Raw genomic sequence first — 72089 nt, 5'->3', positions numbered from 1 at the left:
ACAGCATTGAGAAGAATATACATGTTAAAGGATTGGCTGTGGCTTAAATTTTTATATTTTATTTTAATATAGAGCTATTGGTTCAAAGAGTAAGCAAGAATGAATTTGGACGCCCACCAGGGCACTCCTGCTTAAAATAGGATCCAAATCACAGGCTCTAGGACCAATGTGGTTATCCTCTCTCTGTGTCCTCTCATTTGCTTAAAAGAGTAAAGAAAACAGGTGCAGGAAACTGGAAAATTGAAATAAATTTTGTCATTTTGGTTTTCTTATAGAAATGTGGAGACCACAAAGGGGTTTTCTATCAGTAAGAGAAACGCAGACACAAGGTTCTTAAATCTACTGTGAGTTAGAACATTCCAGAAACTCATTTCAACTACAGATGTTCTTCCAGAGGAGAGTTTTCAAGCTATTCAGTCTCAGAACCCCTTACTTTTTTACACACTGTTGAGGACATCAACCAGCTTTTTACAGGACTTATAATCACATATATATATTACATTGTAAATTAAAACTCAGTTCAGTTCAGTTCACTCGCTCAGTCGTGTCCGACTCTTTGCAACCCCATGAATTGCAGCACGCCAGGCCTCCCTGTCCATCACCAACTCCCGGAGCTCACTCAGACTTACATTCATCGAGTCAGTGATGCCATCCAGCCATCTCATCCTCTGTTGTCCCCTTCTCCTCCTGCCCCCAATCCCTCCCAGCATCAGTCTTTTCCAATGAGTCAACTCTTCGCATGAGGTGGCCAAAGTACTGGAGTTTCAGCTTTAGCATCATTCCTTCTAAAGAACATCCAGGACTGATTTCCTTTAGAATGGACTGGTTGGATCTCCTTGCAGTCCAAGGGACTCTCAAGAGTCTTCAGTTCAAAAGCATCAATTTTTCGGCACTCAGCTTTCTTCACAGTCTAACTCTCACAGCCATACATGACCACTGGAAAAACCATAGCCTTGACTAGACGGACCTTTGTTGGCAAAGTAGTGTCTCTGCTTTTTAATATGCTATCTAGGTTGGTCATAACTTTCCTTCCAAGGAGTAAGCGTCTTTTAATTTCATGGCTGCACTCACCATCTGCAGTGATTTTGGAGCCCCCAAAAATAAAGTCTGACATTGTTTCCACTGTTTCCCCATCTATTTCCCATGAAGTGATGGGACCAGATGCCATGATCTTCGTTTTCTGAATGTTGAGCTTTAAGCCAACTTTTTCGCTCTCCTCTTTCACTTTCATCAAGAGGCTTTTGAGTTCCTCTTCACTTTCTGCCATAAGGGTGGTGTCATCTGCATATCTGAGGTTATTGATATTTCTTCCGACAATCTTGATTCCAGCTTGTGTTTCTTCCAGCCCAGTGTTTCTCATGATGTACTCTGCATAGAAGTTAAATAAGCTGGGTGACTATATACAGCCTTAACATACTCCTTTTCCTATTTGGAACCAGTCTTTTGTTCCATGTCCAGTTCTAACTGTTGCTTCCTGACCTGCATATAGGTTTCTAAAGAGGCAAGTCAGGTGGTCTGGTATTCCCATCTCTTTCAGAATTTTCCACGATTTATTGTGATCCACACAGTCAAAGGCTTTGGCATAGTCAATAAAGCAGAAATAGATGTTTTTCTGGAACTCTCTTGCTTTTTTGATGATCCAGCAGATGTTGGCAATTTGATCTCTGGTTCCTCTGCCTTTTCTAAAACTAGCTTGAACATCTGGAAGTTCACGGTTCACGTATTGCTGAAGCTTGGCTTGGAGAATTTTGAGTATTACTTTACTAGCGTGTGAGATGAGAGCAATTATGCGGTAGTTTGAGCATTCTTTGGCATTGCCTATCTTTGGGATTGGAATGAAACTGACCTTTTCCAGTCCTGTGGCCACTGCTGAGTTTTCCAAATTTGCTGGCATATTGAATGCACTTTCACAGCATCATCTTTCAGGATTTGAAATAGCTCAACTGGAATTCCCTCACCACCACTAGCTTTGTTCGTAGCGATGCTTTCTAAGGCCCACTTGTCTTCACAGTCCAGGATGTCTGGCTCTAGGTGAGTGATCACACCATTGTGATTATCTTGGTCATGAAGATCTTTTCTGTACAGTTCTTCTGTGTATTCTTGCCACCTCTTCTTAATATCTTCTGCTTCTGTTAGGTCCATACCATTTCTGTCCTTTATTGAGCCCATCTTTGCATGAAAGTTTCCCTTGGTATCTCTAATTTTCTTGAAGCAATCTCTAGTCTTTCCCATTCTGTTGTTTTCCTCTATTTCTTTGCATTGATCACTGAGGAAGGCTTTCTTATCTCTCCTTGCTATTCTTTGGAACTCTGCATTCAGATGCTTATATCTTTCCTTTTCTCCTTTGCTTTTTGCTTCTCTTCTTTTCACAGCTATTTGTAAGGCCTCCCCAGACAGCCATTTTGCTTTTTTGCATTTCTTTTCCATGGGGATGGTCTTGATCCCTGTCTCCTATACAATGTATAGTATTTAAAATATTTATTATTCATTTAAAATAGTTGTGATAAACCATAACATGTCAACATAAATAACTTTTAATTAAAATAGTTATGATTTCCAAACCGCAAACAAATTTATTGAAAAGGGTAAGCACTGTTTTACAATTTTACAAATGGCCTGACTGCCTGGCTTCAGAAAAACAGCTGGACTCTATCTGCTTCTCCATTCAATATGCTATAGTATCACAGTTCATGTAGCTTCTAGAAAACTCCTCTGGGCAGTCATGAGAGAATGAGAGAATAAAGGGCAGCTAATTTTTTGTTTTTATTATGAAATCAATTTCAACTATGCTGATCTCCTGAACCAGTCTCCAGGACCTCGGAAGATGTCCAGAACACATTTTGACTAAAACACAACCACTGTTGTCTGGATTCCATCTGTCTGAAATGCACATGTGATGCCGAGCTGGAGAACCACTTGTTGTCACCTATTTGAAGGCATGAAGTGTTGGTCGCTTAGTCATGTCTGACTCTTTGCAATCCTATGGATCGTAGCCCTCCACGCTCCTCTGTCCACAGGGATTCTCCAGGCAAGAATACTGGAGTGGGTTGCCAAGGCCTCTTCCAGGGGATCTTCCTGACCCATGGATCAAATGCTGGTCTCCTGTATTGCAGGCAGATTCTTTACTGTCTGAGCTGCCAGGGAAGCCTGAAGTCTTGAAACACCAAGTGTTATACAAATCCAGAACAACCAGGAACTATCTTTGTCCAGGCCTGGGAGACCAAAATTAAGCTACAATAGTGGGTAAAAATAATGAAAATATCAGAAAGGACCTCAAATTTGGTTTCTTTAAATTTTGATCTAGAAGATTTTATGCTGACTGTGCATTATAAAAAAAAAAAAAACTTTTTTAAACTCAAAAAAATTTGTTTCAAAATATAGCTCTCTGAGCCCTAGTTCAAATGATTCCGAATTAGAATTGGCTGTGTGGTTGGGCAAAAGTATTTTGTTGTTGTTGTTGTTTGTTTGTTTGTTTTGTTTTTGTTTTATTTTTAAACTTTACAATATTGTATTGGTTTTGCCATATATCAACATGAATCCGCCACAGGTATACATGTGGCGAAAGTATTTGTAAAAAGCTCCACTAGTGATTCTGTATTACTGCCAGGTTTTAGAAACCTCTAATATAGATATTTATGCTTTATATATAATAAAAAGGCTATCCCATTGTATTAAAGTGACATTCATTTTTCTTTTTATTCCTAAACAAAAACAACTTCCTTTCTGAATTCTATCTATATCTAAAAGATACCTAGCTTATAAACATCATGTATTCATAATTACAGAATTAACAGTATAATAACTATATTCCCTACTGGGAAATAGGTTTTTTTCATGTACAGTATTTTTCAAAACCGAACTCTATGTAAAAAGGATAAAAAATTCCACAGCTATTCATAAAACAAATAATAGATTCCTTGTTTCCATAATAAATGTTTAAGAGAGTTTGTTCCTAATGGAAACTCATTGTTACTGAATAAAAATCTACTTGGGGAGGGAAAAAGTACCTTCATATATAATCTACACAGGGGATGCAAATTGTAGAGAAACAGACACCAAAGGATTTGCATTTAATCAAATCTAAAGCAAGTCATTTCAGAAGCATCATTACCATGTACAGAAGCCTTTCCCATCAGAATCAGGCTGACCTTTCCAGAAGACTGGCTCCCTTGTCAAGGAAAATCCACCATTTACCTGAAATCCTACGTTGCCATTACGAAAGAAATTTACCAGAACCATCCAGAATGGAAAGTGGTGAGTCAATATCGATTATCTAAAACTTTTTTTAAAACTTGAGAATCCTAGTGTTTATTTTTGACATCACAAAGCTGTAACAGAAAGCAAAGGACAAGAAGAAATATCCCTAACTCTAGCTAGAGCATGAAAAGCTATCAAAACACAGACCAGAGATCAACAACTTAAACTCTTGATAATATTTTCACAATTCTGTTCACATTTAATTACTAATTGTCGGATTTATTTTGCTGTATCAAGTACATGAGAGTATGTTTTCTGAAAGATCAATTATGCTGAACATTACTTTTATAAAATAAGAACCTGGATATTAAAGCATTCTTTTCCAGTATAGCCATATAGTATATCAGATGTAACAACTTCTAGCAAGTTTTCAACTGTAAGGAAAATGAAGGAGAAGAATCCACATTTATGGACAGCTTGAAATATCTTTTATTCATGCATCTTGCTTTTAAAATTAAGGATGAAGGGCTTTCCACGTACACATGGTAAGGAAGAGCTGTTATTACACGAATTCAAGCTGTATATAGATCTTTCCCAGATTGTTCACTCTGAGGATACAGATATTAGTGTCAACATAACAATATTAGTCTAATATTAGTGTCAAGCTTGTGTTTCAGACACAAACTTGAGATTTAAAAGTTAGCATTGTAAATGTTAATAAATGATAATAGAAGAAATATTCTCTAAACACTTTGTAAAGTAGCTTGAAAGAAAAATTAATATTTTTTTAAATTCTACTGCTCCTCAAAGACTGATCCCAAAAGATTTTTTAAAAGCCTTAAGAGCATCTGTCTCCTGCAGTACAGAACTGGTTATAAATGGAAGTTTTAAGTTTTTGGATCCAGTTCTGAGGCTTAAAAAGTGCCAGGGGGTGACTACTGGGAGGGGCTCGTGGGTGCCTACGGTAAAGGGTAAACCAAACTTCTACAAAATCCTCACATGTTAACTAATTTAGCTCCACTTCCTTAAAAGTTTTCATCTTTATTTCAGAGTGAAATTTCATAAGCAGTATATATAAATTAACATACTGAACATTTCCCGATTAGTTGCTGAACTTGTTTTTCCTTGTGTTCTCCTGGAGGCTTCCCATAATAAACTAGTATAGTATCATTTCCCCAGACCAGGAGCAGAACCACAGACACTGAGCCTTGAGTGGGCATGGAGGTAGCACTGTATTCCTACATGGGGATCTGCCTCCTCTTGGGGAGAGGGCTCTTGTCCTGAGCAAGACAGGCTGAGGTTGGTGGGGACTGAGAGGGGTACCCACAGCCCCAGAACTGGCACCTGAGCCAGACTGTGGGCCCACTCACTGTATTGCCACTGGCCTGTCCAAGACCTCACTCTTGGCACTTCCCTGACAAGCAGAGAAATGGAACCACTGTGGATGCTGTTCACCAGTAATCCATCATTCAGGATGTTTATTCTGTTCTACTTGAGTGAGAGTGTACCTGCGTTTCATACCATCAGGAACTACAATTCAGAGAGACATCATCTCTTATCTTAACTTTACCATTGTCTAATGCTGTAACTCAAAATATGAATTGTCTTCTAAAGTTATGGAATGGTTTTTTGTTTCATCCTCATTTTGTTTCAAACTCTCTTTTTATTCCCTTACCTTATGTAACACACACCTGCTTAGAGACTCTAAAGAATTTAAAAGCAAGAAAATGTATTCCAGAGACTGTCATCAAAAGTAGTAAAATAAGGTGCTTCAAATGTCATAAATGTATTTTATATTTCATAACAAAAAACAATTGAGGAATATCCTACATTTTTAATAACAAGTTGCAGAATGTATGAGTTTGATTTGACAGAAAAAAAAACTTAAATTTTCAGAAACAATATTAAAGCAATAACATCATTAAATCTACTATGGACCAAGTTCTTCTTCAAAGTGAACAGGAATTAGGAAAAGGCGTGACTGAGACAATTTGCTAAGTATACATAGTCACAATAATAATGCAGAAATTTTTCCCCAAAATTCGAAAGGATGCATGGATTCTTATTAACAAATTTGCTTGTGCTTTCTCTCTGGAAACACGTCTTTGTTTTCTCAACAACTGATCTGAATGTATCTAGAATATTTGAATAAAAACTCTTCAGCATCTCCTGGTTTATACAGGTGTGCATTCTTTAAATAGACACAGTATACAAGGGGGAAATGATTTGGAAGTAGGAATATTGGCAATATTTTTAAACTCTAAATATCATTCCTCTTTTAAAAAGGATAGGGTAGGTTAAGGAACTTTCAGAATTCCCCAAAACAGGAAAAATAATCTAGGTAATAAGTTTAAAGAATTGTTAAAGTTTCCATGTTTTAATAAGATGTATTTTAATTAACCTTTTTTGTATCCCCTCAGAGCCTGGTTTATCCCCATTGTCCTTGTTTTCTTAACACCCATGCTCCAGATGAAACTGATCTGCCCCACATTCTAAAGATCTCCAGCCTTCTTTCTGTGCCCCCATTTTCCTCAGATTCTCTAAGGCATTTTATTTACTCCACAAATAGTTATTAAACACCTACCAAGTACTCTTGCCTGGAAAATCCCATGGATGGGGAAGCCTAGTAGGCTGCAGTCGATGGGGTTGCCAGGAGTTGGACACGACTGAGCAACTTCACTTTCACTTTTCACTTTCATGCATTGGAGAAGGAAATGGCAACCCACTCCAGTGTTCTTGCCTGGAGAATCCCAGGGACGGGTGAGCCTGGTGGGCTGTTGTCTATGGGGTCGCACAAAGTCAGACACGACTGAAGTGACTTAGCAGCAGCAGCAGCAGCAGGTGCCAGATACTTGACACCACTGATTATTCCTCTTTCTCTACACTTCCTCTTTCCATCATGCCCCTGTTGCTACCATGCCACAGCATCACATACCTACATATCTGCCCTGTCCCCCACCTGCATCTGCCTTGACCATCCCCATCCCCTCCCTTTCCCTGGGCATCAGAACTATCACCTTTTCCCAGGGCTTGGATTTCTACTCCTTTTGCTAAAAGTCTTCTTGAAGAACTTTATTTCCATAGTTCTAGTTAGCATAGTTTTAGAGAGGTTTCTTAGATATACAATTCTAACCCTGGTCAAAGTTCTCATCTATCCAAAGGATAATTTCACTTTATTAAGCCACCACAACCTCAGAGTCAGCATATTCAAAACGGAACTCTTTTTTCCATGTCAGAACCAATCTTCCCTGGCTTCTTGGGTTCTCTTCTTAATCATAGTAATATGTGTCTGTACATGTGTGTGTGTGTGTGTGTGTGTGTGTGTGTGTTCTTTTGAAAAAGACATTTAAGATTCCTTAACCCTGCCCTTTCCTGTTCATTTCCAAAGTTTCTGGCTAGCCTGTCACTGTGTTATCATTTCGCATCCTCTCTGCATCTGCATCATAACCCATCCTGAGGTGTGCCCTTAGATTAATCTTCCCCCCAGAATTCCAATTCTTTCTAAATATGGTAAAGTCATAATACTCCCCTATTCGAAAGGATTAGTGATGTTCACCATCTACAACCTAAAGAATAGAATTTTACAGCCTGATTTTCAAGATATTCAATATTTCCATTATTCTCAACCAAAAATATATATATATACTTTCAACAGGTATTTACTGGAGGGCTACTAATTGCCTTTCCATTACTCTGCCTGGAGAATTCCGTGAACTGTATAGTCCATGGGATTGCAAAGAGTTTGACACAAATGAGCAACTTTCACTTTACTAAGTGCCAAGTACTGTTCTAGGCAATGGCACTTAAAATGTTCCAATGAGTTAAAACAAGCAAAGATTCCCATCCTTGCGGAACTTACACTTTAGCAAGGAAAAGGAAGACAATTAACAATAAACTTAATAAATAAGGAAAGTACATAGGATATTTAAAAAGTGACAAGTGCCACACAGAAAAAGTAGAAGAGGGTAATTGCAACTTTAAATTAAATATGTTCTCCTTGAGAAAATGACATTTGAGCCAAATCTTGAGGGAGACAAGGGCATTTAGTCATGTGGGTGACGGAGGGAAGAATATTCCAGCTAGAGGGGACAGCCTCTAATGCAAAGGTCCTAAGGCAGAAGTGGTATGGTTGATGTGTTTCAGAAACTGTCTGGAGTACATATAGTATCACGAGCTGAGATCAGAGGTGTAGGGGCACAAGTTTATGTTGGGCTATCGTGAGGACCTTGGCTTTTACTCTGAGTAAAATGGAGAGCCATTGTGTGGTTTTAAGAAGAGAACTGAGGCAACTGGAATTTGTTTTAGAAAGAATTACTTTGGCTGCTGTGTTGAGATAGACTGGGGATGGAGGAAGAATACAAGCAAAGAGATGGGTTGGAAGGCTACTGCCGTATCTTTATGAGAGATGACAGTCACTTGTACCTGGATATTAGCAGCAGGTGGTGGCGGGGAGCCAGGGGAGGCACTTCCCTGTGGCTCAGATGGTAAAGAATCTGCCTGCAATGCAGGAGACCTGGGTTCAATCCCTGGATTAGAAGATCTCCTGGAGAAAGGAATGGCTAACCACACCAGTATTCTTGCCTGGAAAACTCCATGGACAGAGGAGCCTCATGGGCTCCATGGGGTTGCAAAGAGTCAGACACAACTGAGTGACTAACAAACAGATTACCAGTAGAGCTGGAGGAAAATCTGCAGATTCTGGTCTGTTTCATAGGTGGCACCATCAGAAACTCCTAAAGGATGGATTGTGGGCTATGAGAGAAAAGAGAGGAACCAAGAGTGATTCTATAGCTTCTGGGCAATCAGAAGAATGGAGTTGCCAATCAACTGAGATAGGAAGGGGTCTTCCCAGGTGGCACAGTGATGAAGAATCCACCTGCCAATGCAGAATATGCAAGAGATGCAGGTTTGATCCTGAGGTTGCAAAGAATCCCTGGAGTAGGAAATGGCAACCCACTCCAATATTCTTGCTTGGAAATTCCATGGACAGAGGAGCCTAACAGGCTACAGTCCATGGGGCTGCAAAGAGTCGGACACAACTGAGCCCAGCACCACCACCACCACCGAGACAGGAAGGTTTCAGATAAGCAAATATAGAGGGAAGAACAAAGTTCAGAGGTGGGTATCTGGAGTTTGAAATGTCTACTATACATCTGAGAAAAGATGGACATCAAGGTCTAAAGTCCAGGATAGGTCTGGGCTAAGGGTACCCATTTGAACTTCATCTACATATTGATGGCATTTAAATCCATTAATTCCAGTGACCTTAGTTTGTTCCCTTTATTTCCACATGCCTTTCTCTTTCCCGCCTGCCTCCGTCTTTGCTCATGCCAAGTCTAATATACAAGACCCTTCTCCCTCCTCCTAACCTATCCATGTCAGTCTGAATCGAGCTTAAGTCTCACCCCTTCCCACAAAGTTTTCATCAACAAACCAAAACACACTCTTCCCCCTCCCTTAATCCCTCACAAGTGAATGTCTATTTCTCTCACTAAAATAAGATGTCTTTGAGGACATCTGTTATAAGTTCTAAATTTATTTTGCATCCCCTGTGGCATATAGCCCCATATTTTGCACTAAAGTCAGTGCCAACCAGCACATAAGACTGATTTTTTTATGGCAAAACTTCAGACGTTTTGATCTGTTTGTTTGTCATCTCATGAATTTTATCCCTCTATTAGTCTCCATGTGGTTATTTGTTAAACTTATTTAGAGTAGGTATATTTCCTCTAGGCTTTTTGGCATACATATAAAACATAAATAAATAATTTAGATTGAACCCATCAATTAAAAAGCCCTTCCCAAAAAAAGTAAAAACAAGACAGTCTGCAAACACACAAAGGGTCAGCTTCGACCTCTTCAACATTCACCCCAAACTTCTCAGACCCAAGTCCACACCTCCATCAACCAGCCAGACATTCCCCCTTTTTGCTCAGCTAGGAATGCCTAGGTTAGAGCTGGCCCCCGCCTCCACAGAAAACTTATAAAACCCCTGCTGCTGCTGCTAAGTCGCTTCAGTCATGTCCGACTCTGTGAGATCCCACAGACAGCAGCCCACCAGGCTCCTCCATCCCTGGGATTCTCCAGGCAAGAACAATGGAGTGGATTGCCATTTCCTTCCCCAATGCAGGAAAGTGAAAAGTGAAAGTGAAGTCGTTCAGTCGTGCCCGACTCGTAGCGACCCCATGGACTGCAGCCCACCAGGCTCCTCCATCCATGGGATTTTCCAGGCAAGAGTACTGGAGTGGGGTGCCATTGCCTTCTCCATAAAATCCCTACTCATTTGTATATCTTTGGTTCTCAGACTTCAGAGAACATCAGAATCACCCGAAGGGCCTGTTAAAACACAATTGCTGGGCCCGCCCCTACAGTTTCTGATTCAGTATATCTGAAGCAGGACCTGAGAACCTGCATTTTTAACACATTCTTAGCTAATGCTACTGTTCCTGACCCAAGGTTCACACTCTGAGGATCACTGGGGTGTACTCTCACTTGGACTTCTCTGTCTTGCTTTGACTCCTGTTTTGTTCTCAATTTTAGTGCTTGAATCACTCTCATATACCAGGCTGCTAGATGGGCACCAGAGGCGTCTTAGTTACTGACCACATGCTCCAACCACCACCCCTCCCCTGCCCTTCTTTATTCCAGGCTCAAAGATTGAAAGCCAGTTTGTGCCCTTGACCCCAATTTCTTGCTTCCTCTTGAAGATCTCCTTCCATCATTTTTCCCCTTTCCTAAATTTTCAGTCCCTCTCTCTTCCTGTTCAAATTCTCAAATATCTCCTATCCAGGAACTCACTAAATGGATAAAAAAACATACGCAAACCTCTCCTTGACCCTGTAGTTCTCTCCACTGATCATCCAACTTCTTGTTTCCCTTTCTACTTCAAACTTCAAGAAGTAGTCTCCCTGTCTCCCCCTCTGCCTTTGACATTAGTACCTGGCTTCTGGCGGCCTCACCCTCCCAAAATTGATCTTACTAAGTCAACACCAACCACTGGAGTGAAAGCAATGATGTTTTGCAGTTCTTATCTTCCTGGACAATTCTTCTATATCTCATTCTTTTTCCTTCTTTCTCAAAATTCCTTCCCTCCAATTCTGTGATGTCTTATTCTCTTCTTGTTGTTGTTTTTCTGGTTCTTCTCTGACCATTTCTTTTTCACTAGGATCCCCTTCATCTCCTCTGACAACTCTTCAAATGCGGATATTCCCCAGGCTTCTATCTTTGATCATTTGGTCTACAGCTTCCCAAACAGTGTGTCAGGAATCATCATTGTAGGAGTTCCCAAAATAGTGATCCTCCTGAACACCTCTTCCACCTCCCTCCCCATCCCATCCCTCTGGTTGGCTGATTCATGTCATGAATGGTGCACATGTGCTAAACTGCTTCAGTCGTGTCTGACTGTGACCTGTAGCCCTCCAGGCTCCTCTGTCCATGGGATTCTCCAGGCAAGAATATTGGCATGGATTGCCATGCCCTCCTCCAGGGGATCTTCCCTACCTAGGGATTGTCTCCTGCATTGGCAGCTGAGTTCTTTACCACTAGGGCCACCTGGGAAGCCCATGCACAATGGTATGGTTCTAATTTGCAAACACTCCAAGAAAGTTTATTCTCTTTCTTGGTTTCATTACTACTGGCATTATGATGGCTCTGAAGCTTGTATACCCAGACCAATCCCATGGTGGAAGCCTGAGAATCACCCTTGAATGTTCCCTCCCCTTTCCCTCCTACATCTAAATAATAATTTCCAAAGCTGTCCTCTCCTTGCCCTCCTATCAACCCTTACTCAGACCCCACAATCTCTTGGCTGAATTATCCTGGAGTCCTGCTGACTGTTCTCCCTGTGGCTCTGTGATTCTTAAATCTGAATCCGCCCTTCATACAGCTGTTAGAAAAGTCTATCTCAAATGCAAATCTAACCACACTACCCCCATACTCAGAAGCCTCCAATGGCTCACTGCCGACAGGATGAAGCCCGAACTCCTTTACCCACGAGAAACTTTATGACTGAGGCCCATTCATTTCCTTTCCCCAACCTCATTTTCTCCCTCCTTCTGGTCTTGCCTCCAGGCCTTTGTCCTGCTGCCCTCCATACCTGGATTGTTCTTGCCCATTATCATCATACCCACCTCTACTATCGCCTTGCCTTCCCTAAATCCGTCCCCATACTCATGAAGAACTGACACGCTCTGTTTTTCTGAGTATTCTGTTTGTGCGTATTTCTGTACTTGTACTTAGCATATTTGCCTTATAATTGAGTATTTCCTGCCTCCCACAAGATAGCATGTTCTTTTGTATTCCCAGCTCTAACACAATGCCTGACACATAAAAAATACTCAATAAATTATTGATGAATAAATGTACCCTTAGAGTTTTCCCCCAAAATAAGGCCTCAGACACAATTCTAAGAGCAATACTTAGATTCCTTTGGAACAAACATAAAATCCTTAAGCTTTCAATTTGAGGCTGATTTGAAAGAGATACTCCAAGCCTCTTTAACTAATACAATTATGTAAAGTTTAAAAATTAAATAAAATTTAAAAAAAAAGATACATAAACAAAATCCTGTCAAAATAAGACCCAAAGGATCAGTTAAATAACTTTGTTTTGCCAAAATCAGATTGCATGTGAACTTTATTTGAATTGAATGATAAATTGTCTTGGAACCTAGTTTTTTTTTTTTTTTTGTCTCCCTCATTGTGTACAGACATTTTGTATTTACTTTGGTACTTTTTGTAACATTTTCATACGCATATCTTATAAAATTTTGCAGTCAATTTTAGAGAGATTATTATACCCATTATACAGATGAAAAAAAAAACAGGGCTGAGAAATTGTAATTTTCCCAAGTCAGTGGCTCATACGAAGTCAGCAAGCACTGATCGCCAGGTCAGCAGCCTCTTTCACCCAACGGTCCACTCTATCTCTCATTTTGATTTGGGTTTCTTCTTTCTTTCCTTCTTTTTATTCTTTTTGTAATAAGATTTGACTCATAAGTCAATCCTAGACTAGAGAAGATTTTTTGGTTCTATGCCATACAGACTAATGCGGAATTCTGTGCCTGCTGAAAGTGCTGGTAAGCCAGCAACACCTCAACTAAAATGAATTGAAACCAACCAACCTACTATAGAACAAGGAGTTCAGAGTTAGAAAACATCTTGTAATTCCTGTAGTCCAACTGCTAATTCAGTGCTTAAACGCTTTCTATAACACTCCAGACGAAAGGTGCTTCTGTCCCTGCCTGACCACCCTCAGTGACAATGAAGTCACTGCTTACAGCAGGAGTGGCGCCAATTTCAGAACATCGGGGGGATATTTTTGTCTATTGTCTGTTATCTCTCTGTCATTTCATCGCAGTGAAAAGTGGAGATTTTTTGGTAATTCTAGCTACAATATGACCTAAATCTGGATCCTAGCTCAGTTTACTAGCAGCTATGAAGCCTTTCAAATAACTTAGCCCCAGACCTCAGTTTCTTCATCTGTGAAGTGAATCAAATGAAATAACACAAGTAGCCTTGTATTTAACTTCAGAAATTAAAAATACATTAAGTAGGGGACTTCCCTGGTTGTCCAGTGGCTAAAGCTCCACACTTCCTATGCAGGTGAGCCAAGGTTCGATCCCTGATCAGGGAAGTAGATCCCACAGGCTGCAACTAAGACTAGTTGCAACTAAATAAATAAATTAATTTAAAAAAATAAAAATACATTAAGGATTAGCACCGTGAAGAGATTAAAAATAACTTCCTTCTTTAGAACATTATCTTCTTAAAACAGTTCAATTGACCTGTTCACCCACATCAGGTAGGAAGATGATGCAGCAAGAATGTCACTCTATAATCTGAATTATGCAAATCCAACTTCTGCATCATATGCTAAGCATTATTTCAAGTTGCATCCAATCCCTGATCTTGTAATTAGAGCATAAATTATAATCTTTCAGGAGTAAATCTTGGCAAATTAAGAATACAAAAAAGAGGACACTTTGAGGAGCTGTTGTATAAAGGAAGGAGAAGTGTTTCTTTCACTTAAGCAAATCTTGGATCAGTTTCTATCAGAGACCAGGCAATAGGACTAAATAAATGACCTCTGTTTAAACCACTTCAAATTCAAGTCTACCATTCTAATAAGAAAATAACATCACAAAAATTAGCCCTTGAATACATCCCTAGAGAGGTTAACCTAATTATACCATCTACATTTGATTCTTACTATTCCATTTGCTTAAGTCCCAGGAGACTACAGCAAACGAGTGTATCAAGGAGTGAGAGTGAAGCACACAGTGAAAGACCTACTGGCAGAAAAACGATCCAGGCAGACAAGTAACTCAAGATTTAATGTAAGTCTCAGTCAAATACGTTCTAAAGTCTTTGGGAACTAAGTCCTCTATTACGGTTAGTTATCTCCCCTTCCTTTTATCTTCTTCACACCAGTCTCTCACCTCCTGAGTCTGATATTCTCCATAGCAAGTGTTAGCCAGGGTTTCCCTGGTGACTCACAAGGTAAAGAATCTCCCTGTAATGCAGGTGACCTGGGTTCGATCCCTGGATCAGGAAGATTCCCTGGAAAAGGGAATGACTACCCACTCCAGTATTCTTGTCTGGAGAATTCCATGGACAGAGGAGCCTGGTGGGCTACAGTCCACGGGGTCTCCATTGAACTGGCACACACTATATAATGACTATTATTAACATTATGGCACATCTGTCAGTCTATGAGCAAAGAATTCAAGAGCTCTATGAATCTATAGGTTGCCTACTTCAGCTCATGGACATGAAAGGATGATGTATCCTGACATTTCCATTTACTCCAGTCAGGAACTAGCAAAGGTTCATTTGGTAGAAATAACGCTGACCTTCACCCACAGCAGAGGAAGTCACTCATTCGTGTCCAACTCTGCGACTTCATGGACTGTAGCCTGCCAGGTTCCTCCGTCCATGGGATTTTACAGGCAAGAAGACTGGAGTGGGTTGCCATTTCCTTCTCCAGGGGATCTTCCTGACCCAGGGATTGAACCCAGCTCTCCCACACTGTAGGCAGACCTTCACCCCCATGTTATTCTAAATCTGATAGAGGCAACTTATGAACAAACAACTTCTCTGTAACATGCAAAATCAGATTTTAAAATCCTGGTAGGAATTGTCTTAAGTCTAAAATCTCTGTCTGTCACCCTTGTCTTCATAAATAGCTCTGCTCTATACCTACAATGTTTAAGTTAGTTACACCCAAATCTCCAACAATGATTCTTGAATGGAGATAGCAGTTGGGTATATAATCACTCACCTTATTGGGTGAAACATAACAACATGAATATCAGACATCCCCCAGGGCATTGCTAGGGTCAGGACATGGGAACAGATGACCAAGAGTAAAGGAGGGTCCACATATAGCACCAAGCACAGGAGCTGAGACACAGTGCAAACTGGTTCTTCCAGCGTGTTCTACTCCGAACATCAGCACCAGCTTCAACACTGCTGCAGAGTGAAACTTCTGGGACATGTTTCAAGTGAACTGACTCCAGATTCAATTTCCTGCCATCTAAGAACCCCTTTTATTTTGAGGTCTTCATTTCTTTGGAACCTCCTCTTATCTTCTAGTTCAACAAATGGAGCTTAGTTGATAAACAGAAATCTGAATAATTGGCTTCTCGTCTGCTCCTAGTACCATGTTTCTTCTAGAACTTCCTCAGGATCATCTGGGATGTGAGTTAAAAGCGTCCCTATGAATCAAGTCTTTTGAGAGACAGAGAGAATTCAGGGTCTACTCTGAGTGAACCACAGCTGCATGGATGCAATGTGGAGTGCTTGGCCACTGCTACCACTAAGGTTGTGAAACTTGCTAAAGTCCCAGGTGCACGGTCAGTTGGGAAGATAAGAGTAAAATGAGCACGATGCCATAGACAAGGAGCTGATAGTGTGTCTACCCCGTGAGTCAGGGCATGATTCCCTCCTCGACATCGTCATGGATACACACACACAACGATAAGGCGCTGTACCAGACAGAATTATATAACAAGACAAAGAGGTTCCTATTCAAATGGTGGAGGTAAATATATTTTTATTTAAAAATTCCCTAACATGATTTTTTTAAGCTCTGTGACTGTGTTTTCTTCATTTTTTTTTGATGCGTTAGCTTTTTTAAAAGACATAATATAAACAATAATAAGTCATATTATATTGTAATTTTAAAATTCAGACTCCTTGTCCTTGTACCATGTCTATGAACATAGAGTTATTACAGGGCTGGGGCCAGGGAATGGTCATTTTTAACAAGCTCCTTGAGTGATTTCTTTGCACATCACAGTATAAGAACTTCACCACAGAACAAAGGGCAACTATCAAACCCCCTCCCCCCAGCCAAGTTTCTTATCTCTACCCAGATAAGAATTTTCTGAGCTATTGTCACTGACCCGGTGACACTGTGAATGTTATACAGAAGTGGGTATAGGCACCATGTAATACATGGTCTGTGCCATTAAACATCAAATAACCTGGTGGAAAGGAAAAATGCGTATATATTTAAACAACATAAAACCATATAACCAAGCACTACACTGAATGCTCAAGACAGAAGATCAGGCAGCATGGCCACGTGATATGAAGACTGGGACACTATTTACATAAGCACAGTTTAAAGTGCACTTCCTGTGTGTTATCTTATTTGACAGACACACTAGCACTGCGAGACTGATATTGACGTGGTTTTCCATTTTATAGCTGAAAACGTTGAGGACAAAAGAAGGGAAGGGATTATTTGCAGGTTACAGTTAGCAAGTGGCAAATCTTCTGATACTCAATTCCACACCATTTTTAAAGGGAAAAACCAATGTGGACTGGAGTAGAATCATTTCTGATTCATGAAGTTTTCATCCATTTGGACTGTCATCCCAAAATACCATAGATGAGATGGGGTAGCTTGTGTGCATATGTACTCAGTTGTGTCCAACTCTTTGGAACCCCATGGACTGTAGCACACCAGGCTCCTCTGCCCAGGAGATTTTCCAGACAAGACTACTGGAGTGGGTTGCCATTTCCTCCTCCAAGGGACCATCCCAACCCAAGGATTGAACCTGAATCTCCTCATTGCAGGTAAATTCTTTACCACTGAGCCACCTGGGAAGCCAAGCTTATGAACAGAAAACATTTCTCACAGTTCTGGAGGCTGGAGGTCCAAGTTTTGGTTGCAGCATGGTCAGGCTCTGGTGAAGGCCCTATCCCTTTTCCGGGTTGCAGACTTCTCACTGTGTCCCCACTTGGTGGAAGAGCACAGGGAGCACTTTAGAGCCCTTTTATAAGGGCACTAATCCTATTCATAAGAGCTCCACCCTCATGACGCAGTCGCTTCCCAAAGGCCCCACCTCCTAATACAATACAATCACTTGGGACCTTAGGATTTCAAAGTGAGTTTGGGGAGGACACAAACATTCAGACCACAGCACATGCAAAGGAAATCAAAGCGTAAGAGAATATATCATATAGAAAGGACTGGAAAGGGGCAAAAACAGCTCTGACTCTGGTCATTCTTCTCAAGCATCAGGTACACAGGCATTATGAACTCAGCCCTAATTTCCTGTTGTCATATATTACTCAGTGTCTCACTGCTAGTAACTTACTCTCATCTTCATTTCAAAGATATTTTACATGTGGATAATTAAATGCACACAGTTCTAATATGTGACTATTTGGACTTTAGGTATCTCCATGAATTAATTTTACCATCTACTTGCTCACATTTCATCTCAACCACTCTTCCAAAATATCTGTATATTCCAAGAAAGATAGCATAATAATTAATCACCGACTCTTAACTTTTTCTGTCCCTGTGGTAAACACAACTCAATGAGCAGGAAACATGGAGAATCACATTACTGACAGCACCTATGGGGCTCTAATGGCTTGAGTAATACTGACACTCCATCCTCTTTTTCATCCCAGTTCACTAGGTGACAATGAGTCTGATATCTTAGATAAGTTCAGATAGGAAAGTCATCCTTACATGTGTTCAAAATTTGCTACTGATAATGTGGGTAATAACCAGTCAAAGGTTAACTTGAGGAGATCAGGGGCCCTACCATACTGTTTTACTGTATATATCATCCAAGATCAAAAAACAGGGCTTTGCAGGTGTCAATAGTGGTAAAGAACCCACTTGCCAGTGCAGGCGATGTAAGAAATGTGGGTTTCATACCTGAATTGGGAAGATCCCCTGGATGAGGGCACAGCAACCCACTCCAGTATTCTTGCATGCAGAATCCCATGGACAGAGGAGCCTGGTGAGCTACAGCCCATAGGGTCGCAAAGAGTCAGATGTAACTGAAGTGACTTAGCACACATGCAGGCCAGAAGACAGACCCAAAAGATTCTACAGCAAATCCTGTGGAACCTGTGAATGCTCACTTAAGTGGCAAAATATGGGATTAAGTAAAGGATCTTGAGTGAAGGCACTTATCCTCTTAGGAAAAAGGTGATCCCTAAATGCAACCCCATGTACTCTACAGAAGGGAGATTTTCGAGGAACACTCAGAAGAGAAGAGACACAGGAGAAGAAGTGGCTTGTGACCAAGTAGGCAGAGTTGGAGCCATGTGATCACGTAGCAAGGAAGGCAGGCAGACACCAAAGCTGGAAGACCCAGAGTGGGTGCTCCCCTCGAAGGCCTGTAAGAAGCAAGTCCCACCAAGACCTCGATTTGGACTTCCAGCCCCCAGAGTATGAAAGAATAAATTTTGGTGTTTTTAAGCCACCCAGGTAGTGATAATCTGTTCCAGGAACTCTAGGAAACTAGTACACAGATACGAAAACTGTGTCCCTCAGATAAGTACTCTCTAGGAGGCATCTATTTGATGCCCAAATTGCTTTTCTGCTCTCTGTGACAGCCCTTGGATAAGTTCACATGGGTTATGTTGACTCATCTTTACCACAGTTTCCTTCACGAACATCTGTTTTTGATACCATGAAATATTTTCACATTTTTGCAGTAGGAATCAAAGAGGGAAAAAAATCTCTTGCCTCAAAAGAGACTTTCACCAAAGATTGAACTTAAAACCACTTCTGTTCATTTTAGCCATAATCCTGTGGTTTCATAACTATTATCATGTATATCTGTTTTTAAGTAATTGCTTCCTTTTTCTTTTCCAAATTTTTTCTGTATTACTCCTTACTACACTACTAGATTTTCGACTAGAACACTCAAAATTGGAGCCACTCACCACCTCCTAGCACCAAGTTTATATTGCACTGTTTTCAATTACACTATTTCAATGACATTTCATAAAAACTGTTCATTGAAAATTTTTAACAATATCAACAAATCTCAGTAACTCTCAGTTATCGTTAGTAAAATTTAAAAGAAGAAGAAGAATCAATAGATGAATGGATAAAGAAACTGTGGTACATATATACAATGGAATAATACTCAGCCATAATAATGAGGTGGATGAACCTAGAGACGATTATACAGAATGAAATGCCAGAAAGAGAAAAACAAATATAGTGTATTAATGCATATATATGGAATCTAGAAAGATGGCCCTGATGAACCTATGTGCAGGGCCAGAATAGAGATGCAGACAAAGAGAACCAACTGTGGACACAGCGGGGGAAGGAGAGGGGGAGACGAATTGAGAGAGCAACATGGAAACATATACATTACCATATTTAAATTAGAGAGCCAGTGGGGATTTGTTGTATGACACAGGAAGCTCAAACCTGTGCTCTGTGACAACCCAGAGGGGTAGGATGGGGTGGGAGGTGGGAGGGAGATTCATGAGCGTGCAGATATATGTATACCTATGGCTGATTCATGTTGATATATGCAGAAACCAATGCAACATTGCAAATAATTATCCTCCAATTAAAAATTAATCAAATTTTAAAAGTACACCTGGCTAAAATAAATAAATAAAACTAAAATAATCAAATATTTTTAAAAAAGAAGAGGCAGTAAATCTAATAGCCACAATTTTTCATTTCATTTTGAACTCCGCTGAACAGTTTGCAGGCTATTGAACTGTCTAATCAATTTTCCCTCAAACTATGATTAGGATTCATTTAAAATTATTGAATATACAAAAGTTGCAAGAGGGGAAAAATTCTAAACTTGATAAGTAGGAAACGGAGCTCAGCTTGGAGTTAAACCTGAGTAGTGGAATGGGGGAATACGGTGCAGTATGGGGGTTTATGAATGGGCTTCGTAATCAGGGTCTGATGTTTACTCTATTTTATTGGTTTATGGACATCCTAGTAGTTATCCTGTTCTGCTCATTCATCAAAATGCTATAGTGATGAACAATAAGGAAATAGATATGAAAGTGATTTTAAGTTAATATTCTACATAAACCAGAGGAAAAACAAACGATGACTCCTGGTGGTTGTTAGAAGACCCAAACTGAGAAAAATGTTGAGGAGCTATATCCCAAGTGAGAAAGATATTTGGATTAGACCAGCCTTGAATTATATATCATATACATACACAGACCAAAATCTATTTCCACTCGACATGATCCTTTTTATATTAAACTCAAGTATCTGCTTTCCAAATAGTAAGCATCAATAGTTACAGTTATTTTCTTTTTCTATATGTTCCTGAATCCTTACACTTAAATTAGCTGCTAAAATCTCTACATCAAGAACATACAGGATAAGGCTGCACTGTCAGCTGGGTATCTTGGTTAATCACCCTTTCCTGATTATTTTTGGAAGTAAAACATTGTAAACGCAAAAAGAAGCATGACAATAGTAGATACTGATGGAAAAAACTGGAAGAACAGAAGGTGAATGGAAGTCATATAATACGTTTATGACATAGATTATATGAAAGTGTTTGATCTTCCTTAAGAGGTCGGCGACCTCTAACTGTAGAACAGATGCACATTGTCCAGCTCCATCTGTAACAACTGTCTTTCCATCAGGACTGCTAGTTAGAGATTTGTTTTGTTCTATTCCCAGCTGCTGTTTTGTGGCACCAGTCACATGCGCATTTCGGTTACCACCAAATGTAAACATGATGTTCGTATCTGTGATTTGCATTTGAGTTTCTCATGAAGTATTATTAAAAAATGAAAATAGGCAATTAAAAATTGCATGTTATAGCATCTCAAAGTTTCTTTGATTTCCCTGAAACTTTGGAAAACACATCTGAGACTTCTCTTTGGTGTTAAAAAAGAAATTGCTCCCTCCTCGGTCTGTTTGAATCCCCTCCTTCTGGCCATCAGTGGTCTCCAGGAATTCCTCTCTCCTCTCTGGGCCTCTGTCCTTGTCAATAAAAGCAGAATTTGGTTGGTCCTATTTCAGTATTCAATTTTAATACTCAAATTTTTAACAGTTTATCCCGTCCCCTTACTTCTTTACTATTTGTATTTCAAATGTTCCCATCTCGCTATGGTTTGAAATATATCTCAATCTCTGAGAACCAGCTCATATTCCAATTCCAGCATCCTTGAGCTGAAGTTTCAGATCACTCTGTCATCTGAGAACCCTCAGTGCTTAGATTCGCAGGGGTTTCTCATCTAAGGCACAGGCAGCATAGCACGATGAAGAGTTTGGACTCTGGATCCAGATGACCTGAATGCAAATCCCAGCACTGCCATTTGCCAACTGTATGATGACTGTAAAAGTACTTTAATCTTAGTGTCAAAGGAAGATGATAATATCTGCCTCCCAAAGTTATTGTGTTAGATTTAACATGTGTCAAGGGCTTTGCACTTAGTATGTGTTCAATCAATGCTAGAGCATCAAATACTTCATCTAATGAACATTAGTATTCAAATGATATAAGAAATTCACTGAACTGAAGAAATGTACAGTCCAGCTTAGAGAAGGAATTACGCATGAAATAAATGATTAAAAATTAAAAGACAGCTTTGGTATCCAAGTGCCAAACATGACAGTGACCATTGGAGAGCAGGACAGAGGTCGCAAAGAGGGCGAGCAAGCCATGGTCAGGGTAGGTGAAAGACTTCTTGGAGGAGCGTGAGCCTTGAGCTGAGCTGGGAGAGAAGAAAACTAGATAGGCAGTGAGGAGCGGTAGAGTTCAAAAGAACGCGAGGAGGGGTGACCATCCGGAGGGAGAGAAGAGACTCTGTGATATGCAGTGGGTGGACCCTCTTGGTCCAAATGGTGGAGAAGTGAAGTGGTGTGTGACCTTTCAAAATTTAGTTCTAGTCTTGCCTGCAGAGGTCTCCCAGACACTCCCCTCTATGCCCATAGCCTCTGGTTGGCTGGTACATGGTGCATGGTATGTTCTAAGTGCTCAGAAAATGGCAGCTTTTATGGTTTTCCTAGTATCTGGAGCATGGTAGCATTTGATAAATGTTATCTGTCATGTTAGTGTGCTGTGAAAAGGAAGATATCCATAGGTGGTGGTGAGCTCTGAACGGCAACCTGGGTGAATAGACACTTCTGTCATCATTCCTACAAATCCTAATACTGTATAAACTGGCTACTAGAAAGGCCATGGGATGCCTTTTGTAGATTCGAAAAATTGATTCACTGTGAGCAAATGAAATGACAAAACAATGGAAGCAACAGTCAGCAACATTACTTTTATTCTGACTCAGCAACACCAGCCTTACACCACTCACTCCTCCCTTATACATGTGCTTAGTCACTTAGCCATGTCCAGCTCTTTGTAACCCCATGAACTGCAGCCTACCAGGCTCCTCCATCCATGGGATTTTCCAGGCAAGAGTCTACAATTCCTCAATTACAAAGGATCATGTAATCATATGAATGGTACGGGTGGGAGGGGACCAGTACTCATTGTGTTTCTGATGTGTCCCCCTTCTCCCCACTGGGTATACAGCTGTTTATCTTTCTGCTTTGCTAGATTTTCCCGACCTCAGAACGTGTTCCACCCTACCCCCAACCTGATGGGTCTACCAAAGCCAAGCTGTAATCCTGTCTTTATTCTGAGAAAGATAAATCTCCTTTCTTCTAGTTCAGCTAGAGTTGCAAATTGAGTTTGCAAGGGAAATAGGCAATAGAAAAATCACATGAGGCGCAAGAACAATTCCATGGAGTGCAAATGTTCTACACTAGCTTAAATATCTAGTCAAAGACTGGCACGGATAGAACAGTTGAGGTGACTTCTGGGCCTGAGTCCTCTTCTGTCCCCTCAATTTTTCTTTGGGGTAAATAAGAATTCTTAATAATAATAGCTAACATTTCTTCTAGGCTCCAAAGTAAAGATGTCACAAATATTTTCATTTATTCATTTTAGAGTAAATGTCACTTATCAACAAGGAGCACAATAGCTTTAAGAGGGTGACGCTCATATCTATTTTTCAGATGAGGAAACTAAGAATGGGGTAGGAATCAGTGGAGCATAGATTTGAAACCAGGTTTGTTGGACTTCACAGTCTTTATTTTACCCACCATATTGCCTCCTTAAGTTTACATTTCTGGTCCAAGGAAGGACGAGCTTTGGGAATAAATAACCACTCTGCTTCGGGTCCTCGCTCAGTCCTGCGCCCACCCTCCACACTCCACACAGGTCGTGGCCCATCGTGTCTTTTACCCCTTCTCAGCCACAAGTCTGTCTCCCGGCCTGTCCCTGCAGTGATTCTGTATACGGCTCAGATGATGCCACACCCAGTCCAAACCAGAGCCAGGACCTTCCTCTCCTTTGACACCCAGACATCTTGGAAGAAACTGGACTTAATTTCCTTATAGAACCTATCTCTAGCTGCATCCCAGAACCTGCTACCCGAGTGTCATTCCTCTCAGCCATCCCCCACCTCTCCTGGACTCTTGTTCCCCTGGGCTCTGCATGGCACCTGGCCCTCCCTGTAAAAGAGGAAAGCATTTCCGGAGCCAGAGTCCAAGAACACCACACAGACCTCACAGAAGCCTCTCTCCAGCTCTTCTTGAGCTCTCTAGGTCTGCCTCAGCCAACCCATTTCACTCTGACCTCCTCTTCTTGCCTGAAGCTTGCTTCTCTGCTCTGCCTTCAGCTGAAGTCTGATTTTTTTCTGAAAGTTGCTGACCTGACCTGAGAGGCTGGTAGCACATGACTCGCTCCTGGGACAAGATGTAATATGCCACTCTCCCACCCAAGGAGGAGGAGACCCATCTCAGCTCCTTTCTGAAGGCTGGAAGAGACCCCAGGCTCAGGGAAATGCTGAGCTTACCAGTTCACTCTGGTCATCCACCTCTTAGATGCTCTCCCAACCTACATGGTGTTCCAGCACTCTCTCACAGTTGTACACACTCAAGAATCATATGCATACGCTGAATAAATAAAATAGCTAGTAAGGAAAGGGGAGGGTAATTTCCTTCTGCTCTTATCTTCTTATGAATATATGGTAAAAGATGGAGAGAGACAGATTACCAAGAATCTCATTTCCTGCGTGGGTCTTAGAATTCCATGCTGAAGACAGATATAATCAAGATATAATTTCCCAACTTTTCTAAAACTTGGGCAATTTATATATATTGTGCTATTTCTCTTTGATATTCTAATGGTGGTATTAAATAACAATGAAAATTCTAAGTGAAAGGAAGAGACAGAGTGTGAATAAGCCCACAAACTGATTTGTGCATGTAGGCTAAGTCTCTTCAGTCCTGTCCGAGTCTGTATGACCCTATGGACTGCAGCCCTTAAGGCTCCTCTATCCATGGGGTTCTCCAGACAGGAATATTGGGTTGCCATGCCCACCTATCCTCCTCCATGCTTTAAATATAAATTTAAATTTATAAATTCAAGGAAGCCACACATAAATTCAAGACACCACAGCCATTGCAGCCCTCTCTGGACTTGTCAAGTCAAGAGCAGAGAATAGGCATAATCTGTTGATTCCATGTTCTGGTCAGAGGCATCTCAAGCTTTGAAGACATGTAAGTGCAAACTGGACTTCCCTGGTGGCTCAGACAGTAAAGAATCCACCTGCAATGCGGGAGACCTGGGTTCAGTCCCTGGATTGGATAGATCCCCTGGAGGAGGGCATGGCAACCCACTCCAGTATTCTTGCCTGCAGAATCCCCACAGACAGAGGTGCCTGGTGGGCTACAGTCCATGAGGTTGCAAAGAGTCAGACATGACTGAATGACTAAACACAAGTGCAAATTATCTGGATCAGTGCTATTACAAGAAATCTTCATGCTCTTCTATGATTTCTAAAAATTTACCATAAAAATTAGTTTTCATCTCTTCAACTCTTATAAACCCATCCTATAATGTAGTCTGGCTTTAGTAAGAATTTCCTGCTTCCCTGGGCACTGCAATTGGTCGTCAGATGGCCCAGTGTGTATCTTCCTGCTTTGCTAATGTTTTATTTTTCTTACTTAAAAAAAAAAAAAAAATTTAGAAGTACCTGTTCTTGTCATGTTTGAATATTAAATTCTTAGGGGAAAATATGATTTTTTTCCTTAAGGAGTACATCTCACTTGCCCTTGTTACTTTTTTCTGAGTTGCCCGCGGAAGGATCCATTCATTTGTAATGTTTGTATGGTTATCGATAAAGGGAATCAGTGTCTACCCTGGGAATGCTCCCCCACACCTTTCGCTCACTCTCATAGCACAGTGCTTTGCATATTGCTTGTTAACATTGCCAACTAACCCCCTTCTGAGCCCAGAAAGAATTTAAAAAGAAAGAAAGAAACATTTTCGGAGCAGGCAATGCCTGCCCTGTAAACTCAAAACGCCAATGTTTGAATATAGAAGTACGTATTATATCCCTGGCATTCATTTGAATGAATGTTTTATCTAAAGATTACAAAATGGCCCATTGTCTGACTTTAATTAGCCCACAGTCCTGCCTGTTCGGAGAACTGAACCAGATTTCCAGGGTTGTCCATGTTCCCCACCCAACCACCTGCTCTTTCACAATTGCAGAAACTTTTTAAAAAATAATATTAATAAAGGCCAACTTTTTGCAAGCACCTTATTTTTTTCAGCTGTCTTATTGGTTCTGTAGTGGTTGTTTTTAATGTCATGAAATTTAAAATATTTCCGGGTGGTGAATTCTTTTACTCAGCTTGCAAAAGTAATCAAGTTTTTCAGTGAAACAGCCATGGCAAGTCCATCTGGCAGAGCTGAAGTTCTGCACATTTCGTTCTGGCCAAAATGTACAATACCATTTATTAATGTGCATCCCAGTAGCTCCTGTCATTCTAACTTAGCTATCGATCTACATAAATACAAATAGCATTCCAAAGGCGCGCCAAGACCCACGGGTGAAAAAAAAATGTGTTTCATTTTGTAACTCAGGCAACAGAAATAACTTTCTCACAGAGGCAGCCTGGACATAATTTTGTGCCAAGCAGGAAAGTTTTAACAGTAAAATTTTAAGAAACTGTCAGAAGTTTGGAATTCTATAACAGTGTTACTTTCCAAAGGGCATAAAATAGTTCATAGACCAGAAATGTAAGACAGTTGAAACCACAGATTTTTTTTTTAATTTTGAAATCTACAATAAAGATATAAGAAGACCTAAATTCTGGTTTTTAATTTATATTAACTAGTTTCAATTACAAAAATAACACATGGTAAAATTTCAAGCTTAATAAAACAGCATAAATTTTTTTTAAGTCTACTGACCTTCCCTTCCTACTTGTTCTAATTCCCAGGGTCATGTGCAATCTTCCAGAATTTCTCTATGACATTTTATTATAAAGAAATTAAGTTGTTGCACCAAGGTAATCAATATCAAAATCTATGTTATTTACATGCACTATTACAAAAATACATGGTGTGCTCGTGGTGAATTCCCTTCTCCCAAGAGAAAATTTAAACAGGTCTCTTTTAGTCTTCATTTTACCTCTCTATGTTTGAAGGCATCAGTCAAAGCACTTCATACTATCATATCTCCATCTTATATCAATCACATAGTCCCTACTTCCACCTGAGATGGTGATATTGGAGCTAAGGTGCCCCAAATCAACTCTTTCTTTGTGAAATAAATACTCTATAATCTAGGCTTTATAGAAGCAAGCCAAATGTTTTTAAAGATATATGTTTCAATATTGCTTCCTCACAAATTCTTACAGGCTTTAGGATTGAACCTATACAATGACCTCTTAAATCATTTAAGGACATAGGGTTTTTTTCCTTTGTAAATAGGGCCTTATGAGGGAGACATGCCAGGCCCCTCTTTACACATGGGTATCAACGAGGAGGCTGGCGATAAAGAAGAAAAGAGAGAAGGAGCCCTGGGAATCGGTACAACCAGGACAGGTGGCCAGCAGCCCTTAGTACCCACAGGGCAGGTATCAGCCTTCACCAGGCTCCAACACAAAGCCAAATAGAGGTGGATATAAATGTCACCTGCTAGCCTCCCCAACCCCACCCCACCGAGAGCCCATCAGACCTGTATCGTGGATCTGGGAAGCTCCAGCAGCCCATACATTCACCACACCAACCATTTCTGACCATCATTTTCAGCCCCTGATTAAATTTCCTAGAATGCCACTTTTAATACATCTACACTGCTAATAGCCATCTAAAGAACCACTTCCTGTTAGTGGACAAAGTCCAGGTTCCTTCAGCCTGGCTCTAAAAATACTCTTTATAACCTGGCCCTTGCTCCTTCCTCCAGCTTTCCTGTCTGCATATTTCCACATCTGTGACATGCTGTCCACACATTTGAGCCTTTGCTTTGCCTCTCAACGACGAGACCCCTTATCCTATCTGCTTACTGATTTCCTGTCATCCTTCAAAACAGGACTCCTATATCACCTCCAGCGTGATGTGTTCAGTCACCTTCCTCAGGACAGCAGCTCATGGCCACTGCTATTCTCATCCTTACCCCAACCTCCCCTCTCTACGTGCACAGCCCGAGCAGGTCTAGTAGAATCCGGCCTCGTCACTCACTAGTTCTGTGACCTTGACAGTCTTTACACTGCCTATAAATTTTCTGATCTGTAATCTAAAGATAATTACTTACAGCAGTCTATTTCATTGGTTAATGGCAAGGCTTTAGTGGAACAATGTGAATCACTTAGCATTATGTAGAGTATATAAAGTACACAAATGTTAATTACTAAAAGTGATGAAACACACTAATATATATACAGTGCATGGCACAGAGTCTGGCATGAAGCAGGTATTCATAAAATGCTAGTCCACATTCTACTAGCCAAATCAAGTCACAAAACCATCCCAGATTCAAGACGGTAGAAGTATGCTGCTGCTGCTGCTGCTAAGTCGCTTCAGTTGTGTCCGACTCCGTGTGACCCCATAAACAGCAGCCCACCAGGCTCTGCCGTCCCTGGGATTCTCCAGGCAAGAACACTGGAGTGGGTTGCCATTTCCTTCTCCAATGCGTGAAAAGTGAAAAGTGAAAGTGAAGTCGCTCAGTCGTGTCCTACTCTTCACAACCCCGTGGACTGCAGCCTACCAAGCTCCTAGGTCCATGGGATTTTCCAGGCAAGACTACTGGAGTGGGGTGCCATTCCCTTCTCCGAGGTAGAAGTATGGATGCCACTTATTGATGGGAAGAGCTGCAAAGTAATTGTGGCCATATTTAGTCTATAGCAAATGGCTTATGTCCCTAAGTAGATCCTAATCTAAGCCCTTTGATTGCATTTTTTCTAGCACCTGAGACATTCAACATTGTGCCTAGCACATCAGAGGTGCCAGTAGATATCTTTGGCTTGATGGAAGGGCTAGGGCACAGAACCTACTGGTTATGTCACTGAGAGCTTGAGGGGGAATAAATCTTAGAGAGTTTGGGTTTAAATCCTAGTCCTGCAATTTATAAGACAGACAATTTGGGACACATCACTTAACTTCTCTGATGCTTGGTTTCCTCTTTTATAAACTTGAGGTGATAATATCTACTTTATAATAAGATAGCATTACATAAAGCATCTGGCACATGGTAGATGCTTAGAACTCTAGTTCCTATTCATTATGGAGCATTTCTCTTATCCATATTTATGACTGAATTACTAGGTAACTCAGATAACTGGTCCATAAATTAAAACCTTTTTCAAACTTTGCAAAATGAATAAGACTTATTAGAATAGGTTTGTTATAGCTGAGTCACTGCATAAGAGTTCACACCAATCAGAATGCCCCAGTTCTACTATATACTTGTCACATTAGCTAAGCATCTAATTCTCTATGCCCATTTTCTTGTGGAGGAAGAAGGTATTCCATCCTAACACAGGTACCTATTTAAAAGATAACAACATTATACCTGGCACTGACTTTACATTCATTTCAAAGTTGGAAGAAAATTGTTTGACTAATGGTTGTTCTCAATTCAGATATTAAAACATGGTTTTAAAATGTTCAGTATATCATCATCTCCACCTCTCTCCCAATCTTAGATATGATGACAGTGAGAAATTAAATATGCTGTGAATTCCTTGAAAAGGAATCCCAGCCATTCAGAAGGGGCTATGATTTTTATTTAAGCATTAGCAGCAATATCTTCAAGTTTAAAGGGACACTTTCAGACTATATAGTTGGAATTTTTTAAATATATCATGAAAAATCTTACACTCCTTGCAGTCCTCTTCTTTAGTACACTTCACATGGTCTTTCAGTTTTCAGGCTGGCACCTAAAAATATTATAGGGTCATAAAAATGACAATAAATGTAGTGAAGGGAAACTCCTGATCTTATCACTTTACTATCATGGTGACCTATTAGTTCAAATTAACTCATTTTCATGGAGGGGCTTTCGGGGCAGCTGTGAGGCTGCTGTGTTAGCTACAGGAAGTTGCACACTGGCAAATTTCATTCAAATGTAAACCTCTAAATTTGGCTACCTGGCATTGCAAGATCCTGTTGTTTGCTGTATGCAAAATAAAAATTATATACCATCTTGTTTGGTCAAAAGTTATGGGCTTTTCAATATTAATTTCAATATTATTTCTAAAGAATTCATATGGTGAGATGCAACTGAATGAATATAATGTCTTGAACAAGGTAAAAAGAAATGTGTTTTCCCTTCACATGAGCAAAGATACTTAGTGCGCATGTTGAAGGCTCATGTCTTAGGTTGTTCTTTCTCAACATATGAATCTGGTATACCAGCTCTGAAATCAGTCCAGTGAAACCCCTCCTGGTCCCAGAATAGGCCTTTTAGAACTCTTCTATGTTCTGTGAGATGAACAGAAGTTGTGTGCTATCATTGCCTTTTATATGACTTATCCAATCTAAATATTTCCCAGGTCACCATAAGCACTGATTATAGCTATAAATAATTAATTATGTGGAAATGTTTTATATCACAATGGGGGAGATCACGTAGGAGTTTTTTGAAATGGTCAAAATTGATCAAATTATATGCTTACAAGTTGGAAATTGTATTGTACATAAATTATGCTTTATCAAATTTGAACCTCCTCCCCCCAAAATGGAATACTTACTGAAGGCTAAAAATGTATAGATATATACATATAGATATGGAAGTATATATATATACACACACACACACACACACACACACACACACACACAGGGAAATATACCTCCCACTGAATCTTCTTTGTGAGCATTTATTTAATTATATGGTTTCTCTGAATGTCGTCAGTTCAGTTCAGTTCAGTCACTCAGTTGTTTCCGATTCTTTGCAACCCCGTAGACTGCAGCACCGGAGAAGGCAATGGCACCCCACTCCAGTATTCTTGCCTGGCAAATCCCATGGATGGAGGAGCCTGGTAGGCTGCAGTCCATGGGGTCTCGAAGAGTGACTTCACTTTCACTTTTCACTTTCATGCATTGGAGAAGGAAATGGCAACCCACTCCAGTGTTCTTGCCTGGAGAATCCCAGGGACGGGGGAGCCTGGTGGGCTGCCGTCTATGGGTCTCATAGAGTCGGACACGACTGAAGCGACTTAGCAGCAGCAGCAGCAGCAGCAGACTGCAGCACACCAGGCTTCCGTGTCCATCACCAGCTCCCAGAGCTTGCTCAAACTCAGGTCCACTGAGTCAGTAATGCTGAATATCCTAAGTCTCCTTTTTTACTAAATTTTTAAACTATGACGTTTTCCCACTTTTATTTTCAAGGTATTAAAACTCTTGGAAGGCAGTCTGGTGTGGTAGTTATGAGATAAGTTTTGAACAGAAGTAGAGTCACAGATGTAGAAAACAAACTTACGGTTCACAGGGGATGGGGGAGGGATAAATTGGGAGATTGGGATTGACATATACATACTACAAATATAAAATAGATAACTAATAAGAACATACTGTATAGCACAAGGAATTCTACTCAATACTCCATAATGGCCTATATGAGAAAAGAATCTTAAAAAGAGTGGATATATGTATATCTATAACTGATTCCCTTTGCTGTATACCTGAAAGTAACATAACATCATAAATCAACTACACTCCAATAAAAATTTTTTTAAAAAATAAAAGAAACAGACCCTGAAATCACACCATTACCACCAGCAACAACCCTACCTGCAGAGAAACCTGAGTTGTTCTCTATTTCAATTTCCTCATCATTAAGATGAAAATAATATTACTTACCTTCTGGGGTGGTTTGATAATTAATGAGATAGCAATATAACATATTTGGTCATGTGCCTAATAGTGTGCTTATAAAATTTCTACAAGTATGTGCCTATGAATTTTATTATAATTCATATCTCTGCTGGAACATGTTGGAAGTCATAGAAAAAAATTTTTTTAATCTGGTGTTTGAAAGACAGGACAGCATATACTCCTATTTCTAATCCTTGGGGATGTGATTTTGTTTCAGGCAGAGTCAATGGTCTGGAGGTAGGGAGATTATACCCATAACAAAACTGGATCCTGCATAAAAATTTTTTTGCTGATTTGTTGAGCTGGTAGGATGTAAGGGAAATCAATAAAGCTAGGCGGTTTGGTGGGGTGATTTGAGGGGTGACATGGAAGGGAGGGGAAATGTTTGAGCAGAAGTAAAGACACTGAATGATGAGAAGATGATCACCCCAGAAAGGCAGATTCCCCTAAGGACAGGGGTCCAAACTAGCTTTCTATGTGAAGACTGACTGGTCCTTGAGCTAGTTTTGCTAAGTTTGGGGTAGCTCAACCTGGGACTGGGGAACCTGGAAGGGAGCTGCTTCCCAAAAATATAAGCATAAATCTTCAGGAGAAACACAACGTTAGGAACTCAGATTTTCACAGATTAAGATCAACCCAGATACATGTTTCAATCAGAGATCACCAAATGCATAAGGAAACAAATAACTAGGAATGAGAGTCCTAGCATGAACAATAAAGTTAAATTCCCAGGACTTTCGGGAATTTTGGTATTAGCATAACCAAATACAAAATTTTTGAAAATAACAATAATAATAAAAATAAATAGTGTACACTCAACAAAAGACCAACCAATATTTTTTTTTGTTTTTGTTTTTGTTTTTTCTAATTTTATTTTATTTTTAAACTTTACATAATTGTATTAGTTTTGCCAAATATCAAAATGAATCTGCCACAGGTATACATGTGTTCCCCATCCCAAACCCTCCTCCCTCCTCCCTCCCCATACCATCCCTCTGGGCCGTCCCAGTGCACCAGCCCCAAGCATCCAGCATCGTGCATCGAACCTGGACTGGCAACTCGTTTCCGACATGATATTTTACATGTTTCATTGCCATTCTCCCAAATCTTCCCACCCTCTCCCTCTCCCACAGAGTCCATAAGACTGTTCTATACATCAGTGTCTCTTTTGCTGTCTCGTACACCGGGTTATTGTTACCATCTTTCTAAATTCCATATATATGCGTTAGTATACTGTATTTATGTTTTTCCTTCTGGCTTACTTCACTCTGTATAATAGGCTCCAGTTTCATCCACCTCATTAGAACTGATTCAAATGTATTCTTATAGATCAAACAGAATTTATAGGACTGAGAAAATATCTAATCATTGATACTAAAAAAAAAAAAAAAAAATCAATGCATGAGTTAAATAGCAAATAAGCTACAGTTGAAGAAGGAATTAGTGAACGGGATGTAGAGCTGAAGAAATCTATACCAATCTGTTCCAAAATATAGAACACAGAATCATGGATAGAGGAAAAGTAACAAGAAGTTGAGAATTTATTGGGGATAAAAGTAAAAGATTTAACAAATATCAAAGACTCAGAAGGAGAGAATTCAGATAATACAGCCAAGATAATATTTAAGAAAAAGATGGTTGAAACTTTTCCAAAAGACATGCATCCCCAGTCACATGAAGTACATCCTATACAAGCTGAATACATTTTAAAAATCTATCTCAAGATAAAAGGAGGTGAAGCTGAAAACTCTTAAAGCCAAAAGGAGTATACTTTAAAGGGTAGTCAGAAAAGAAAGAAAGATTGTTGTATAGAATATCTGTAAGTTTAATAGCAAACTTCTCAACAGCAATCATGGAAGCCACAAGACAGTGAAATGAAATCTTTAAAGTGCTGAGAGAAGAATACCTATAAAATTACAATTATGAATCCAGAAATAGTATCTTTTAAGTACAAAGGCAAAAGGAATTATATTTTCATTTACATAAAAGCTAGAAATTGCCACCAACACCGACTTCCCAGGTGACTCAGTCAGTAAAGAACTCGCCTGCAATGCAAGAGACGTGGGTTCGATCCTTGGGTTGGGAAGATCCCCTGGGGAAGGAAATGGCAACCCACTCCAGTATTCTTGCTTGAGAAATCTCATGGATAGAGGAGCCTGGTGGGCTGCAGTCCATAGGGTCACAAAGAGTCAGACACAACTTAGCAGCTAAACCACCGCCTACAGGAAAGGAATTTTCTAAAGGGTTCTTTCAGAAGGAGGAAAATGAACCTAGAAAAAAGTTTGGAGGACAGATAAGAAAAGAAAATGATAAACATGTAGTAAGTCTAATACATATTTACTTGGCAAAATGATGATGAAAATAATCATGATGTTTAATTTGTGGAGGTTTAAGCTAAAATTCAAGAAAATACATACTCATGTAAATTAGTGAGGTCGCTCAGCCATGTCCGACTCTTTGTGACCCCGTGTTCTGTAGTCTACCTGGCTCCTCCATCCATGGGATTTTCCAGGCAAGAGTACTGGAGTGGGTTGCCATTTCCTTCTCCAGGGGATCTTCCCAACCCAGGGATCAAACCCAGGTCTCCCACATTGCGGCAGACGCTTTACCGCCTGAGCCACCAGGGAAGCCCTGATGTAAATTAGGAGAGGAGCAAAAAGAGTTAACGTCCTAAGGGTCATGTCTGTCAGTGGGAGGCTTAAGATACTCTTTGTAGGCTTTGTTAAATACGCAAGGTAAAATTTTATGACTAATCATAAAGCATGGAAATAGAGTGTTTAATTTCCACAGCAGGTAAAGGGCAAAATTATACAGGGGAAATGAACACAAGAGGCTTCTTTTCATCAAATAACAAATAAAATCAACTAGCCTAGTCATTATGAAAGTTCCTCAGGTATTAAAACTGGATTGGGAGTACAGGGCTGGCAATTCCACAGTAATAAGTAAAAGTGGGCAGAAGGAAAAGGAACGGAAGAAGATTGTTGGTGGCCCTGGTGGTGGCAGACTCTGCAGGGACTGTGTGAGCCCAGAGTAACCTTTGCTCATGCTTCAGGCAGAGGCCAGGGAGGGCCGGGCCAGCTGATGAACCGGTGCATTACGGAGAGATGCTCATAATTCTCTCTGTCCAGCTGGACGTGCACCCTGCCTTTCACAGGAAGCCTCACTCCAGGCTCCAGCCTTGGCCAGAGCAGTTAAAGAGGAGCAAGCAGAGAAAAGGAGGCAAGAGGGCAATAGGACACCCCCCAAGGCAGCGCCAGGGATGGCCACCACCCTGCCACACTCTGCTTCCCCAGGGAAGGAGGCTGAGGCAAGGGGCAGGGGGAATGGGCCCTGGCACAGGCCTTTGAAGAAAGAGATGGAAAGCAGAGGGGAACACTAGATACCATGGGCCCTGGCAACATGGGAAAATGTGCCTGAACACAAGCTCTTCTCTAATTAATCATTACCTCCTTTGCTTCCCGTACAAGACATCACAGCATCCTGACCTTGGACCCCACACACACTGTTTACCTACTAAGAAGTTTAGGATTAACAGAGGCAAACCACTATAAGTAGAATGGATGTTTTGTAAAAATAAAAAAAAAAATCCTACTGTATAGCACAGGGAATCATATTCAGTATCCTGTAATAAACCATAACGGAAAAGAATATGAAAAAGAATGTGTATAACTGAATCATTTTGCTCTATAGCAGAAACTAACACAACATTGTAAATCAACTATACATCAGTAAAATAATTTTTTAAAGAATTTTAACATCAAACACAGTGACATGTTTATAGGAATAAACCATGGACTTTAAGAAATGTAAAAATGCACCTGAGTGATAATAGCTAATACTTATGCCCTCCTTACTCAAAACTAGGAACTATTCTCAGTGCATGACATATAAGATCATATTTAATCTTCATGTGCCTAAGATCACACAGCAAACAAGAAGCAGAGCTGGGATTCAAATATAGACACTCATTCCAGAGTCTTCTCTTTCAAATACCGTGCTACCTCTGAGTGGCTGTTGTTCAGTCGCTAAGCCATGTCTGATGCTCAGTCACGTCCCACTCTTTGAGACCCCATGGACTGCAGCACGCCAGGCTTCCCTGTCCTCCACTATCTCCCACAGTTTGCTCAAACTCATGTCCATTGAGTCAGTGATGCCATCCAACCATCTCATTCTCTGTTGTCCCCCTCTCCTGCCTTCAATCTTTCCCAGCAACAGGGTCTTTTCCAATGAGTCAGTTCTTCGCATCAGGTGGCCAAAAAATTGGAGCTTCAGCTTCAGTCCTTCCAACAAACATTCAGGGGTGATTTCTTTTTTAGTATTGGTTGGTTGGATCTCCTTGCAGTCCAAGGGACTCTCAAGATTCTTCTCCAGCACCAGAGTTCAAAATTCTTCGGTGCTCAGCTTTCTTTATAGTCCAACTCTCACATCCATACATGACTACTGGAAAAACCATAGTTTTGGCTATCCAGACCTTTGTTGGCAAAGTGGTGTCTCTGCTTTTTAATATGCTGTCTAGGTTTCTCATAGCTTTCCTTCCAAGGAGGAAGTATCTTTTAGTTTCATGGCTGCAATCACTATTCTCGGGGATTTTGGAGCCCCCAAAACTAAAATCTGCCAATTGGTGGATATTTCCCTAGAGAAGATAGAATTCCAATTTAGTCCTATGGATGGAAAGTTTGTATACCTCACCTACTTCTTTTGTAATTCATATGTTAAAGCCTTGGTCCCAGTATGATGGTATTTTAAGTTGGGGCCTTTGGGGTGGTAATGAAGTCATGAGAGTTAAGTCATATGAATGGGACTGGTGCTCCCATAAGAAGAGACATATGGAAAAGATGATCTCTCTTTGTGCCGCATGAAGACACTGCAAGGAAACAGCCATCTGCAAGTCAAGATGAAAGCCCCTCAAAGGACCCAACCATGCTGGCACCCTGATTTCAAACTTCCAGCCTCCATAACTGGGAGAAATGTTTTTTGTTTAAGCCACCAAGTCTATGGTATTTGTAATATCAGCCCAGTCTGATTAAGACAGTTGGGAAATGATGGGTTACTCTCAGATATTTGAAGAGCTATTTATGGAAGAAGGGTTTAACTTATTCAGTATAGACCAAGGAGATTAGAAATAAGTACATTTGTAACAGAGGTTGCCAAAGAATAAATTGGCTTTCTCAGAGAGTGCAGAGTTCTCCATCACTAGAAGCTGAATGCACCCAGGGTTAATAACAGTGGAGAGGATTTCAGCATTGAGTGCTGATTGAATAAGACTCTATAAAATCCCTCCAACTCTTGAGAGTCTGTAGGATTATCAGGGTCAGGACAGAACTAAGAACTCAAATCCGAAAACGTGGATGTTGATACCTCTTCACTTTTACAACAGCTACATTTTCCACTTAGTTTGTTCCTGGGCCTCTTGGAGTCAGAATTTGCATTTTAAGACTCAACACACCTGGATACCCTTCCTTCAGCGGTCAGCTTGAGCATCTCCTCTTCCAGGATGTGTTCCCCACCCCATCCTTAATGGGGGGACACCAGCTTAGGTCCACCTCACCCCATCTTACTACTACAGTGCCACTTCTCACACTGAGGTGAATTCTGTTTCATCATCAATCACACTCTGTATTAGGGCATGTCCTAAGGCTGCAGTAACAAATTACCGCAAACAAGCAGCTTAAAATAATTATTTATTTTCTTACAGATCTGGAGGCTAGAAGTCCAAAATCGAGTTGTCAGGAGAGCCAGGTTCTCTGAAGGCTTTAGGGGTACCCCCTTCTTTGCCTCTTCCTAGCTTCTGGCATAGGTGCATGCGTGCCTAGTTGCTTCAGTCGTGTCCAACTCTTTGAGACCCCATGGACTGTAGCCCACCAGGCTCCTCTCTCCATGGAATTCTCCAGGCAAGAATACTAGAGTGGGTTTTCATGCCCTCCTCCAGGGGATCTTCCCAACCCAGGGATCAAACCTGCATCTCCCATGTCCTTCACATTGGCAGGTGGGTTGTTTACCACTAGCGCCACCTGGGAAGCCCATAACCCATTTATATAAATCACTAATACATATTTGAAAAAGGATATTGTGGCTCAGCTGGTAAAGAATCCGCCTTCAATGTGGGAGACCTGGGTTCAATCCCTGGGTTGGGAAGATCCTCTGGAGAAGGGAAAGGCTACCCACTCCAGTATCCTGGCCTGGAGAATTCCATAAACTGTATAGTCCATAGGGTTGCAAAGAGTTGGACATGACTAAGCAGCTTTCACTTTCATTAACACAAACAGTAGAGGGAAAAAAAAGGGGGAAGGAGGAGAGAGGAGGGTTCGGAGGGAGGGTACACGTGTATGCCTATGGCTGATTCATTCTCACATATGGCAAAAACCATCACAATATTGTGAAGCAATTATCCACCAATTAAAAATTTTTTGAAAGAGTAAAACACGCATGCCTCTCTATCTTTCAGGGCAGTGTCAGTTCTGCTCAGTCTCCATTTGGCCCAGTGCCAGGTAAGTATTGCAGTTCACAGGGGTCGATTCCTTCACTTTTGAAGTAAATCAGGCATTTAGGCTTCCATTCTTTCAAAGATGCCTTAGAAGACTTTGAACGTTTTGCTGCTTTAAAATACTTGTTTTTAAAAAGTAAAATCAGTAAAGGCAGACCTCATGCAGCCGTTCCTGAATTTGGAATGCATTCTGTCTAGTATAAGCTTATTGGGCAAAAGCAAGAGCAATTAGGCCCTTCATACAGTTTTTACAGCTTCCCCGGTGACTCAGATGGTAAAGAATCTGCCTGCAATGCAGGAGACCCCTGTTCAAACCCTGGGTTGGGAAGATCCCCTGGAGAAGGGAATGGCAACCCATTCCAGTATTCTTGCCTGGAGAATTCCACTTCCAAGCTCAGAAGCGGCATAGGTTTTCCCAGTAATTTGGGTCATCTTCAGAGCTGGATAAGGGAAAGAAATTAGAGCAGAAGAAGATCCCCAACGTCTGAATGTCTCTATACCGTGTTTCCCAATCACATTTACTGTCATTGGAATTTGCCTGTATCTGCTCCATTCTACAGAAGAAAATTTCTGCAGCCTCTCTCATCATCTGGAATGGCTCTTCCTCTTTTTAAATAGAAAAAATACATGTTTAAACACCAAAGGATTTTTTCTCTGTGTTTTTTTATTTGGAAATTGGAAATGCAGACAGGAGAGCCTGGTAGCCTTTTTTACTTAGTCTCCTTGCTGTTTGTAGCCTTAACCACTACGACAGATACAGATTCATGGCATGAAACAAAACCTTATTTGTTGATATTGATTTTCACAGGCACAGATATTTTTTTTCTAGAGAAGTATGCTTATGACGAAACCTCTAACTGCAGCTTTCAAATTCATGAGCAGATTAGAATTCAGGGGCTACAGAATTTAAGATGGAAATGGAGTGAGTGGAATTGTGCTGTTAAGTTTCTGCGAGGAATTTTGATTTGAATGAATGAATAAATTTACATGAATTGTTGCACATAGTATTATACTACTGGGTTTACAGAAAATGTATAAGATGTAAGTTCTGCCCGCGTAGGGCTGGTGGGTCAACTGGAAAGAGGACTACGCTCAGATGAGAGAGTGTTGAGCACAATGCAATGTGCCGCCTTGGGTAGCAGGGGTCTAAGCGCTGTGTCTGGACAGTGGTGTAAGACTGAGTCAGGGTAACAGGGAGGAGGGTCTTGATGAGTCTGTCTTCTCTCCCAGAGAGCAGGCAGGGTGGGCAGGGACAAAGCTCAAAAGCAGTGCACTGCGGTTGTGGAAAGTAAGAAAGACAAGCACCTGCAACTTCCTCTCAGATCAACTCTTTTGTGACTAAGAGAGTAGGTCTGAGCTAACTGGATCACACCCAACACCAGCTGGAGGGGAAAAAAAAAAAAAAAATCTGTTTTACAGTCCTCGAGTCTGTGCTCCTGAACACGTTCTAAATGATACAGGGTTCCCTGATACAATTGAACTGCAGGTTCAGAAAACGTTTAGCAAACACATCTCTTCTCGTCTGGGACTATTTCGCTGGGCCTTACCTTAAATGAGATTCTTAGTTTCAGCCTCTCCAGGTTTCCACCAAGGGGGCTTTCTGTGCCAGGTTTTCCCTTCTCAAGCTTGCAGGGCCCGGGGGAGCTGAGTGGGGACTCAAATTGGCCACGAGAGGGCAGCAAATAACACCAGACTCTTCAAAGCCAAGAAAACCTTTATCGTGGTCCTCTAACTTGGCTTCCCAGAAGCAAAGCAAGGCAAACCATTTTCGGTTGCCTGCTAGGTGCAAGTCACCGTCAGTGTACAAAAATTAAAAGAAGAGTACAACTTGCCGCTGATTCCGGGTGAGGTCACCTTATCTAGAGAAACTGAATCTCACATAGCATGCCCCAGAAGCAGCCTCTTAATCTATGGGGGCAAGGCTTAGAAGCTGTGAAAAAGATGCTTCATTAGATAACAGCAAATGCCAGGGGATTCTTATCCTGTCCTCTTTAGCCCAGCCCCTTCCTAGTAGAGCGCCTCACATACAGAAGGTGTACAAAAAAAATGTGTATGTGAGAGGCACTGGGCAGTAATAACTCCATGTAAAGTGAGCTCATTACCTAAGGCAGCTCGACCTTAAACATACCAGTTTTGGGGACCAGAGTAGTTAAAAGCCATAATGCCACCCTACTGAATGCTTTTCAAGACATCTATCTATTTAAATGTTGGCCTTGGCGTCAGGCCTGCGTTAGAAACACCATGTCACACGTGGAAAGACCGGGCTGCCATAGACATGCCTTGACTTCCTCCGAGGAGACATTTGTCCATCTGTTTTCCCTTTGGCAACAGGCTCACCGGTGATGTCAGGTTACTATGGTGTCAGGAGAGCCTTCCTCTCCGACCCGGACTTTCACAACACCAAGCAGTTTGCCAACGACGCCTGCACGTCAAGCGCGGCCAAGCCCTTTGCCTGCGAGTCCTCAGCAGGGCAGGGCCACGCGGCCCTGCTGGACCCCTACTTCCCGGAGCCCTATGGGGACCACCGCCCCACGGCCCTGACCCCCAACAGCGGCACGCTGTTCAGCGCCTCGGCCCTGCCGCCGCTCCTGCCGCCGCCCTTCCCCAGCGACCCCGCACACTTCGCGCTGGTGAGTACTCAGAGGCTTAGTTTAGGGGAGGTCACCGAGGTCGGGGTTCCCGCGGCCCTGGACAGCCCGTGCGCCCAGCAGCCAAGGGTCTACTCGCCCAGGGAGAAGCCAGAATCCACGTTCAGAGAGCCTTCCTCGGGGCTTCGGGCCAGCCACGCGGGAGGAGGCTCTGTGTATCCAGGGGTTGAGGCGGGACGACTGAATAGGACGGGACGTAGAGCCATTGTGTTAACACTCTAGATTTTGCCAGATGGTCCCCCATCATTCCGCCAGCGCTTAAGGAAAGAGCACTGTCTTACCTCGCAGACCCAGCGAGGCCGTCCCCGGGGCATATCCATCAGGAAGCCTCCGACCTTCCCCTTCGTTCCTCTTTCCCCGACGGTATTTCTACCCTTTAGAACCTGCTTCTCTCACAGTCCTTCCGGAGATGAGTTCATAAGAAAGAGCACGAGTAACCTTTTTATACAAAACTGTAAAGCCCGCGACCACAAAGGAATAAGTCTGTGGACATGGGGTTTTAGACCAAACAGGCCTCAAGAGATTGGGAATTACGTGTACATGTTCATTTAATACTGGCAACAACTCAGGGTATAGTTATTAAAGCCCCATTTGACAGAAGAACAAAGTGAGGCACTCAGAGTTAGGAAGCTAGTAAGTGGCCTAGCATTGAATCAAACCTAAACCTTTCCAGCCCCCAACCTATGAGGCTCCAGGTCTTTGCTCCCTGTGGGGCAGGGTAGCCGTCCCAGCCCCCTTAGAAGCCCACCCTGTAATTTAGAGGCTTCTCCTTCCAGGAGTAGATGAAACGCTGCCTAAATGTTCATTTTATCATTTTCACATTTACTCATTTAAAGTTTTCTGGGGAAAGGACTCTATATACACACACGCACGCACACACACACGCACACACACACACCCAATTCTAGACTGAGAAAGGCACTAAAACGTTCAGTGTCCAACAGCAGAGGAGAGAGCCGCCTGTAAGGAGGCGCTGGACAGCACAGGGAGGACCCCAAGCCTGCTTTGGAAGACACGGGCCCCTGTGTCGGGAAGGAAATGTGTCCCCATCAGACCATCACCTAGTGACTAACCCAAGTGACCTTTCCATCCTCCTCAGAGGGACTCGTGGGAGCAGACGGTGCCCGAAGGCCTCAGCCAGCCAGACCCCGTGCCGGCAGACACCCTGCAGAGCTTGGCACCCAGCACCGGCTCCCTCTCGCAGCTGGAGTCGGGCGGTGCGGCCCAGCACAGGAGCGCCGGCTGGGGGGGCCCCCTCACCGGGGTTCAGTCCTACTCGCTGCATGCGCTGGAGGATTTGTACCACACACAGGGGTACCCCACCCCGGCCCCCTACCCTTTCACCTCTTTCATGACGATGTCCAATGACCCACCGCCCAAGGTGGGGCCCTTCTCCCAGGACGAGGGGGCAGACACCTCTGCCCTCCAGGACACTTCTCCGTGGACCAAAGAAGACGGGAGCCTGGTGTGGGGGACATATGAATGCCGCAGAGCCTACTGAGGGCACCGGAGGACTTCTGTGCTTTAAGTCAGTTCTCTGTATTCACAGACTCTTGTGGTGTGGCAGTTCTTTCAGAAGTGGGTTTTCAGGACAAGTCGTTGTCCTGAAAAGACAAGACGACGGCATTTATTTGTGATCCACCCACCATAACCCCACTGAAACACACCACAATGTGAATTCAGTGTGCCAGGGATAGACAGCCTGACAGTGAGGTTTTGGGGCCTAATAACCCATTATGTTTTGAATCTTTTGTTATCTTTGAAGTATCATTTTAAGACTGGTAGTTTTGCTTAAATTACATTAAAAACTTTATGCAGCTCATAAAACATACTAATTTTCCTGTCTAATTTTTCTTAGTTATGTACTATGTGTGTTCCTCAATAAAAGAGAATGTATAGGGTATAAAATAAATTAGGGCACAAAAAACAAAATGCACTTTATAGCATGTGACTTTATAAAGTGTGAAGTATTACATATATTTCTCACCTTACAGGGACTTACAAATAATAACTTGCAAGTAATAAATGTGATGCCATTAAAAAAAATGCTTTATTGTCATTAAAGTAGGATGAAGCCAGGACACTATTGGCTTCATAACTACATGGTTTTGACTCTGCACTAAAGCCCAAGATGTCCAAAAATTAGGCTAATCCAAAAAACAATAAAGGCCAAAAACTGTCTTTGACCAATGCCCTCTTTGAGCAATTAAGCTAGATATTGTTTCTCTGATGGAATACACCAACAGTTCTCAGAGTGGATTAGTAAAATGGACATTCTATAATCAAATAAGAATGCATGCATTATAAGGAAAACACAGACAGCAGGCCTGGACTGTCGGCAAGAACACCAGAAGCAAAGGGGCTCTGAAGAAGGACAGTGTCAGGTATACACACACCTCCTATTTAAAGAGAGACCTTGCTGGTGGCTCATTGGTCAGAAATAAATAGGTCTTACTTTGTATAAATGAAGAAACGGACATTTGAAGCCTCAATCTGTCTCATATAAGTCTGATTGGTTTGGATTCCTTTGCCAGTTAAGCTCTCACAGTAATTCCCACCATGTACCATGCCTGTCTGCAGGCCAAGCCCATCATAAACACCCTGCACACACTTTAACTTGGCAAAGCCTGTCTCAAGCTCCACAGGTTACACCCAGAATCTTCCTTTTGTCTTCTTACCATCTTCTTTATTCCCTTCATCACATTTTTCTAACCCTTCTGGTTTATCCTAATCCAATGTTTTTTCCCTGCATCTCCATCTCCTAGGGGCCCAAAGCCACTCAAAACAGTTTCCATCGCATCCTCTGTGACAGGGTCCCATGCTCTGTTTAGAAGTCTAGAAAGTCAAAAACAGATATTAGTTCACACTTAGAAGTGAATAACTGATGTTCCTCCTTCTCTGGGCATTCAAGAGTATATTCTGGTTGAGCAAACACACTCTTAATTTGCGGCGTCCCCACAGAAATGCTTGAATAGGAGCCTCTTTTACTCACACTCTTCACCCCACTCCTGGGAGAGCATCCTCAGAGGACCAGGCACTGATGGAAGGAGCACTGGTGGTCATTAGCTGCTGGACTGCACTCTCCCAGGTCCCCTGGCTACTCCTTCCTCCCACACTCCTTCCCACAGCCTAATCTTTACTTTGCTCAGTATTCACTTTGAGCCACTGTGGAAGGGGGTAGCTTCTACAATGGGAGAGGGAGCTGCCCTTCTGCAGTCTGATCAAACTGGAGAACTTAGTCCTGATTACCAGTATCTTTGGCAGAGCCATCTGTCATCCAGCCTCACTCATACCTGGACGACAAGCCCCTCATCAGGAGAAGATCTGGCCATCCCTGGAGGTACAGGAGCCTTCACAAGGAAGGGTCTTAAAGTCACTTTTCTAGATCGACTGTATAAAATTGATAATAATTACAGTCATCTACTGCTTATGTGTGTTACCAAGTATCACGCAACACAGATATTATACATGTATGTGTACATCATAAATATATGTTCCTGTAACTTTAATTTTGATTTGATTATAACACTAAATATTAGGCATGCTTATTTCTCTTGGTTTGCTGCTTTCTGCTCACCTGTCATGTTCTTCTTCTCACAACCTGGCTCTCAGATAAGTAGAGCTCAGTGACCAGTGGTGTCTACATCCTTCTTAGAGCACACAAGTCCTTTCATAGTGTTTGGGAAATTTAATTTATAAAAAAGGAGACACGCACCAGCCCATAGGCTGCTTAGTGTCCTTTTCAGTTCCCCAGTCTAAAAGGCCAAGTGGAGTGGGGAATGGCAGTAATAATTCCAAACAGTAAATAATTTTTAAGAATCCTATTTAGCTTGACAGTGCATTGCTATACTGCATATATTTTCATTTAATTCTGTTTTATTGCTCTGGGAATTTACAATACTTGTTAAAAAGTGAAACCAAGATATAAACTTATGTCAGGGAAGTTAATTCTATTGCCCTATTCCATTTCCCATTCAAGTACTCTCTGTTTCCTAGAGCACTCCAGAGACTAACTGTGCTTTCTGTAATAATGCACAATGTCAAAAAAAAAAATACACCTTCTCCTTTTCCTCTCCTTATTAGACCTGCTCTTCTCAGACTCACAGCTTTCCTGGGGAAGTGAGAGAAAATTTAAGAGCTTAGGTTCAAAACACCATCCCTTTTAGGTCCCTTAAGATGTGAAATAAGCAGAGATTAGAGGGATTGACATATACACCCTACTATATATAAAATGAATAACTAATAGGAACTTGCTGTATAGCAGAGGAAACTCTACTCCATACTCTGTAATGACCTATTGGGAAAATAATCTAAAAAAGAGTACATATATGTATATGTATAACTGGTTCACTTTGCTGTACACCTGAAACTAACACAATGATGTAAATAAATTATACCCCAATAACAATTTTAAAATAAACAAAGTAAGCAGAGATGGTGGTATCAAGTTCAAGCTAAGAAATCTCCCTAGAAGGATAATGTCCGCAAAAAAATGGAAAGCAAACTTTGCCCATGCAAAAACTAAAATAGAGGCGATTGCCTATAAATCACTAAATACAGATATTATAGTATGTAGTTGAAAGTGTTTGTATTTCTCTTATAATACTATACAAATCCCAAAGAATGAGAGAAGAAAACAATAGCTTTACCTCATTTATTTAATAACTTCTTGTAAATGAGCATTATGACTTGCTACAGCTCAGTTAATATTTAATACAATATGATGGCACTATAGTGGAAAAGGCGGAGATTTTAGTACTAGAGTACTGTAAGAAAATTCCACAAAGGCAAAAGAATTACTAACCCCAATAGTAAAATAAGTATTTGCATGTATATTTATATGTGTGTGTGTGTATAAAGCTATTAGTAGTTTCTCTGTGATCCATTTTTACTATGTAAATCTAAATAATACATTCATAAAAATAAAACATTAGTTATATTTAAAGAACTGAAATAACAATTGGTGTCCAGGGTTTAAGTCACATTACATTACAGTCACTCTACACAAAAAAAAAAATTACTAAAATTATCCTCTTTTTAAAATTTTTTTATTTACTCCTTCACTTTATTTTGGCTCCACTGAGTCTTCCTAGCTGCGTGTGGGCTTTCTCTAGGTGCAGCAAGTGGGGCTGCTCTAGCTGTGTTGCATGGGCTTCCCATTGCAAAGGCTTTTCTTGTTGCGGAGCCTGGGCTCTAGGCGTGCCGGCTCAGTTGTGGCACCCTGGCTTAGTTGCCCAGCAGCATGTGGGATCTTAGTTCCCTGGCCAGGGATCAAACACATGTCCCTTGCATGGCAAAGTGAATTCTTAACCATTGGATCGCCAAGGAAGTCCCTATACTCATGCTTTATATTCTGTCTCTAAGTTCTTTATCAGATAGCCCTTCTGTTGAAAACAATATTACCCTGTTCCTCTTATATACCATATTCGATAAATGCTGACTCTTGAGGGGTTAAGTGCAAAATTGTACCCTCTGGCTAAAGAGGCTTCTCTAACTAGACTCATCAAGGAAAAGACCCCTGATTGTTTCAATTCTGTGTCCTCAGAAGCTGACTTAGCGTCCAACGGGCTGTAGGTGTTCCGTTAGTCTTTGTTAAATTGAGCAAAAATGATACCACAAAGATGAATAACAACTTAGATCCCAACACCGTGGATGACAGTTCTGATGTATAAGAAAATCCTCACCAGGTTTAATGTTTAACTTAGTCATACTCTTTGCAAATCCAGGCAGTACTGGATATTGAGTTTTACTGGTAATATATTTAAGATGATTGATTTTGTATTTTTAAATGTCTTTAACAAGGAAAATTACTGAACCTTTGAAGTAGCACAGATAATGTTTTATGAATTCATTTAGGATCTATGTAGACTATAAATATTACTGAGAATTCTTAGAAATAAAAGTTACTCAATGTTTGGTATTATATCTGGTGTGATTAAAACAAATATGATAAATAGATTAAGAATTAGAATCCCTAAAGATCAGATTAAATAAATAAGAAAATCTTTTATACTTATTTGTAAATGATGAGACGTATTTGATCTTTGATATTAAAGTGTCCTTTATTCATAATTTCTGATAAATAAGATATGTGGGTTTGCAATATGCAATTGTCAGTATATTACAAGGAAAAGAGGTAAAAAATGTCCAAGTTCTGAAAGGAAAAAATGTGGATAAAACAAATAATATCTAAGAATTAGCTCTTCACCTTAGGAAAATCGATAGCCTTCTCTCAATCAAATATCTTAGGTGGAAAAATCCAAAAAATTAAACATAAATGAGTGATTACTTATTTCTTAGCCTTGATAATATTTCTTAACCTCGATAATATATTCATAGGCTTTTATCGTGGTAATCTCAATGCTTTTGTATGTCTTAAATGTTGCGTAATAAAAATGTTTTAAGTAAAAGATGAGCTTTTCAAGAAGAATTTGATGGTATCTTCCTAAATGATAAACTATCCAATGCTCATCCCCATGGAAGTCTCTTAAAGTAAAAACTTTGAATCTCTTTTATGGAAAGAGTTTGACTTACCACAGATCATTAAATAACCTTCGTATAATAGTTTTCCTGGTCATTTTCATACAGACCAAGCATTCACACTGGTCCCAGTAAGTACTTGTTTCCTCCATATTTCTGGAACTTGATATTACCCACAGGTTTGGTAACAGTGTTCCTCAGTAAGAATGACAAAAGAACTTTGCATTAATAAAGAGAATTTACAGCCATAGTCAAATTTAGAGGGAATAAACTCCTTCTTTTTCTTATACTGAAAGTCTTTCCATATCCATGTGTCAAATGTGTGTAATTTAATAAAATCTCCTACTTTGGGGGGAAAATATAATGCTTTACAGTGTCATTTGCATACAAAAGCCTGCAAAACTTTTCAGTTAAAATATTCAGCTTAAAACTTTAAAAAGAAATGTATGCTATTCCCATTATTTTGGTGCTACAGGACTTCAAGACAGTCAAGGACCAACTAAGAGTTTCTAAGATCAGTGGCTCAGAGATCTGAAATATTGCAATACATGAAGACTTAGAGAAACTATGGATGGTGAACCTCAAAAAGAAAAGGTTTGCAGTAGGAGTGGAAGAAGTGTGATAACTTCTTCAGGCTTAGCTCTGGGCCTGGTCAAAGCAGGTCATCATTATACACTTGTTGAATGAATGAATGAACCAATGAATGTACTGGACAGACCCATAATGAAGGAGGAGCAGTGTGGAAGTGGGAGAACAGGTAATCCACATTACTCACCAAGCAGTTGATGGCAGAAAGCAGGACTATCTGTCTTTGTATTCCTGGTGCTTGATACCAGGCCAAGCATGTAGATGGTGCTCGACTAACACAACACATTGGATTTTGCTCAGCCAGTGATCATTATATTTACAGCAGTGGAACAGGCTGCCTGACATGCAGTGAGCTCCCATTTCCTTAAGACTCATTTACAGGCCTACAGCTGACCCCAAGAGCTAGGCCAGACGACCACTAGCAGGGATGTTTGAAAAACACGCCAAGTCTGTCTCAGTACCTCAGAGATCCCTTTAAACATCAAAACATCAGGACCCTGTGTTACATTTTGAGGCAAGAGAAACTGTTAAAGTCCACAACATTTTATTTTTCAGTCTTTTAATAAAAACTCCAAAGGGATGATCAGGACCTCAGGGCAGACACTTAGCAGGTAACCATGAGGGTAGCTCAGTGGGTAAAGAATCCATCTGCAATGAAGGAGACCCCAGTTCAATTCCTGGGTTGGTAAGTTCCCCTGGAGAAGCAATAGTCTACCCACTCCAGTATTCTTGGGCTTCCCTGGTGGCTCAGATGGTAAAGAATCCACCTGCAGTGTGGGACACCTGAGTTTGATCCCTGGGTTGGGAAGATCCCCTGGAGGAGGGCATGGCAACTTATTCCAGTATTCTTGCCTAGAGAATCCCCATGGACAGAGGAGCCTGGAGGGCTACAGTCCATGGGGTCACACACAGTTGGACACGACTGAATGACTAAGCACAGCACATGCCCCCAGCAAGAAAGAAGAGTTCCCAGTCCGAGGCACACAAGCTGTCATTAGCATAATTAGCAGCTCCTCCTCCCCTCCAGGCAGCCTCTTCTCGGGTTCCGGTGACCCCAGTGTTTACAGACCACTCTCCAGTCAGTATCTGCACTGCCCCAGCCTCCCCACACATGCCAACAGCACAGCAGACAGCACACACACTGTCCACACGCAACAGCATGTGCTGTTCAAAGCTCTGACCAGTGGGTCTGCATGTCTCACAGCCAGTATTTTCCAATGTTAGTCACAACTCATCAGCGGATCATTATATTATCTCAGCGACTCCCAATCAACATAGATTTTTCCTAAATAATATGAGATGGAAAAGATGAAACAGAAAATTTCAGAACATCTTACACGCATAGGTGTACACTGTTCCACAAAAATTTATTCTATAAACATATAAATACTGTTATAGTTTGTGAACGTGTAAGATGAATTTCTTAGTCGTAGGTTGAAGTCTAAAAAGTTTGAAAGCGTCTGCTATAAAAGATCAGGGAGATAACTATAATAGTTAAGAGTAAGGGATTTATGAAACTTTGATTCCTAATCCTACATGTACCTGCTCAGTAATCTTGACCGTGTTGCTCATCCCTCTGACCCTGTTTCCTCGTCTTGGATCTGGGGAGGTTCTACCATTTAGTGCGTAACATGCAACAAACACTCAGTGAAGAACAAACTCTAAAAAGTCCATGAGGAACATTGAAGGCTATGGGGTCTCAGAACCGAGCTCACTGCTCCAGGCCACAAGACTCACATGGCCCCACAAGGAGAATTTACGAACGCAAGTTAGAAAGAACGCTCCCTCACCTCTACAGGCGTGGTATCTGGCTCTTAAGTATCTGTGCTAGGGTTTTGCAATTATAGAAACAGTGGAAACCAAACTCCTTAATGTTAGGCTACAAACTGAGGCGGGAGGGGGGCCTTGTTTCTCAAATCAAGGCTCCAGCCTAAGGAAATCAGTTTTCCAAAGCTGCTAGCCAGCCACAGCACTGGAACATCCATCACTTCAGCTAGGGGCCAACGCAGAAGCCCCCAGAATTGCTGCTCTGGTTTGCGCAGAGGCTTCTGGAGGAAGGGACAGAGAAGTCTCTGCTGTCCCTACAGAGCCTGTGGCCTCCACACCACTCACCTCTCACCCAGCCCTGCCTGCCTTCTCCAAAGGGCAACCAGTCACCACCATCAGTTTCCATGATGTCGCTAAGGGCACTCTATGGCTCCTGCCATCCCCGCCCATCTCCACATAAAAGGAGAAATTAGGAAGGCGACTAAGCCTGAAAAACTGAGACAGTGCCCCAGAACACGGGAAAACAGACACACACACAAAGCCCAGGAGAAAAACAGCAGTGCAGATAAGGAATGGAGGAAAGTGATGACAAAAAAAGAGATGGAAAAAAAAGAAACCCAGAAAAAAAATAATAACACAAAGGTGCAAGAGAAGATTTTATTTAAAGCAAGCCAAAAGAAAATAAGTATAAAATAAAAAGGAGGGCAAAAAAGAAGTCATGGAAGAAGCTAGATGGACAAGAGACTGTCCCTAATTCTACGCTGCTTGACTCACTGTTTCCTGAGAAGGGCTATGCCCATGCACAACAGGGCATGGAGAAAGGAAACAGGGGCTCTCCTCTCTAAACTCCCGGTGGCTTTCCCCTCCTCACCAGGCTGGTCCTGAGGTCCATCAGGAAAACACAGGCTCAGTGCCTTTGGAGAAAGAAGCTCCAGAGCTGACAGATTCCAGGTGGACTCGTGACAAATGTACTGCCAGGGGCCACCTCAAGGGTCCCCAGCCCTGATCTCCTCCCGGAGACATGGCTCCACTTGTCAGGCACCTTACCCATCACACTCTTGGTGTCTTGTCACTCTTAGAGAACTCCTTTCTCCACTCTGTGTGCTCCACCCTGCAACCAACACATCCCAGAGCATCTGGGTATTTTTATGCTCAAATCGACTTTATGCATTTCAGAGAATAAAGAACAGGAGCCTATAAGTGTTGCCTGTCCTGGCAACATGGAAATGTCTTGGCTTACCCGGAAAGGGAACTCCACTCTGCCTCCCCTTGGGGGCTAGGAGAGGATCTGGCCTGGCACCCACTCGCTCTCTGGGCCACTCATATCTTCTCAAGCTTCCAAATCACAGAGAAAAGGTACAGCAGGTGGTTGGAGAACATAACCCAGCGCAATCTCAGGTCATTTGTGAGGGGATTAGGCTGGGACCGAAGGGGCAGCTGACCTCAAAGCCCTCCCATCTCTCACCCAAAGTGTGAAGGCCTGAACCCAAATCCATATCCTTTCAGCTAAAGTGAGCAGAAGCCAAGCTTATCATCCTTTCTCAACACACGCTCCTGTGGCCAAAAGGCAGGGGTGGTTCCAGAGGGGAAAAAGGAGAGGAAAAAAAACAAAAAGGGAACTTCATAGTGAAAAACCACCAGACTCAGACACTCTCCAGAGGGTGAGGCCCCAGAGGCATCCCCAGCTCTGTGGGGAGGAGCAAAGGGTCTTAATGTGCAGGTATTCTGAACTGAAACCCCAGTGTCTGGGGCACAGACAGAGAGCGGGGGAAAAGGGGAGGGAAGCCGGCACGTGGCCAGGCGGGGCCAGAAGGAGATGAGGCACAGAGCGAAGGCCTCTGCAGGCCTCCAGCCTGCAACCTGGGCACAGAGTGACTCCTTGCCAGGCCATACCTACTGGCTGCCATGTTCACTCCCCAAAACCTGAGATTTTCCCTTAAAACAGAGACTGAGGAGATGGAAACCAGTCAGCCCAGTCAGTCTGGCTCAGGTGGACATGAAAGGCAGCCTAGGTCACTCATGGATCCCAGAGCTCCCTTTGAGGCAGAAACACAGAGCATCTTTGAGGATTCCTGCTCTCTCTGTGGGGAGGTGGGCAAAATGCTCAAAATACAGTAAAAGCAAGGGTCAGGACCCAAAGGGGTCTCACTCCCTGTTTCTCTGGACTCTCCCTGGGGTGCCTGTGTGCAGGATTTCTGCAGAAGATAGTCCATTTTGTTAAGCCTTTGAATATTCAAATTGAAAGTATCGCGCAATCATTGATTGTCAAATCATGGGTTTCTAGAGGTTTTAAATACTTGGCATGAGGGGGGAAAAACTCAAACCTATACCCGAAGGTATAAAACATTAATTCTGTTTGTCTCCTGCTCCAGGAACCTGGGTGCAGCTGGATGCTTTGTGAAACTTTAAAAATGTTGCATCTCTGCTTCTCCCCCTGCACAGGAGCCCTCCTCCACGCTGAGTCCCTGCAGCTGCAGCATCCAGCCACCGCCTCAGCTTCTGCTGACCACGATGTCGGGTAACTCGACTGCTTCTTCTGGGGTAGGGTCACGAGGGCGAGGGGCGTTTTGATACGGGTGTATTTCCACGACTTTTCCTGCATGGAACAGAGAGGCACAAAGTCAGGGCATGCAAGTAGGAGCCCGGGATCTGCAGAGGGCACGGGCCACGCTGTGGCCGCTCCCACTCGGCGCCTGGTCCCCAGGGCAGAGGCCCAGAGACCGAGTTGGCCGCCGTGGCGGTCCGCGTCCCGCGGTCCACCACCGGCCCTCTCACTTGGCCACAGATGTGACCCTGGGACTTGTCGGCTGAGCGAACTCTGCGCGCGCAGCAGCGGCGGCGGGGGGAGCTAGAGGCTCGCGATGAGCCCGGGACGCGCGCCGGCCGCCCAGAGCCGGGCCGTGGCGGTTCCTGCGCGGACCCCGGGCCGCACTCGCTGCCCCTGGGGCCGCGGACCCGGGGAGGAAGTCTCCGGGAGACGGTGGATGGCGGCAAGAGTGCGGCACCCAGCCCCGCGGGCCAGATGCGGATCCCCTGGGTCTGGGCGACGAACTCAGGACCTCCTTTTCCGGGGGGAGACGTCTAGCCCCCGGGGCCGGGTCCCGGGGGCTCCCACCAGTCCTGCGGCGGTCTCAGCAGTGACCAGGCGAGGCGCTGGCGGCCCGACACGGTCGCGGGCGCTCCGGCCGATTGCGCGGCCCGCCCCCTCCCCGCGCGCCTGTCCCGCGCTCGCGCACTCCGGGGTCGAGGTCAGGGCCGGGGTCGCGCCCGGACTCCCTCGCCCACCTCTCCGCGAACGCTCGCCCGGCCCGACCAACTCACCGCGGCTCCAAGTCCCCCCCACCCGCCACTCGGGGCCGCGGCTGCCCCGAGCTCCCGGCGCGCAGGACGCCCTCCCCGCCGACCCCTCGGGCGCTCGGCCTCTCCCGGCAGCCGGGCAGCCCCGGGCGGCCCCTTCTAGAGGGCGGCTTCCCTGCCGAGAGCGCGCGGTCCTGGGCCGCCCCGCACGCTTCCCCAGGGCTCGCGCTGCGCGGACTCGACTTGGAATCTGGGCGCCGCAGGGAAATGCCAGCCTCAGAAAGGGAGGGGGTGGGGAGAGACGGGAAAAGGGGCGAGCAGGAGCGGGGCCTAAGGAGGGAGGCGGGAAAGAGGCGAAGGCGCAGAAAGGGGGCAAGGAGAGAGGAGGCAGGAGAAAAAGACGGGAGGGAGGGGGGCAGTTCTCAAGCCTGGTCCCTTTACTGGGCTCAGCCTAATGAGCTCCTCGCCGATCCAAGGGCCCAGGGTCGGCCAAACCCCACCCGCTCGCTGCTTGCCCCAGGGCTGGCTTCCAGACCAGGGGCACACTGAAGTCAGAGGCTCCCCAGAAGCCACGACTGGTCCCGTGGGAAAGGAAGGGACTCGGAACTTCCACTGGAGTGGGAGTCGGGTGGGCTAGGTCAGTGCTGATGCATCCAGCCCCTCCCCCGGTCTCTCTTTCAGACCAGAACCCTGGGTTTCCCTAACTGAGCCAAGGAGGAGAGCTTCCCTAGACTGGTCTCCACGTTCCTGAGCAGAAAAACCTGTGCCCAGCCTGGGGCGGGTGGGCCCACAGATTTCCATAGGTTCTGTTTCCACTGGGGCCCTGAAACCTGCCCATGGTAATCTCTTCATCCTTTCAAGTTTGAGGAATTTGAGTTTCTTTCCCATCTGCCTTTTAGCATTCTCTTTGTGTTATCCAGTCCTAGAGATCTGGCGTTAGATGCCATAGTTTATAAAGACCCCTACACCCTTGCCTGACACTGCAGACCTTACCCTTGACCACTGACTCAGTTGCCTTTCCCCAGAAAAACCTAAGGTGTATCAAGGTGTCCGGGTGAAGATCACAGTGAAGGAGCTGCTGCAGCAGAGAAGGGCACACCAGGCAGCCTCAGGGGGAACCGTAAGCATAAACCCTTCACTTGTTCCCAAATGGTGTTCTGCTTCATTCTGCCCTGTGTCTGGGAAAGTGTAGGAGGCCTCCCTGGGCCCATCACCATCCCCAGACCTGGCCTTCTTTAGCTGATCTTACAACATCTGTGCCCACCTTCATCCCACTTCACCACAGAGAACAGACATGTTGTAGGGCTCAGGACCTGGGGGAGTCCAGCCCTCACTGATCATAGTCGATCGTGTTGGTCCAATGCAGGGAGAGAAGCAGCCAGTAGGTAAGTAGGTTCTTATTCTGTAGGAAGATAGTGTATGTGCCCTCACATAGGCAAAGGAAATCTCTCCCAGAAATGTCCTTTTAGGAAGCCCTTCATGGGGCGATTCTCCATGGAACCTCCCCCCACCACCCCCCGCACTCTCTGTCCTCATTTTTCTGATCCGAAGCACTGAAATTACCTAGCTGAAAGGGGCTGTGTAGCCTCAGAGGAGACAGCTTGGGATATAGAACCACCTCCTTATATGGGATGAAGCCTTAAGCAGTTCCGGGTTATGAGATAGACCTGGGCAGTCATAAGGGTACCTACCACTTTATGTGCATCCTAAAGCAGAAGATACTAGCAAGAATGTTCAGCAGCAGAACCAAATAAATAGGGTGGTTTCCCCAAGAGAGGGCAATTAGAGCCCTTGATCACACAGTTGCCTTTGGGTTGGTTTGGGTGTAGATTCAGATACGAAGGATGGGCCCATATTGCCAGTGTTAAGACTGGTCCTGTCTTCAGCTTATTGGCATCTGTCCCACAACAGTGTTTGTGTCCAGTGCTGTTTGTATGCAATGCCTGAGTTCATAAAATGGGCCTTTTAGGGAAGATGCAGATGCTGTAGCGGTGGTGAACACAGGTTCTGAAACCAGTGAACTGGGTTCAGACCTCAGTTCCTCCATTGTGTGAAGGCTTGAGCAAGTTACTCAGTCTCTCATGTCTCGGTTTCCTCATCTTTAAGCTGGAGATAATGGGATTTTGTGAGGAGTAAATGGGTTATTACACATAAACACTTAGAAGAACACTTTCCACTTAGAAAGTGCTCAATACATGTTAGCTGTCATTATTATTATTTGTGAAAAGTAGCTAAAATAAAATTAGAATCAGAAGTTAAAAGCCAGATATTCACTAGTGTTCACTCACACCCTTTGCTCAGAGTTTAGAGGTTGCTGTGATATGGCATGGGCAGCACAAATTTTATATTTGCTGGATGTCAAGTCAGTGGGCTTCCCAGGTAGCTCAGTGGTAAAAAAAAAAAAAAAAAAATCCACCTGCCAATGTAAGAGACACGGGAGATGTAGGTTCAATCCCTGGATCAAGAAGATCCCCTGGAGGAGGAAATAGCAACCCACTCCAGTATTCTTGCCTGGATAATCCCATGGACAGAGGAGCCTGCGGGTTGCGAAGTCCGTGGGGTTGCAAAGAGTCGGACACTTCTGAGCCAGTGAGCATGCATGCAAAGTCAGTACCTCCATATGTAGAACTTCAGCTCATGCTAAAGTTTTAAACTTTCTTCCATTTGTAGAGGGCTTTCCAGTGGTTCTTTTAAAGCACTTTTGCACACTCACTATTTCTTTTAGTTCTTATAATAACCAGGAGAGGTGAGTGGATCAGGGATCTGTATGCCTCTATTACAGCTAAAGTTCAAAGCCTTACAGTTGCTAATGGTAGAGCAAAAAGTGGGACCAAGACCTGCTTATTCTTTGGAAAAAAAAAAAAAAAAACTTTCCCACCTGTTGGCTCCCTAAATTCATCTTCCTGCAGATCCAGCTGTACTGAGCAGGAGTCTTGTAGCCTTAACTACCAACTCCTTTATTTCAGAGATTATTTTAAAATTAATAAAACCAGGAACAAAGGAACTAGGATATACTAGTGGTGCCAAAAAAGAAAAAAAAACCATCAGGATGTTCCTAACAAAATGTAATCTTTCATTAGGGGGCTTTGGGATCTTGTACAGTTCTGCTCCAGCTGCAACCTGGAGAAGCACCACTTGCACATGGCTACTGTATTATTCTTGGCCACTTGGGGGTTGGTTTGGCCACTGTTTCCCTGTTAGCTAGCTGCTGGAATGAAAGCAAGGCTGAAATATTTCATTTGTGTATCTGACCAGTATCTATTCCCTAGAGCAGTTTGACTTATCTAAATTTTTCTGAATTCCTCTCTGAAAAATAATCAAGCAGTACTTCTAAACCAGTGCCTTGCAGGAACATGCAGGGCAAAGCTGGCCCCAACTTTGTTTTCTGGAAGATGATATCCACCCAGGTCCTCACAGGCATGGAGGAGTAACACAGAGATGATTTAACTATGAGAGTCAGATGTAAAATTCCTCACTGGGAACCAGCAGAAGGATCTGGGATTCTAGGAAGCCTAGGAGGTATAGTCAGTAGACATGGATGGCACATAGAAGGGGATAGTGTATATATGCCTGCTTCTGGTTTAACAGAGATCATCTCCAATTTGTTCAGTGGTTGAAGGAGACCTTTGGGAAGCATAAAGCCAAGGAAAGAGTTGATTTTTTTATCAAATATGTAAAGCAGGAAGAAATTTATCATAATTTGTTGTAAAAACAGAGTAGTATCCACAATTTGAAATTTTAAGAAGGCAATCCTGGATGGAAGTTATAGATTGAGACAAATGTTAAGGTATCCAGTAGTGCCAGGAGACACACATGCATGTCAGATTTGTCAATTTCAAAAACTTACTTCAGCAGAATCCGTTTACAAACAGCCCTACACACATATACACACACACACATACACACACACACACACACACACACACATAACTCTCTCACCTACAGGATAAAGAGAAACTTGAATTAGTACTTACCAAAAAACATAATTTACCCTTTTCTACTATTAATTTTTTTAAACAGATGATGTGTTTTTATAAATCATAGATTGTGGATTTTTGCGCTGTTTGAAATCTAGGGAAAGGAGACTGTCTTTGTTTTCTTGGAGCAGAGTAGAAAGTGAACCCATGACTAGCGAGATAATATCACGTAGGATATTGTAAACATACCTGAGGGAGATAACCTGGGGAGGTCTACAAAGGGACCATTCCGGGGGAGGAATGGGGTTAACGAGAGCTCTACAATGAAGCCGAGTTTTTAAAACCCACTCCTTCCAAGTGCTTGAGCTCAAGCTGCAGCCAAATATTTGCATAAAGAGCTGGTGAAGGATTCCAGCTTCCTGGTTCATGACATTACAGCATGGATCGTTTTCAAAATTAACACCACCTCCTATTTCAGCAGCGACTGAGTGTGCAGGCTCCCAGGGGCTCAGTGTACAGCTGTGAGTGTACCCCGCGAGACAGGAGACAGGCATGCGGAGCTCTGCTTCCTGGCACAGACTCTCGGAGCAAGGCTGGCTGGTCCCTTTAAACTTTAAAGCCACCACCTGAAACCTAAAATAAAAAAGTCCTAAATTACTCGATTAGTACAGTTATTAATTTAACCAGAAGACACAGGCTGCTTTACTCTGAATAGTTAAAAGGAACTGACTCGTAAACTTCAGGTATCTATTGTAGTGAAAAAAAGCAAATTTTATAGAAGATAGCATAAAAAGTCCAGAGAAGTAAAATATTTCCCAACCATTAACTACAATGTAGATAAGCTACAGGTTACTGACTACAACTTTAAGAAAATATTTCTGTTATATCATAGCTAGGAAGAACATGTGACTACTTTAAGCTATCCAAGATTAAGCCAACAGATAGTGTAAGAAAATTTTGAGGAAAATGATTGACTGAGTTATAGCTAGTTGGGATTAAATAAATGTTAGTCCTTATTAATTTTAAATTAAATAGTTTAATAGACTCTCTACTGAGTTTTCTTGAATTGTTCATTTATGTAATATAAAAATAATTTAAATTAATTTTTATCAAAATTAATAAAAATTTAATGGGAGACATTAGAAAAAAATCCCCAAGCAAAAATAAAAGTTAAATATGAATACGATATAACATCGGTTGTATTTCACAACGGCAAGTTTTTTTAGAAGAAAGGATCTGGCTTACCTTAAAGTAGAAGGCAACATAGTTCATGTCAAAATGTTTTAGCTTTCCCTTTAAAGAACTCTTATTTCACTTTGCTTTGTGGTCATCTTGCTTTGGCAGCAGTCCGGAGGCAACAGTGTCCACCTTTCAGACCCAGTCCCACCATCTTCTGCAGGTCAGTACAGCCAGCCTTACAATTCCCTCAAAAACACTTGCAAAAGTCCATCTCGAAAGGCTTTTAGTACTTGATTCAGGGGTTAAGATAGGCACCACCATTTAATTGGAATCCAACCAATCAGAAGGTGAAAAAAAAGGCATGGTGACTCCAAATATAAGCCCAGCAAGGAAACAGGTGCAACATTTTGTCCTCATTTCTGAACTGTATTCTCTGCTATCTACTCTGTCCCAAGAGCTTGTTCCTCACATTAGTTCCAGGTCCTCATTTCCAAGTAACTAATCTTGATTAAAAGATCAGAATTGCTTTCTGAAACCTGTTATCTTTTAAGTGTACTATTAGGTGGAAAACCGGACATCCCGAGGTCCTAGAATAATGCCTTTGCTCTTGTTTCACTTAGTTTCTAGCCGACAGGGGCTTCCCTCCCCTCCTTTACTCTCTTCCCAGAAAGCAGTTCAAACAAGTGTGTTTTCTCAGCCCATTACGAATAACGCTATTACATAAACACTCCTACCCATGCCACTCGCAGCTCAGAGTTGAGGGAGGTCATCTATAAGGAAACCTGCGCTATGGGAACTCCCCACTGAATGTGCCACTTTAACTTAACCTTAAAGGAGCCTTGAGACTTCAAAACCTCCAGTGTTCCATCATTCCTCTAAGCCTATCTTCTTTGAGCATTTCAGGATAATAATCAGAATTGGGGCCTATTAATACTAAAATGGAAAAGGAGTCATGTTTTTGGAGCTATTCTTGTTTTGTATTTAAGCACTTAGATTAATTCCTTGATCACGTGTAACGTAATGTGTTCACTAAGGAAACATTTTTGCCTTTTGTAATATAAAACAATACTAGTTTGTATTCTGTATTCCTGGTTTCTCCCTTTTATGATTTGTGTTGCCATTTATAATACTCCTCAAAATATAAGTTCAGTTCAGTTCAGTTCGTCACTCAGTGTGAAAACTTTTAGAAAACAATTAACCCTAGATCAAGAGGATTATTTGCCATGGCATCAGTTTTCTTAAAGCCTCAAGCAACTCTACAGTTTACTTTTGAGAGATGAGGTTCATGTGGACTGCAGATAGGGGCTGGATGTTGGTGCTTATAGTCCAAGAAAGTGGACAGTGAAAGTTTGAGCTTGGCTGTGACAGTTGGACAAAAATTGGATCACCGTTCTTTTCTTTTCACCTTCTGAATAAATCTCCAAGTTATTAATCAGATTCATTCCACTGGGCTTGAATTAACTAAGGCAACTTTAAAAATCCAAATTGCCTGCCTATTTACTTTTCTCAAACTTTCCCCTTTTCCCTCTAGATGTAGGAAATATTCAGAATATAGACTAGAACTCCATTCAAATATGTAACTGCGGTTTTTAAACCAAAACCTCTCCTGTTCCTTTTTCTTCTAGGACTGTATTTTGAGCCTGAACCAATTCCTTCCACACCCAATTATTTCCAACCCCGAGAATTTTCCAGTTGTGTTTCTTGTGAAGAAAACCCAGGCTTTCTGGACCAGATATTTGATTCCTACCTTCAGCCAGAGACACACCCGGATCCTTTGCTCAGTTCCATGCAAAGTACTCCACACTATTTCCCAGACAGCTTCCAAGCTGCCCCTTTCTGCTTTAACCAGAGCCTGGTAATTTATCTCTGTTCTTTACAAAACCTGTTATTGCCTACTATGGGGCAGAGAGTTTGTATCATCTCGTGAGAAATCATACAAACGCTATCAACAAGGAAATCATCCAGGAAGCCAGCAAAGACTGATGTAAAACCCAACAGAGGTAGAAATAGCCACATATTGAAGGGCAAAAACCTGTGGAAACACGTGTAATCACGATTTCCTGAGTCAGCTATGCCCAGAGTACATTGGTGTGTGGCCATAAAAAGGTTTCCTGGCAATATTCATTTAATGTTTTTAAACTGTAAAATTCAGACTTCTCTCTGTTGGAAATTACTGATTTAAACAATGGCCCTTGGATTTTTGAGTTCTAGAAAATGGAATTAAGGCTGTGTCAACAAGGCAAACTGTCATCTGATAAGGAGCTATTTCTGTTTTATTTTGACATTTAATTGGCTCTCCTAACTGGTCATATTGGTCTGGTACAGGCATAAGAGCCCATTTTAGTCTGAGATGGTTGGTAAAAAATGAAGCCCTAATAGTTGAAAACATTTACATTGTCTGTTCATATCAGACCTTAAATTATTGAAAATGTGTTATCAGTTTAAATGGAGTGAGGCTTCCATTGGCAGTTACCAGTTGTTGAAGATGTCTTTTAGATACTGTTAAAAACCTTAAAAACAGGTTTTTTTTTAATGTAAATTCTTTCTTGCTTTTGGTTTGTCAAAAGTCCATGTAAGTAAGTGAATTTTAAGGGGATAAGAAATTAACTCTACAGGATATACACACAGGGCCCCCCAAATATCCACTTCTCTTCCAGCTCCCAAGTTAGGCTTTCTCAGTAACAATCGTGGACCCGCTTAAGAGGGAGCAGAAAGTACCTTTTTCCACAGAGAACAAGACTTTAGTGCCTATAACAGGAGTTTGGAGTCTTGGAGCCTCCCAGACACTGGCTCTGTGAGGATCCCAGCTCTCCCTGTGTATTCACCTTCTTCTCCACAGTCAAGGGTGTGGAGAAACATCCAGGGTGCCACCTGCCCCTTACATCAAGGCACAAGCAATATTTGATGTGCAGGTGACCACGCACAATGGGATTTTGTGGTTTCAAGAACAAAGCATCCTGTAAAGTATGCTTATAACAAAGAAAGCCAGTGAAGCAGGGCAGTTTATTGTTGGGAAAGAAATAGGTAAATAGAGAATGTGGTGTCATGAAATCACACAGCCAGCAAATAAAATTACTTCTGCAGATTTGGGTTGGGTCGGATGGTTTTGTTATGCTTTTTTTTTTTCACCCCTAATGTTCTTTTACTCTGAGTTAATAAATCCGCTCTATTCAGTTCTTTTAATCCTGTCTAATTTATCACGCTTTTTGGTCCTTGGTTTTCATCTCTTTAGACGCCAGAATCGCCTTCGGATTCCTCCACTCTCTCTGGCTCCTTAGACTACAATTACTGTCCTGCTCAGCTGCCTTCATACACCGCGGAGAGCCACACCGCTCTCCCGCAGCTGGACACCAGGAACTGCGGCCACCCGTCGGAAGATTACACCTACTCTCACCCGCCCGCGCACGCCCAGTATGACAGCTTCTCCCCCGCCTCCATCTGCTGCTGTGCCTCCTGTGAGGCCGAACGCTTGGACGCCTTCAGAGCCTCAGACTGCTTTTCCTACCCCAGCACAGACTATGTGAATTTCGCTCCCTCCGCAGCAGCAAGCAGTGATTTGTATAAGAGGGAAACAAATTGGGACATTTGCTACAGTTAATAGAAATGACGCCTATTTGGAACATGACGTGTACATCTTTTTTTTTTTTTTTTTTTTCTTTTTTGACCACCTCTAGATGACAACTCAAAATATACAACCTGCTAACAAAATATCACAGGTGCAGTTTACATGTCACCGTTTTTGGTTTTCTGACACTAATTGAGGCATCAAGACAGAGTCCTTAGGCTCAGTCATACTGCCACTCCTACTTTGTATGCTTAACGGTTAAATATTTGTAGGGAACATTCTGTTGTTTTACTTTTTTGTGTGTAACGAACAAATGATAATTTTTTAACTAATAAATAATTTTGTATTACTAAAAGTTGGCTTGTTTTTTAAATTTTCCACTAGTCATTCCCCAACTGATATGAATAATATCAAGTTATTCTGGAAATCAAGAATTACTCTTTAGTATTTAATCCCACTTGTTCACAGATTGAAAATTATTTTAATGTGGTGAGGTGCCTTGGCTCCCGTGGGCATGGAGGGTAGACACAGCTGTGATGGCTGAAACGGGACATTCAGCCTCCACTGCTAGACGAGTGTATACATCTTGGGGTAACATCAGAGAAAGACGTGTATGAATCATTAGTTCCTCACGTGTATCAGTGGTCAATGCAAGGTTAAGATGCCTCAAAAGCACATCATACCTACAGCAGGGTTAAACTGTAGATAATTCTTTTCATACCCCAAATCCTGTTTTGTAAACTTCGAGGGCAAATACTTAATCTTTCTCTTGAGAGCTGCCATGCAGTTGATGTACCACAAAGGTTAGAATTCTTTGTTACTTTCTATTTCTGAATTTCTGCTTTAGGTCTTTAAATATGCATCACTTATTTACAGATTGATTTATAGAATTGACCATGTTATTTACAATTGAACTTCCTCTGATTAATCTGTTTGAACAAGGCCAACTGCCTTTCAAGGTGAAGAGGAGCTACTAAAGCTATCTGTCCTAAACTATACTGTTGAATCTTGTTTGTTGAGGGCATGAAGGCACAGGACTTCATCTTCACAGTGAGGTCTGGGGGCATTTTCCATGTCCTGAGGTTCAGCACAATGGAAGCAATACTGGTACCACTGGTACTGGCCACAGCTACCATTTTCCGAGCCCTTCCTATGTGCCAGAATTGTCTATTGATCTTCTCACACATCATCTCAATCTTCACAATAACATTGATAGCAAAATGAGAAGTCTGAGGTTCAGAGAAGTTAAGCCACCTGCCCACTGTCACGCAGCCAATAAGTGGCTGCGCTTGGGTCTGAAAAATACCAAGAAGTGCTCCCTACTCTCCACTGGTGAAACGTTTGAGCTGCCATTTGTGAAAGACTGCTCAGGAGCCTGAGGAATCATTCTCCATTAAACCCCAACCTCCCTGTTGACACAAAACTGTGTTCCCAGCTGCCTACAAATAGTCAGAGCTTTCCAGCTGGGTCGGACTGTCCACAGGAAAAAAGACGCCAAGCACAAGAGCTGGAAGATGGAGGGGAAGAAGGTGACAAGCCTGCACCTCAGTGGGTTTCTTTTCATCAGGAGACACATTTGCTTTCAAACTGACACCATCTGACTGTCCCTTCCCTGGGGACTCTACTAAGGCTTGGGCAAACAGGACGAGTTACAACCTGCCTCTGGGATAGATGTGCCAGAGGAACAGAACAATCACTGCCTTTCTGAGACACCAATAAAAATAAAATTTTAATAGTTTCAAACCAAACTGAAACTGGTCTATTGTCAACAAATGTCTGTGCACACAGCCCAAAGCCCCTGCACACCTTGTACCCACCCGCAGCAACTGCCCCAAAGAGACAAAGAGCAAAGAACACACAGATGTCCAGTGGTTGGCACCAAAATCTCTTTCCTGGATGCCATTCTTTTTTTCATTCCCCACTTCTATCCTCTGCTTTCTGAATCGGTGACCTTGCAGCGTTGAGAGCACTTCCTGCTTCCTTGTATCTGGTTCTTTCTTCACATGTCCTTTAATTTTTCCCCTAAATCTGACATGGAAAAAGATTCATTTTTTAAAAATGTGAGACAAGAGCTAAAATCTCTACTGTGTATTATGATGAATAACTCCAACTTTAAAATGGACTTCACAGGTGGTGCTAGTGGATAAATATCCGCCTGCCAATGCAGGAGATGCAAGAGATGCAGGTTCAATCCCCCGGGTTGGGAAGATCCCCTGGAAGAGAAAATGGCACCCCACTCCAGTATTCTTACCTGGAAAATCCCATGGGCAGAGGAGCCTGGCAGACTATATACAGTCCATGGGTTTGCAAAGAGTCAGACATGACTGAGCACAAAGCATATAAAATGGTCCTTAAGATCTTTGCAAAAATTTGGGGCCACAGAACACCTGACACGCTACAAAGTCAATGGACACAGTCCACCTAGCCTCTTACCCACTGCAGCTCACACAGTGACATGGGAGCTGCACAGCAGCTCTGAGACAGCCCAGAACGCTTCTCATCAATAGATGCCTAAGAAGCTGGATAAAATACAGGTGCCCAGGAAAAGGTCAGTTTTCATTCCAATCCCAAAGACAATACCAATGAATTCTCAAATTACTGTACAATTGCACTCATTTCACAATTGTTATCAAAATTATGTTCAAAACCCTTAAAGCTAGGCTTCAGCAGTATTTGAACTGAGAAATTCTAGATGTTCAAGCGGGATTTAGAAAAGGCAGAGAACCAGAGATCAAATTGCCCCCATCCGTTGGATCATAAAAAAAATCAAGAGAATTCCAGAAAAACATCTACTTCTGCTTCATTGATTATGCTAAAGCTTTTGACTGTGTGGATCACAACAAACTGTGGAAAATTCTTACAGAAATGGAAGTACCAGACCATATTACCTGTCTCCTGAAAAGTCTGTATGCAGGTTAAGAAGCAACAGTTAGAACCGGACATGGAACAACAGATTGGTTCAAAATTGGGAAAGGAGTACGTCAAGGCTTGTTTAACCTGTCACCCTGCTTGTTTAACTTCTGTGCAGAGTACAGGCTGGATGAAGCACAAACTGGAATCAAGATTGCCAGGAGAAATATCAATAACCTCAGATATGCAGATGACACCACCCTTATGGCAGAAAACAAAGAGGAACTAAAGAGCCTCTTGATGAAGGTGAAAGTGGAGAGTGAAAAAGCTGGCTTGAAACTCAACATTCAAAAAACGAAGATCTGGCATCCACCCCCATCACTTCATAGCAAATTGATGGGGAAAAAGTGGAAACAGTGACAGACTCTATTTCGGGGGGCTCCAAAATCACTATGGATGTGATTGCAGCCACGAAATTAAAGGACGCCTGCTCCTTGCTATGACACACCTAGATGGTGTATTAAAAAACAGAGACATCATCTTGCCAACAAAGGTCCACGTGGTCAAAGCTATGGTTTTTCCAATAGTCACTCACATACAGTTGTGAGAGTTGGACAATAAAGAAGGCTGAGCACCGAAGAATTGATGCTTTCAAAATGTGGTGCTAGAGAAAACTGTTGCAAGCCCCTTGAGACAGCAAGATTAAACCAGTCAGTCCTAAAGGAAATCAACTCTGAATATTCAATGGAAAGACTGATGTTGAAGCTAAAGCTCCAATACTTTGGTCACCTGATGTGAAGACTCTTTGGAAAAGGCCCTGATACTGAGAAAGATTGAGGACAAGAGGAGAAGAGGGCAACAGAGAATGAGATGGTTGGATGGCATCACTGACTCAATGGAAATAAATTTGAGCAAGCTCAAGGAGATAATGAAGGACAGGGAAGTTTGGCGTGCTACAGTCCATGGTGTCGAAAAGGTTTGGGCAGGACTGAGTGACTGAACAATAGCACCTCGGTGTGAGAAAGCATGATCAGTAAGTCAGTGGTAGGGCCCAGGCATCTGCCTGTTTAAATGTATCTAAGTTGATTCTTTTTTTTTTTCATTCAGTAAGTCGTTGGTTGATTCTGATTTAGGTGGTCCTCTGTCTACACTTAAAACACTGATATGGATGTATGGCAGAAACCAATGTTGTAAAGTAATTATCCTCCAATTAAAAATAAAACGAAATAACACTGATGTTCCGTGTCTGGATTGTTCCCTTGTAACTTGGAAGAACTCAGAAGCTTTAATAATAGCTTATATGGACTGAGTTCTTTCTGTGGGCCAACGCAGTGGGCCCTATCTCGTTTAATCTTCAAACAACCACACAAGATAGACACTATAATGGTCTCATTTTTCTCAATGATAAAATTGCTGTTTTGAGAGATGAAATAACTTGCCCGTGGTCACACAACCTATAAATCAAGACAGAGTCCTCAAATTCTGTTTATCTGATGCCACAGTCAGACCTTCTATTAGTCTCAGCATGCATTCCATGCATTAGACGTGGAGGAATAATCTATTTGGAATTTGATCTTTGCCCTAAAAGTTGCATGTGTATCTGGACACGAATATTTGTAGCCAGTTCCTCATACCACAGAGACATTTAATAAGGTTACAAATATAAGTTCAAATGAATGAATAATTTTGTTATTCAGAACCCTTGAAAGTGAAAATGAAGTCACTCAGCTGTGTCCGACCCTTTGCGACCCCATGGACTATAGCCTACCAGGTTCCTCCGTCCATGAGATTTTCCAGGCAAGAATACTGGAGTGGGTTGCCATTTCCTACTGCAGGAGATCTTCCCAACCCAGGGGTTGAACCCGAGTCTCCCACATTGTAGGCAGATGCTTTACCGTCTGAGCCACCAGGAAAGTCCATTCAGAACCATTAGGAACATTAATAAAGCAAAATATTGATTAAGTGCTTATCATGTGCAAGACTGATTACATGCCTTCAAAATTCAGTCAAAAATTTAAAAGAGAGACGTAGAGAATGGACTAGTGGGCACAGAGAGGCAGAAGCATTGACATGTATACACTCTGATGTGTAAAACAGATAGCTAGTTGGAAACCGCTATGTAACACAGGGAGCCCAGTTTGGCACTCTGTAATGATCTAGAGGTGCAGAATCGTGGTGAAGGCTTAAGAGGGAAGGGCATATAAATATGATAATTGATTTGCACTGATGTACATCAGAGACCTCCACAACATTGTAAAGCAATTATCCTCTAATAAAAATTTTTAATTAAATTTAAAAACACACAAGAAATAAGGATGTGATTTTTAAAATTTAAAACTGGGAGGATGGGCATGGACTGATTTTCAAATTTTTAGGAAATTTATATTAGGGTCAAACCTTAAAGCCTGAGAGAGATGAGATAAAGTTTAAAGTAGTAAACATTTGGAAACCATTACCTCGATCAATGGCCCAGAGCAGTGACATTTGTCAGCTGGCCTAAGACTGCAAGTAGACATCAGAGAGCAAGGTACAATTAAAGATAACTGGAATGATGGAGCCAGGCAGAGCTGAGGAGAGGGGCCATGCAGTGCCTCTTTTCAGTAGAAAATGGTTTTTAAAGTGATTATTCATTCTAGAAAGATGAAGGTTAAATAAATTAGAATCAAAGCCAATGAAAACTCTGACTATTATAGATTAAAATAAACATGGACTTACAACGATTTCTAAATCCTCAAACCCTCTGTGATGCCTGCACAACGTTGGCATGGCTGCTCAAGAAAATTAACCTTCACACTTCCTCGCTTCTTCATATGGATGAAGAATACAGATGCCCTGCTGAAGAAACAAGAGTTGGTCAGGGGCAGGGTATCACAAAGCCCTAAAGACTAGAGTTTAGTGCAGCAAGACAGGGGTGCAGGGTATTCAGGGCTAGGCGGCTCTGTGCTTTAAAAGGCAGGGAACATAACCCATTTCTTACTCCCGGTAGGCCTCTGGGCAAGATGTAGGAGCTGGAAGATGAACAAATCTGAGAGGAGATAGGTTCGCACAATAATAAAGTTCTAAACTCATTGAGGGCAGGAATCTGTGTCCATTCAGAAAACAGTTTCTCTTGCTTAATATGGATAGAGAACGTGCACTTGGTCCCTGGAAAATATGTGTATGTGAGAGAGAGAGAGAGACATCTGTTTATTTACACCTGGGTGATCAGGAGCAAAGAGAAAACATTCGCCTTTAGCCTGTCAGGACTAGACCTGTCAAAGCCCACAGAGATCTGTCCTAGCGAAGCCCACATCTCTCCCATGCTGTGTAACTCGAGGTTGAATAAGCCAGATTTTGAGAAGAGCTCTTCTGGGCGTTACTCAATTACTAGGATTGCCCTATAACTGAAAGAGATAAATTTGTACGTGGATGACACCTTCCCTAAAGGTGGATAGGGTAACAATTTCACTGCGGTTGTGCAAAAAATGTGTGTTCTCTGAAAAGACTGTTCATCAGAGGACAGGGGATTTAGCATTAGAACAGGGGCAAATCCTCAAGTGGACTCCGTGTGAGAGATTTAACTTTGAGGTGCTTTTGTTTCTTTTTCAAATGCCAAGCACAGTCCCATTCAGCATTAGGTCTGAATCTTTCATTTCCCATGTTATAATTCCTATTGATTAACCTCAATGGTTCAGGAAAGTCTGGTTCCCCGTAGAGGTTTGGGTGGAAGTACAGAGAATAAAGTAAAGAGAATTTAAATGGAGGCCTGCCTAATTCACCTTTATCTGGTGAGACCTGTGCAGAGCTGGCCACATCTAAGCAGGGGCTTGTGGTCTAGGGTGAATGAGAAATGAACTGCTGCCCATGAATGTCAACCATGGCAGAGGCAAGAAACCTGGGGAAAGGACATCAATTAGAAGCAGCAGTTCCAAGATCCAGCTAGAGGATGACAGTGCTTGAGAATGAAAGTGTAGGTCACTCAGACAAGGGGTAACTTTAGGACAAATTAAAGAACACCTTTATGCAGTGGGTAATAAACTTAAAAATAAAAATGACCCCTACACGTTGAACATATAAATAGTTTGAGGAAGGGTTGAGATTAATTTGGCTGATAATATTTTAGGGCTGGAAAGGATTCCAGATATCATCTATTTCAGGAGCTCTGAACCCTGTGGCTGCATATTACAGTCACCAAGGAGGTTTTGAAAAACACTGATATCCAAGCCCTGGACAAATGAATCATAATCTCTGGGGTGGAATTTGGGCATTAGGAATTTTTTCAACTCTGTATTTTCAAAGTACAAGAAGTTGCAAAAATAATACTAAATACTTGGAGTCCTATACACCCTTCACCTAGCTTCTCTCAATGGTGACTGACATCTTTTTATTACAGTACAATAGCAAAATCAGGAAGGTGATATTAATACAATGCTGTTAACTAAACTACAAATCTTATGCCGCTTTCACCCTTTATACATGTGTGCATTTATGTGTCATGGTGTATGGGTATCTATGAAGTAAGCATTCAGATGTTCTCGGGACTCCTCCCAAGAAGATACTAATGCAGAGTCAGTGTTGAGAACCAGTGGTTTTGTCCAATCAACCCTCATTCCACAGGCGAGGAAACTGAGTCCAGAGCAGCAAAGTTACTTGTCCCAGGACAGGACTGTCTTCTGGCAGAGAAGTTCTTTATTGCACAAAAAGCCATTACAGGTCAACAAGGAGCTACTGAGGAAGAGACGACTTGGGGGGCAGGAGCGGTCGGGGAGCAAGAGGCAGAAGGGACATGGGCCTAATTGTTTAGTTCCCCTTAAAGGACAAATAGAAAATCCAGCCTTTGGTAGCCCTTCAAAACTCCTAAGGTTATTGAAAAGCACTTTCTAAGTTTCATAAAAAGCACAGATCCTGGCCAACAGTAAACATCTCCCACTCTGGTTGATACTATCAGAGAATTCTGACCCAGAAGGAATCTGGGCCTGACATTATGTGAACACTTATTTCCTTTGAACTTCTCTCTGTGTGGCTCCTTGCTTCATGTTGCAAAAAGACTTTCGGTGGCTGGGACATGCAATCAGACTTGTTCAGATGACCTCCTGCCATGCTCTGTCTGGGTAACCTTCCTCGCGTCTCCACTGAGGCACTGAACCAGGCGGTGGGAACACCCACCTACTCTCTGTGGGGCTCTGGGTCTCTATTTCATGTACATTTGGGCCTGAGGAAGCCACAGGAATGTTTCTTCTTTCTGCGGTAGCCTGCTCCTACACCGCAAGCCTCCAACTGCTCCAACAGCCCAGCGAGGGGAGGGCATAGAGAGTGGCCCCATCAAGTGAGAGGGCTCCAGCCTGAGCATCTCCCTAGCCTGAGTAAACCACTCTGTCTGCCACCCTCGACCTGAAACAGAAAGACACAGCAAGGACATCCTTCTAACCTTTCACTGGAGTCCAGGCCCAGGGCAGTGCAGTGGGTTGAGGACCTGCAGAAGGGTGTGGCAGGTGAGAGCCGTGGGGCTCCTGATCCCAATCTCCTCCCTCCAGCGCAGCACACATCGGCTGCAGCCAGTCTGAGCTGGGTCTGAGGAGCCAGGCTCGTCTGAGCCACTTGTTTCTGCCACGGGCTTAGCAAGCAGAGCTAGACTCAGATGGTGGCAGAGGGGGTGGGGAGTGTCCTCCCTGTGGCCTCTCTAAAGGTCTCCTCCACAAGTTTTTAAGCTCTCACTCACCGAGCTTTGTAAATACGAAAATGAAAAGGCTGAGGTTTTCTGTGTTCCCAGTGTTTTGCAGGAAGGATCAAAGCTACAATGGGCTTGGTTGTCCTTCCCTGAGGCTTCCTCTCCATGAGATGGGAATGGCTGGAGGAGGAACTCCCCCAATCTACCCCCTCCATCCTATTCCGTCCCTGTTCCAAGAGGGGCTGGGGGCGGGGGGGTGTGCAGGGATGCTGGCTGATTGCCTGGAGGAGGCCACCTGGGCAGGACAGAACTGAGCCTGCTGATCTGGGTAGCCATGCGGAGCGTGAGCCTCCGTGTTCCCTCCCACCTGTGCAAGGGAAGAAAGGAGATTGCCATCTGTCTTCTTCCTGCAGGAGGAGGAGGGGAGTGGGAATCCCGTTTCCCAGACCCCACTCCATACAGCCCAGACTTACGACCTCTGGAGTAGACCGACCTAGGCTTGATTCCTGCTTCTACCGACTATTTGCTCTGAGATATTGGACAAGTGCCTTGACCCCTCTGGGCTTCAGTGACCCAAGCACACAAACCAATGGAGTAAAACCTACTTGTTCAGAAAAACTCTTCAAAATTGGTTTTGTCCTGGGAACAACTTGTGGAATGCTTTTTTTTTTTTTGAGTTGATCAAAAGGAGCTCATATTTGTCACCAGGACAATGTGAGAAATATAGTCAATAACCCTGCAATAACTTTGTATGGTGACTAGACTTCCTGTAGTGATCATCGTGTAACGTACAGAAATATAGACTCACTGTTTGTACACCTGGGACTGGCAGCATAATAAGTCAATTATACTTCAATTAAAAATTTTAAAAAAGGCTCAGGAAGTCCGGTCACATTGCATGACCAGAGCATCCAAGATCTTTGCAAATGCCCTAAGACACTGAGACAAGAGGCCATCCATTCTCTTGGAGAGAATGGGGATTGTGAGAGCTTTGTCATTGTTGCCAGGGTCTGAGAAGAGTTTTATCCATTCCTTTGGGAAAGACTTTTCTAACTATCTGGTTTTTCTGTTCTCTCTCTTCTTTAGGGGAAAATCATGGTCTTGCTGACTTCAGCTGGTCATTGTGCAGATGGAGCTCCCCAGTTATTTTGTGCCTGCTAGGCTACCTACCTGCCACTAGCTCATTTGGTCCCCCAAACCAGCCACTAAGTTAGTATCCCATTTTCGAAGAAGGCAATAGCACCCCACTCCAGTACTCCTGCCTGGAAAATCCCATGGACAGAGGAGCCTGGAAGGCTGCAGTCCATGGGGTCGCTAAGAGTCGGACACGACTGAGCAACTTCACTTTCACTTTTCACTTTCATGCATTGGAGAAGGAAATGGCAATCCACTCCAGTGTTCTTGCCTGGAGAATCCCAGGGACGGCGGAGCCTGGTGGGCTGCCATCTATGGGGTCACACAGAGTCAGACACGACTGAAGTGACTTAGCAGCAGCGGTATCCCATTTTATAGATGAGAAAACTAAAGTTCAGAAAGTTTGAGTCAAATACCAGGTCAGTAAGTTAGAGGAACATAATTCAAACCTAAATCTGTCTAAGCCCATAGTCTATGACCCCCTTGCCCTAGGAAAGGCCTTAGAACAGAGTTCTGGAACAGAGTTCTCCTGAGGTTCATACCACTAACCCACTCTTCATCCATGGACACAGCATCAGCAGAATGAAAGCATCTCTGACTGACAAAAATAAAAGGCTGAAATGAAAAGCTGTGGTTAAAACTTGATGCAGAACAGAAAGGGAACAAAGAGAATTTGGTCAGCTATTGTCATGGTTCTCTGCGAGGAAACTGCTCCAGTAGAGCTCTGTTTCAAATGATACCATGGAATTACTTTTAATGTCTTAAAGAAAAATCAAAAGGCCTCTTTAAGAAACGTCCTTAGGAGGAGCTTGGAGTTGCTGGACTGTCCTTTATTTTTTAAAAATGCTTACTGTGCAACTTCTCTATATAAAATGCTGTACCCAGTGCTCTTCAGGT

General features: G+C 42.5%; 2 protein-coding genes and 1 long non-coding RNA gene across 3 annotated transcripts in view; 2 read left to right on the top strand and 1 right to left on the bottom strand.

Moving 5' to 3' along the window:
* The first annotated feature begins 22072 nt into the window (after positions 1 to 22072).
* On the top strand, positions 22073 to 42749 carry C15H11orf53 (chromosome 15 C11orf53 homolog). The gene is made up of 4 exons (XM_027562092.1): positions 22073 to 22135; positions 38082 to 38124; positions 40452 to 40750; positions 41868 to 42749. Exons 1-4 carry the CDS (start codon positions 22073 to 22075, stop codon positions 42267 to 42269), a joined length of 807 nt encoding a protein of 268 aa, XP_027417893.1. The 3' UTR covers positions 42270 to 42749.
* A 9365-nt stretch (positions 42750 to 52114) lies between these two features.
* On the top strand, positions 52115 to 61916 carry COLCA2 (colorectal cancer associated 2). The gene is made up of 6 exons (XM_027562090.1): positions 52115 to 52121; positions 52399 to 52599; positions 53926 to 54020; positions 58162 to 58216; positions 59622 to 59851; positions 61229 to 61916. Exons 1-6 carry the CDS (start codon positions 52115 to 52117, stop codon positions 61592 to 61594), a joined length of 954 nt encoding a protein of 317 aa, XP_027417891.1. The 3' UTR covers positions 61595 to 61916.
* Positions 61917 to 63315: 1399 nt separating this feature from the next.
* Positions 63316 to 72089, bottom strand: part of LOC113905131 — a 15523-nt gene continuing 6749 nt past the window's right edge. Inside the window, exons 2-4 of the long non-coding RNA XR_003514603.1 lie at positions 67127 to 67246; positions 66868 to 67043; positions 63316 to 63589 (exon numbers count right to left, since the gene is read on the bottom strand). This is a non-coding gene — a long non-coding RNA (uncharacterized LOC113905131). The remainder of the gene's footprint in view (positions 63590 to 66867; positions 67044 to 67126; positions 67247 to 72089) is intronic.

The sequence above is a fragment of the Bos indicus x Bos taurus genome, chromosome 15 (assembly GCF_003369695.1).
Source record: "Bos indicus x Bos taurus breed Angus x Brahman F1 hybrid chromosome 15, Bos_hybrid_MaternalHap_v2.0, whole genome shotgun sequence".
In the NCBI taxonomy this organism is placed as follows: Eukaryota; Metazoa; Chordata; class Mammalia; order Artiodactyla; family Bovidae; genus Bos; species Bos indicus x Bos taurus.
This window is presented reverse-complemented; position numbering and strand designations above follow the sequence as displayed.

Coding starts and splice junctions, on each gene's coding strand:
- C15H11orf53 (XM_027562092.1), top strand. CDS start 22,073: ATGACAGTGACCATTGGAGAGCAGGACAGAGGTCGCAAAGAGGGCGAG. Junction 22,136..38,081: donor GCGAGCAAGCCATGGTCAGG/GTAGGTGAAAGA, acceptor TCTATCTTTCAG/GGCAGTGTCAGTTCTGCTCA. Junction 38,125..40,451: donor TCCATTTGGCCCAGTGCCAG/GTAAGTATTGCA, acceptor CTTTGGCAACAG/GCTCACCGGTGATGTCAGGT.
- COLCA2 (XM_027562090.1), top strand. Junction 52,600..53,925: donor GACGGTGGATGGCGGCAAGA/GTGCGGCACCCA, acceptor GCCTTTCCCCAG/AAAAACCTAAGGTGTATCAA. Junction 59,852..61,228: donor TCTGCTTTAACCAGAGCCTG/GTAATTTATCTC, acceptor TCATCTCTTTAG/ACGCCAGAATCGCCTTCGGA.